Source organism: Eucyclogobius newberryi, unplaced genomic scaffold (genome assembly GCF_026437365.1).
Source record: "Eucyclogobius newberryi isolate DKJ021-1_F unplaced genomic scaffold, fEucNew1.0.hap1 SCAF_19, whole genome shotgun sequence".
In the NCBI taxonomy this organism is placed as follows: Eukaryota; Metazoa; Chordata; class Actinopteri; order Gobiiformes; family Gobiidae; genus Eucyclogobius; species Eucyclogobius newberryi.
Window position 1 is genome coordinate 23,568,394 of NW_027315823.1, and position 72,089 is coordinate 23,640,482.

At 39.0% G+C, this 72,089-nt stretch overlaps 3 protein-coding genes across 6 annotated transcripts in view; 2 read left to right on the forward strand and 1 right to left on the reverse strand.

Annotated features, from left to right (window-relative positions):
• Positions 1 to 2,443: 2,443 nt before the first annotated feature.
• Positions 2,444 to 59,722, reverse strand: srgap3 (SLIT-ROBO Rho GTPase activating protein 3). Of its 4 annotated transcripts, none has more exons than XM_072452229.1 (22): positions 59,354 to 59,722; positions 42,185 to 42,380; positions 32,142 to 32,304; positions 27,622 to 27,684; positions 22,262 to 22,444; positions 21,045 to 21,173; positions 17,823 to 18,044; positions 16,110 to 16,211; positions 14,986 to 15,183; positions 14,099 to 14,183; positions 10,808 to 10,835; positions 9,884 to 9,914; positions 9,259 to 9,319; positions 8,661 to 8,738; positions 8,067 to 8,201; positions 7,102 to 7,207; positions 6,575 to 6,802; positions 6,421 to 6,494; positions 4,630 to 4,810; positions 4,401 to 4,550; positions 3,618 to 3,933; positions 2,444 to 3,201 (listed from the first exon to the last, which is right to left on the reverse strand). In XM_072452229.1, exons 1-22 carry the CDS (start codon positions 59,415 to 59,417, stop codon positions 2,755 to 2,757), a joined length of 3,240 nt encoding a protein of 1,079 aa, XP_072308330.1. In that variant the 5' UTR covers positions 59,418 to 59,722; the 3' UTR covers positions 2,444 to 2,754. The 4 variants fall into 4 exon arrangements, with proteins under 4 accessions (XP_072308330.1, XP_072308328.1, XP_072308331.1 ...); XM_072452227.1 differs by lacking the exon at positions 9,884 to 9,914 and adding an exon at positions 10,258 to 10,360; XM_072452230.1 differs by lacking the exon at positions 10,808 to 10,835 and having other exon boundaries at positions 14,071 to 14,183.
• Positions 59,723 to 62,738: 3,016 nt separating this feature from the next.
• Positions 62,739 to 68,941, forward strand: thumpd3 (THUMP domain containing 3). Its single transcript, XM_072452231.1, has 10 exons — positions 62,739 to 62,819; positions 63,046 to 63,299; positions 64,322 to 64,399; positions 64,476 to 64,862; positions 65,072 to 65,202; positions 67,382 to 67,451; positions 67,521 to 67,636; positions 67,706 to 67,810; positions 67,890 to 68,013; positions 68,553 to 68,941. The coding sequence occupies exons 2-10, from the start codon at positions 63,093 to 63,095 to the stop codon at positions 68,736 to 68,738; spliced, it is 1,404 nt and encodes a 467-aa protein (XP_072308332.1). The 5' UTR covers positions 62,739 to 62,819; positions 63,046 to 63,092; the 3' UTR covers positions 68,739 to 68,941.
• A 499-nt stretch (positions 68,942 to 69,440) lies between these two features.
• The window catches only part of LOC140365675 (prostacyclin synthase-like), a 9,063-nt gene continuing 6,414 nt past the window's right edge, over positions 69,441 to 72,089 (forward strand). Inside the window, exons 1-4 of the mRNA XM_072452232.1 lie at positions 69,441 to 69,549; positions 70,080 to 70,203; positions 71,160 to 71,335; positions 71,679 to 71,822. Coding sequence (XP_072308333.1) covers positions 69,482 to 69,549; positions 70,080 to 70,203; positions 71,160 to 71,335; positions 71,679 to 71,822 — 512 coding nt within the window. The 5' untranslated portion in view covers positions 69,441 to 69,481. The remainder of the gene's footprint in view (positions 69,550 to 70,079; positions 70,204 to 71,159; positions 71,336 to 71,678; positions 71,823 to 72,089) is intronic.

Genomic DNA, 72,089 nt, shown 5'->3' on the forward strand with positions numbered 1-72,089 from the left:
CAAATACATAACATGTCAATGTACTACCACAATTTAGATTAAGAAACGACTTATTTGTTATTATTAATTCATTAATTAAATTAATTAATACATTGATTATTCCTAAATAAATAACGAGGCATCTGCCATTAGGCAATAAAATAAATGCTGTTACCAGAATCTGAGCACTCAAATAATGCAAAGTCGTTTTTTAGAAATGTTCAAGTTGAAGTCACAGGTTCATCTTAAATTGTCAAAGTTAACACACCAAAAAAAAACAACAACACGGCTTTCATAATTTCAACTGTATGAAAAGTTTTAAAGACACTATGGATAACACTAACAGCTTTCATCAAACAGGCTAAACAAAGACACTAGATCACTGAGCAATATTTTTTATTCAGACGCAGAACATCCATTCAAGGGTATGTTGTACATTACATCACACGGTTTCAACCAACCACTCACTAGACACTAGAGAGAGGGAGAGAGATACAGAGAGAGAGACAGAGAGAGAGACAGACAGAGAGAGACAGAGACAGAAACAAAGAGAGAGGGAGAGAGAGACAGACAGAGAGACAGAGAACAAAGAGAGAGAGAGAGCATTGTCAGAGTCTTTATGCACCTGCCATTACAACTTGAACACACCAAGCCAAACTGTCTCAAGTGACCAATTCTCAACACGGGAAAATATAAGCAGAGGTCTCCACCAAAGATACCACAATACTTTATAAGACCGTTTAACGCAATGACAATGAGGCTCAACAACAGCACAGGTAGATCACAGAAAAAAACAAACCGACAACATGAGAAAAGAGACGAGTCCACTGAGTTTAACCAGCAGTACAGTAGTCACTCTCATTCAACAGGAGCCATTATGTCTACACATTTGTACATCATCTGAGGCATAGATAAAAAGTCCTCAACAAATCAATATTGCAGTAAAGTAACCTTAAAAACTGTGCACTAAAGGCACTTAAATGCTATAAATAATAACAGAAAAGATACCTAGATACATTTACAGTTAATAAAGTGGATTAATTGTCCTATGAAATTGATATAACCTGCAGGAATATGCATATTTAATTAGCACAAATGTACAAAAACTCCAAAGATTTATTAAGTGGCGATACCAGCAGTGGCCAGTAGGCTGAGACAGAGCACCATGAGATCTGCAGTTCTGATTGCTGTTGTTCATTGACGTTTTTCCTGACTTTCTTTAGTGGTATAATAATTTGAATGGATGATTGACGTGAGGGTAGATCAAGTGCCTGGTTTTTACATGCTATTACAATCCCAGATTTCTTTGACAAGCAAATTCAGAATTTCCATAAATATTAAGGCCCAAACCACTAAAATTGTGTTGTTTGTATGACCAAGGCAAGGCACCACATACAAACATCATCCAACTGCTAATAATACAAGTTGAACAATTTACAGCGCAAAACATGCAGAAGATATCAAGCTCTTTGGGATGCTGAGTACGGACTGATAAGTTTGACCAATGAGGAAAATAAATAGTTGTGTAATAAGAAAAGGTAAAGTAATTTCATGGATTTAAAACCGTTACAAGACCATAAAATAAACTGTATCTTGAATGTAAACATTTCAAGTTTTTACCATTGATTGTAACCAAAGAAAAAACAAAAACATTGTGGCGTTTTCACGGCTTCTTCACTAAATTATTTACAGTGTATTTATCAAAACGCTTTCAGAGCTCACAGTATGGAGGTATGACATATGAGTCTAAAGGAATATTCAAAATTAAACATGATTTATGGCTGTACAAAAGTAGTACTACCTATTATATTATTTACACATTTACCACAAGAATCCTAGGGAAAGTTCATACAGAGGATAAAGAACATGAAAACTACTGTCCAACTCAAATTAATTATCGTTATTCTGGTTCAAATTAGTAGGCTTTTTTTTTTACTAGTACCAACAAATTCATAACTAATGTGTTTTTAAAACCTACACCAATTATCCAGTGCTTCCATTGTTCTGTCCCAATACATGCAGATTATTTTTTTACATTGCTACAGACGTGTTATTTGTTTTAACATCAGGAGCGATGGTAATGAATTTTAGAGTCGCCATATTTGCGTTAGTTCTTGGAAAAACAACATGGCCACTGATCGTATATTGAGGTAGAACTTTAAAGTGCATATGACATGTTAGTAAGACTATACATTTTTCAAAATTCTGTGAACATAATTGTATGTAAGATTTGACTAAAAACATATTGTCTTCTTATGTGACGTTCAAAATATTACTTCCTGTTTGGACACGAGCAGCAGATGTGACTTAAGCAGAGATAATTCTACAACTGTTACCTAGCAACCATAGTGTAAACAAGGACCAAAATCCATATACTTTACACTAAAAATATGATTTGCAAATGGTAATACCTCACCACACATTTATTTTCTTAAATGATTGCTTCATTTGCCCCACAAATTATAGTCATTCCTTTTTAGAACTCGGCACTACTTCCTGTAAATTTCAACTTTTATTTTTCCTTTTTTTTCTTCACAAACTGCACCTTAAATACTTACCACAGGGACTAAACCCAACAACAAAAGTAATAATTAGAAAGAAAAACGAGAACCTGTCATATGCACTTTAAATATTTTCTACACATAATAAAGTTTTCCTATCACATCTTGAGGTTATTTTTTTTCAACCACTCATCGTCATGGTAACACACTGCATCCTGAATCGAACAAGTTGGTCAGTAAACATATTACTACTACCACACGACTACCACTTGTGCTACATAGGGCCAGGTTTATCCACGGCGTCGTCGCTCATGTTGGAGCTTGCCGAGGGGCTGTTAACGGGGAACATTTTTTCAGTTGGAGTAATGGCGGGGCTCCCCATACCGGACGAACTGGAGCTACTGGAGCGATGTGACGGTGTGGGCGCGGGGCGGACCGGTCTCATGGACGGCGGGCGCAGCTGTGACCCGGCCAGGCGAGCGGACAGAGCGGGTTTAAATGTGGTCATCATCTCGGAGGTGGAGGAGCTGCTGCGTCTCATGGCTGCTTCCGGGTCCCGGATCATGATGGTGTGGAGGGGGCTGCCTGGCTCAGAGTTCACCGCAGGGTTCTTCAGAGGCTCCAGAGTGTCCAAAACCACATCCGGGGCCTGCTTTACCGTGTTCTGACGCTCCAGTTCACGTAACTCGTGCAGGGCGGTGGTCATGGTCTTCTCAATGTCCTGCAAGAAAGCGTGCACATTTCATCATGATCTATGAAACTGGAAATATATATAATACATATATATATATATATATATATATATATACACTTAATAAATATATATATATATATATACACTTGCAACAGCTACTTCTATTAAACCAAATTTCAACCTAGGTTGGAGAGTGTTAAAGGTGGAGGGTCTCGAATCTGCTTGTCTCCATAGAGATATTATCTATTTGCTTTGTTAGATAAATAAATACAATTAGATTGCCCAGGAAAAAAAATTCAAATTTTATCATTTAGGCAAGATTTATATCAAAGTATAAGATCAGTCAATTCACACAATTTTCTGCACACTTGCTTACAAACATCTAGACTTCTCACTCCAATTATTTTGGGCTGAAATCAAAAGGTACATTGAAGTTGTCTAACCTCAGCCAGTGCCTCTGTCTCCAGTGACTTGTGATCGCCGAGGCTACTGTGGCGAGTGGCCCCTGGGACCGGCCTGAGTGGGTGTCCGTCTGGGTAGCCCTTTCTCTCGGGGTAGTTGACGTTGCCTGAGCTGCCAAAAGTCCCCAGGCGCCTCTTCTCTGGGCTGTCCAAGCGGCTTTTACTGACGGAGATCTTGTGTGGACTGCTGGGACACGCCGCGGCTCGAGGGGGCGTGTCTGTACCTCTGGTGGGGCTCTGAGTGTCTGTCCCGCTGCGGCGACGGGGGATCGCTGCCCCATCAGACCGCAACCTGACCCTGGGAGCGAAGCCGATAAACAACAAATTAATAAATACAACAGAAATTAATGAATAAGAAAGTGATATGAGTGGCAGGAAATGGTCATATGTGTGTAGCAGACAACTTATTTATGGCTGAGGTATACTATAATTCAAATATATATCGATATGCCATTATGTGAAACAAAGTTCAAGAGTGCAAACTGAGAACAAGAACACCATTTTGTACTGCTAGTTCTGTCCTGTTGTTTTGTTCATACTGTTTATTTAATGTCAAATACCTTTTATGAGGTTTTATTTTATATTTTACACATTTTCATTGTTAGTACTCATTGTTTTCTATCATATCGCCAAAGCACATTCCTACTTTGCAAATATTGTTCACTGACTGACTGATTTCTGAGTTATATCTCACTTCAGCCATTAACAAGTAATTTATACACATAATTTGATTGCATTTCAAAGCATTCATTTTACTTAATGTACCTTCCCATGTATCCTCCATAGTTATAGTCATGGGCTTGGTCACTTGGAGACGGCTCATCGTTTTTACACGACCCTTTATCGTCTAATACCGGCCCACTGCTCGCTTCACTGTCCGCTTTCTGGCTCAGGTTATCGGAGAAGGCATCATCTCTAGAGGAAAACACAACTAAATCATACGCGTTTCTCACTTTTAACTCATGAATATCTCAAAGTCTGTGCGGTCGCTCACAGGTCCTGCACCACGATGTACTGGTGCGGGATGAGTCCGTCCACCCCGTTGTGGCGCCCCTCCCACCAGTCCTCAGAGGCGCGGTGGTAGAGCAGCAGAGACGCTCCCTTTTTGAAGGACAGCTCCCTTGGACTGCGGCCCACATAGTCAAACTTAGCAATGGCCTCGATCTGCTCCACTTCTGAAACGACACAGGGAAAATGTGAGACAAAGCAAAAAGTGGTTGTGTTCAGTCCAAAAAACACATTTGAAAGTTTTAATTCTGCTAAATGTTTTAATAACTTTTTGGTGTATAAAGTTTCAGAAACGGATTTTAGATATAATTAGAGGTCTTTTGGTCATTAGTTACCACAAACTTGAAAAGCCCCAAGCAAGCTTTCAAACATTTATTTATTCATGTTTTTTCCCCTCAAAGTCTGTTGAAAAAATGAATGGGGAATTTACTTCTCGACCTGATTATGTATGATTGTGCTTTTTCATGAATTGAGTGCAATATCATTTAAAACATTTATGTTAATAATATTGAATTTGCACTTGTAGGTATTGTTTGACAGGACGTTGTAAGAGTAAAATGGGGGTGTGGGAAATACTTTTATAATTTTAGTTTTAATTGCGAATTCCATTCATTTTCAACCAATCTAGCTCAAGCAGCATGTTTGTGTGAATGTTTCTGACAGCAGGGGGCACTATAGTCCAAAACTGGACTCCATAAAAGCAATATATAAATATACACATACACAAGAAAGCAGATTTCTACTGCGGGAGGATTTGTAATAATACCACTGAACTATAAAGAGAAGCTCAAGGCAGCGTTTAGAGACATCTTTCACCACTGCCAGAGGTCCGTCTATGACACCCTGCCCTCAGTCTCGCTTTGTTCCCACATTTATCAAAGAGCTGAATTAATACTGAAATAAAAGAGATGTAGTAATTTCTGATTGAATTCAAGCACTTTGACTAATAAACTGCACACAACTGATCTGTCAGTTCACACACTGCAGCCGATGATATCTGATTATGTGTTCCATCCATGTTTTGGCCTTAAGAGACTATATCTTGCTGGTGTGTTCAAAGCTCAGAGGAGAAATGTGGAAACAGAAGGAGAAAGTCCCAGGAGATTCACTGACTAATGCTGAACAAAGGGCGGTAGGGGAGGGCGGTAGGGGAGGGCGGGGGTATCGCGACTCGAGAGAAGACACACACACGCACATGCAAAGGAAGGCAGATCAAAGAACAAGCGCTGCATGCCAACACTGTTTACATTGATCGACTTCAGATAGAAACTGCACAAACATCTGCAACCAAATGGACTAAGAGCACAAACCTTGATTTTTTATGTGCAGATTTATTCTTAAAATATAAAGTGCCAAGACCTATGATTCGCATAAAGAAATCCAATCCCAACCGCTGATAAGTTAATCATACATGTATAACTAATATGTTTTTGTCTTCAAATGTATTGCATTTTGCAGTTTTGTTTTCACTTTTAAGCCAATACTTGTTGGAATTGTATAAATATGTCATAAACATTGCATAAGACTGTCCATAAATATGAAGCAAACAAATGTAATGTTGCTTTATTTACAATTCCAACATATTTTTACACATTTTAAGGGTTGTTTATGTTTAAAATATTTGTATTTAATTCAAAAGGAGATTTTATATTTATATTGTATCCATTACATGCCCTAAATATATAGCTGTTCGGAGCCCAATTTAGGTTGAGATTGTAGACTTTTTTTTAATCCAATGGAAAACATATCAACTTTAACACAAGCTACTGCATCTAACCTTCATCACTGGTGTGCGGCTCAGTGCCATTGTCAGCTTCATCAATGGTCCCAGGTTCACTATGAGGACTGTCACTGCAAGAAGCAACACAGAACACATCCTTATTGTTTGAAACGTGAATAAAACGTTGGCATTTACAGCGCCTCAAACGCACCAGTATTCCTCGCCCCCGGTCATGCACTTCTCATAGAGCGGCCCGTCCAGCTCACGGTGATTGGGAAAGATGAGTTCATGGTGGATGATGATGGTCTTGATGACTTCGTTGACGTGGACCTGACAAGTGACGGGGTCCTGGCCGTCCGGGATGGGCATCAGCGTGGGACCGAAGCAGATCGCCAAATTATAGGGATCCATCATGTTTTCATCACTGTACTGAGACAAACTGAAGACAAAAACCAAGTATGTGAATCATTAGAGACACATTAATGTTAATACATTACAGATGATCAACATTAAACATAAAGAGCCTGTATTAAAATATAAATCAAGTGGATTGTTCTAGTTATATAGAGTTCATAAAGGTTCATATTTAGAGTTCATAAAGGTTTAAAAATATTTTATACATAGTGTATGAAAATAGTTGGTTGATAATAGTCCAAAGCACTCGCCAGTCATCTGTATCTCCCAGTAAACACATGAGTTTGCCAGGTAGCACAGAAAATCTCTGCTTTGAGAACTTACTGGTTGAGGAAGGCAAACAGGTATCTCATGACAATAATAATGGTGTGAGGAAGAGTCACAATAATCTGCTGGATGTGGTGTGCTCTTTCCACTCCTGAATCCAGCTCTGATAAAATGAAAACATACAAAAGCTGTAGTTAGTTAAACAAGCAGCAATGCATTTGGGCAAAGAAGATCTAAGCATCATTATCAAAAAAGTGGAATTATGCATTCGAGGACCTGCAGTCCCATTACACTGTACCAACATTTGAAGAGTGGCTGACGCAATGAAATGAGCTGGGACTCTTTATGCAATGATCTTTATTATAGCAAATTATATTCTACCGTGTATCACTGTTTCAAAAGGAACCAACGCTTATTTACAACAGTATTTCTTTGTAAAATACACTCATGAAAACCGCATCAAATACGTTTACGTCTAAATAAGTACTGCCTGGATTTGTGAAATTTGCCAGAAAATAATCATGAAGTTCCATTAAAAACAATTTAAATATATATCAATCAAAAAGCCCACAATGTATAGTTTAGCATACCCTTAAATACTTATGAACGTATTGTCCTGAGTGTTGATTCATTCTCAAAGTAGCTGGGAGAGACTCCACTTGAGAAGAAGCTCTGGCTTCATTCCAACTTTTTTCCCCCCAACATTGCAAAAGTAATACAAATGTCCAGTAAAATAAAATAAGTGGAGACTGTAAAATTTGACATGTTAATTGAAGCCACGTTTGGCCCAGCTTTGCTCTACAGGGACAGTAGGGGCTCAAAGCATCACAAACTACAGGGAGGCCTTTCTGTGGTCGGCTCGCGCACTCCTCGTCACATGTGTCCTGCTAGATCTCAAGTCGAGTGCTCCAGAGAAGAGATTGCTTCCATGTGCTTCTCTGCGTGCCTTTCTCTTCTCTGGTGAGGAGACTCTAATGGACGTATTTGATGAACACTATGACTTTTTGTGGCTGGCTACTTACTGATAGTGGAGATGAAATCCAAAAAGCGCTCCTTGGGAAAAAGCGGATTCTCCAAACCTCGGAAGTACAGCTTCAACACGCCTGCCGCCGAGTTTATGTCATGGTCATTTTGGTCATCAATTAGTGGATCTTCACCTAAGAAAACACACAGAATTGAGATGTAATAAGGCTAAGAATATTGTTATAAAGTTATACATACTTCGCTTATCACTACAAAATACAACTTTAAGTGTTCCTACTACAGTTGCAACTATACTTACTGCTACTTACTATTACAACACATTTACAACTGCTTAGATGTTACTACAATGCATTTGAGGAAAGGTATTACTTTTAATTAACCTTTTATCAAAAAAGGAAATGGGTTATTTAAAAAAATGAAATAAAATTACATAAATTGTTCTAAAAATATTGATCAAATGAACAAATGTCAAAGTGCTAAGGTCAGTTAAAATCACACACACACTAGAACACAACAAAGCAACAAAACATATGGGGGGGAAAACGTAACAATTTCAAGAACTATTACTATGAACCCATGAATTAATGTTACATGGGGAAAACACCTCAAAACATTTGCACGTATATACACACCTCTCTCAAATGAGTTTTTAATGTCATTGACCTCGACCTGCGACCCTGGCACGCGGAATATGCCTTGTTGCTGCAAACCTAAAACAAATATAAGAAATGTGCATCAGATTTTAACAACAGCAGTAACAATAAAACGGAGTCAGGTCTGGAAACACATAAGACGGTGCAGGAAATGTAATTGAGTCATAAAGAGGGATGCGTATTTTTCCAGGAGAGGCCCCTCGTGAGGCTGCGACATATGGTTTCAGTTAGCCTGGACCTAATCAGTTTTCTGGAGTTTCATTTGCTCCAGATCAGGGGTAAAAAGAACCGGAGGCTACAGCAACAGATGTGGAGGTGGACGCGGACTGGGGAGGGGGCACTGACCGAAACAACAACCAGTGGGAGTTTGGAAAGTGAAACAGCAATGTGTGAGATCTGCTGTTATGAGCTTGTCAAAATCACTGGCAGCTGAGCACCGAGGGTCAGGCTCAGAAAAGCTCGTGGCTATTTGTGGAAATATATGGCCTTTTTCAATAGCACCTGTCACTTCTTATGGGACCTGAGCGCCTTGCAATAGAGTCACTTCCTGCCCTTTTCGTTCAGAAAGGGGGCCTACCGTAAAGATTGATGTAGCGGATACAGCTCTCGACAACAAGTGGGATGGGTTGACCTGAATCCTGGAGAGAAAGCATAAGGATTATATAAAAGAGTGTGGAAAGATATTGATACTAACAACAGTGCAGTAGTATATAGTGTAATAAAAACAGATGGCTTCAGTGATAAAGCAGAGATGTTGTTAGACCAGAGAGTGTGACGAGCTTCTTTGAGTGGAAACATTACGCTCACAATAAAATGCAAAGTACAAAAAGTTTCAAGAGAAGTCAGATCAAAAAGGACTTTTGGATGGAAGTCAAACATTTTGAAACAATGTCCAGATACTAACTACCTTTGAAACCTTTTCTAGTCACCTATAAAAAAAATTGTCGTTGTAATCTTTATCTGACCTACATAGATCATCAATAATACACTTTGTCTGTAATATATATATATATATATATATATATATATATATATATATATATATAGAAGCTCTATATGCAGTCCTAATGACAAGCCAATATTAGCCAAGCGAATATTAGCATGGCAGGCCTGTTTGAAAATAAAATCTCTAAATCATTAAAAGCTTTATTTGCGTTACAGAAATAATTTGTTACTTTCATGTCTACCAACACAAGTGGTACCTGGATGCGAGCACGGGCATTCCTTCTTCCTCTGGGACAAAGGGAGCAGCAAAGCACAGAGAAGCAGAGGAAGAGAGGCAGACAGCACACAGTTAGCACGGATCGGGTGACACAGTGACCCCTAGAGGTTAGAGGGCAACAAGCAAGGACTGGACAAAAGGGAAGCTAGAGAGAAAGTTAGGTGAATTTTAAATCTCCTGTCGTTTCAGTCACAAAGACTGATGGGGCTGGGGATTCTGGGAGGAATAAGGAGACAGCTGATCTGCAGGAGCAGTAGGATTAGAGGTTAAACAAAGGCGTATTGTCGAAACAGAGGAGCAGACAGGAGGCCCAGAGGAAAGAGACAGAGTGGGCACATCACCAGCACCGGATACCTGGATGAACGTCTCCATGTCACCATTAAACAGCTTATGGTTATATAAGGAGCGAGGTCTAGTCTTCCGCATTTTCTGTGGCTTAGGGGGTAGACTCGGGGGTCTGGGGAATGATGGACAAAGGAGACATAAAACAATACAGTCTGTAAAATGGATAAAGTAGTCCCAAAAATATACATGCATGTTTCAGGCAAGGTTCTAAGCGAATAGGAAACCGGGGCAGTCAAAAAACATGTCATTATATTGAATTATCACTACAATGCATTGTATACAAATCAATACCAAAACTAGTATCTAAAAAAACAAAAAAGATCACTTCAGATACCCAGGACAAAATGTTTTTGTTTTGAAAATCATATTATCTCGTTCTATGTTCATATCTCATGTTAAACACAAAGTTAAATACAATGTTTGAAAATATTGTCTTTCGATTGGACATAATTGGACATGTAAATGCATCGCAGCAGGAGCAATTCAAATAAAAACATGAATGATACAGAGATGAGATGTGGTTGTAAGGTTTCAGAATCACATGACAAAATGTCCTTACCTTGTAGTGCCACACTCTGCCCTTTCCCCTGCAGAGACAAGCACAGAGGGGGGTGTTAGCATTAGCATTAACATTATGCAGGTTCCAGTGCAACATTATGCAGGCTCCAGTGCAGCCTGACTGAGGCTTTGATGATGATCACAACATGAGTATTGAACAGAGGATGAATCGAGCTGACACCATTTCTAGCCCTGCTCTATGAAACCACTGGGGGCAGAGCTGTGAGCGCGAGGAAAACCTCTTTCAACTGAGAAATACCAGGGGGACAGACGCTGTGATTATAGATGCATTATTGGTCTGAGAAGTGGAGGAAAAGTAAATATTCTTCAGAAATGGCCATTTAGAGTGAGTAAAACTCACATAAAGCATAGTTACAGTTATAGATATAGTTGGATATGTATTAAAATGGCTTTTGGTATTAATTCTACAAGGCTTAAGTCTGATGGCAAATGAGCAAGTAGGATATTGTCTAATGAATTATTTTAGATGGAGAGACCTACCCGCTTGTCTCCATGGAGACAAAAAGCATTCATTGCTTAGAAAGTTCCACAGAATGGCATTAATTCATTTTTTTGTATTCTTCAATTTGGTCACCGTCTCCTCAATGTTTTTTAATTTGTACAAACTCCTTCACAAAGAGAAAAAAAATCTAATCTCAGTAGCAAATAGTCGACCACTACCACTAAGTACCACACTCACATTCCAGACCAGATCTGGGGAGAGTTGACAAGGTATTTTTGGGCAATATTACACCTATAATTGAATAAATGCCAGGTGGATACATGTAATGCCATACTGTGGAACATTACTGGCAAAGCAACTTGTCCATGGACACATGGACCTTCATCAGAAAGTTATATAGTGCATCAAAATATATCATTCACTTTTAACACTCCTATTGCTAATGCTACTACACTTATAATAATAGATATTGCAATACCTTACATATACATAAAACCATGTACATACAATATATTTAATAACAGTGTGTTTGAGAAAGAGTATAATGCACCTGTAAGGTCTGTTTTGTCTTTGTGTGACAATGGTCAGGGGTCAGAGTGACAGAGGCCACAATGGCTGCACATCATCTTGACAGGATTTTCTTTTGTTTGTCCGACAATGGACACGAGGAGCAAAGGCTAGACTATTCTCAACACATCATTGTGGCAGATGGGACAGGGTCTCTGGAGCATTCAGCTGAAGAAATAACACTACATTTCCCAGACATCATTGCAGTGAGGGATGGCCTGTCTATCTCTGACCATCCAGCCTTTAAATTAGTCAAACTGTAATGTCATGTCAGCACAATATAGTTTTCTTATTTATATTTGGAAAGATCTATCTGGAGTTCATTGTCAATTGGAAAAAACACATTTGAAATATCTTTTGTGTGTACAGAGGCCACTTTATGATACACTTGCTATCATTAAGTATTGTACCATTTTCTCAATCAACAAATATAGCAACAAAATACTTCCCATTGGTCAATAGATCTGTCTAATTACAAACAAGGGAATTCTCAGTGCCACATGTGCTGGCAAGAGTCTTCCCCTTCTGTCTGCTAAAGCATAATGTCTGTACTTGTTCTCAAAGATGCAGTTATACAGTATATATATATATAGTATACCAGCTCCATGTGACCCTCACCAGCGAGTGCTTCCTCTGTCACGCCCCCAAGCAGGATTTTACATTTTAAACACTAATATGGCTGTTAAAGTGCAGAGCTAATGAGCAACTCTGATTGATCACCTGAATAATTCAACACGGGTGGTACATGGTGTGCAATATGCTCTGGGCTGCTGCATATCTACAAATAAATGTGCACAGACTTAAGAATGGGGAATGTTTCTTCACAACTTTAACAGGAGTTGGAGTGAAAAAAAACTCTATTACTAAACAGACTACTAAAAACCTTATAAAGACCCCTTAATAATTGAGCTATTGACTGTTTCGTATATAATTGTGATGTTATTTGGCGTTTTTTTGCAATGGTGGCTTTGTCTTTATCGTTTTTTTTTAATAATTGTCACCTATAGTATAGTTAAATAAGGATTTTTATTTATATATATTACTAAAAGGCCACTTATTTCTCTTCGTTCTATTATTGCAAGTATGATTTACATTTGTAAGTAAAGGTATCTCTTCTGTACAAGTCAAATTAGTTTTTTAATTTTTATTTATGTGTAGGTATATTGAACAGAACATTATGTGCCACAAAGACAAAGATTATATTAATTATTAAATCCATTGTTAATATTGTGCCTCAGCTGTCTTTGTCTGGTGCCTTTTCCATTAAGGTGCAGTCCTGATGGAGCAGCAGCTGCAGACACGAGCCGGGCGGGTCTTTCTGATTGATTGGACATAAACTGTTCACGGCTGAGGTGACGGAGGGGCCCATGGGAAGGACAAAGGGGGAAAAAAACAGATTTTATTTTCTCCAACCAGGAAACGTAATCTTCCCCTGCGGCGTTAATATATATGGTCCCTAACTAGATAGAGTCCAACCAAAGGACATAAGTAGATTAGTATGTCAACAATGTGGTGAGCCCCGAATGATAACAGCTATAGTGACTTTCATCCTTTAAATTATATTATTGTATCTTAATCACACATTATTGTTATTATAAAGACTTATATCAATATGGAAAGTACCATGGTTTGAACATCAAATTCAAATTTCACCGTATCTCACAATTTTGAATCATGGTATTGTTAAAGTACAGTATAAATTAACCGTATTCCTCTATATTATGTGCATAGCTCACACTTGAATTTATGGCCTGTCTGGGGTGACATCACAGCAAGTCATCTTCATTTCAGCCACCGCCAGCACAACAAAAACCTCGCCAACCAGACACAGCCTTTTGTCGCGAAACTGGTCTGGAACATTGACCAAAATCATTTTAATACAAAATAAAACGCAATATTTGTTTCTCCGACTGTTAAATATGCTGCCAAACATGTTGTTGCACAGTGCTGCTTCTATTCCAAACATTCTATTCTATACTTTTCAGTGGTAATTGCTTGCAAGAGGGAAATAAATACAAAGTAAAAATGTCTGCTATCATTGCTTTGTTTTTTTATACAATGGTTTAAGGGAATATATATTGTTCATCTTGATGTCTCCTCGTTAGTAGAAGTCAGCAGCCTCATAACCCTAAAGGTAGCCATTTCCCTGTGGTAAAGGGCTACTCACATGGATCTTAATTACAGGACCAGGACTGCACCCACACACTCTTAAAATGCACCAAATCATGTCTGACAATGGGAGATAAAAAGGGTGTCTCTTACCTTCACCCAAGGCCTGTTTTAATAAGTCGTGTTTGGCCTGCAGCTTAATGATGAGGTTACTGCCATTTAGGAACTCTTTGAATTTCTACAGAAAAGAAAAAATGACCCAGATTAAACAGGACAAGGTAAAGTTGAGGTTTTCTTTACATGGATTTAAACGGAAACTAATTAACGAATACGTTCCTCTGAATAAGCAACCATGCTCAATTGGACAATACATGCTCTCCGCACACACAATACAACACAACAATATAGTGTGCATGTTTTTGTCATTGTCTAATTAAACTGGTGCAATCCCTTATCTTTGAAGAAGACATACTTAGCAAATTTGACATTCTTGAGCATTTAACCATGTTGTTTTCTCTCATCACTAGCTTACTTGGAGTTGTATGTTAATTGATTCATGCATGTTGCACTGTGCTACATTTGAGGCTTGAGTGCTGGAGTAAAAACTGCTTTTATTTGCCTTTGAAACAGCTTTTTTCAGACAGAAAAGCGTGGACTGCCAATCAGAGCTTTGCTTACTTCTGAGTTGATGAGAAATAAAACACTTTATTAATTACTTCAAACAGCTCCCAACAGTCTGATCTAAAGTTCCCCTAAAGAGTCTAAGCAGCACTCTTTAGGGGAAAACACATTATTTACTCAATTAGAAACAAAAGTTGGCTACCCCAGCTTTTATTGTGATTACTACAGTCTGAACAGGAAGTCAATGGTCCCCTGTCCATTATAAAGTGATTGATATTGCGGTTTACCATGAACAACATAAAAAAACTATGATAAACGATGAATAACTAAGGGCACTATCTGGTTGTCTTATTCATTATGCCATTTTAGTCGTGCTTATTAAAGTGCCCGCTAAGGTACTGTCAGCAGCTGCCACTCACAGAAAAGTAGAACATTTCGGTCTCCTGCTGGTTCGACCTCCTCTTGGCTACGCTGCTTTTGCTCATGTAGGACTCGGAGGTGACAGATTTGATGGACTCAGTGGAGCGGTTGTGCTGGAATGCATCCGACACGTCAAAGTCTTCTACGGTCAGCATATCCTGCATCGTCTGCATGGTGGCGTCCAAGGTCTTCCTCACCTGCACGCAAACAAGCAACCTGACAAATGAAGCCACGAGATTGAAGCCAAGCGGATGATTTTCCTGTGGTGGAACAGATGAGATTTTGAAGGACAAAAAGTGAGCAATTTACAAGAAAGGCTAATTTATTTCAAAGACGAATTGACCCCTTGAGCAACACACAACCTTGAGAAAAACATGGAATTGGAGTGTTGGAATTGGAGCGAAGGTGAAGCTTAAATCATTGTAGGAGATAAATTAACAGGAATGGGTTAGTGAAGGGAAATTATGTATGTTTTATATTATTTGTATGATTTACATATAAACCTACTCATTCGTTTAGATCATGTGCCAAGTCTCAGTGTCATGCCTGTGACTAACTGTGTGTTCGGCATTGGAAACAACTGATGGATACCTTTAGAATGTACTTTTGGCAGCATGAAAAAAGCAGTCACGGATGACGGATGATATAGAAAGGAACCAACTATCAAATGGAGCATAGTATATTTTAAAATGGACATATTTACCAATCAGTGGGCTAAGTGGGACATGGCATGCAAGGTGACATTTGTCAGACAATGATTCATGCCAGCCATTTGGTTTTGTTTGTATTGTTATTACTCAGTTTTGCTCCTGCCTGAAGCTTAAACTTTGACTTTTTATGCAGAATATCATAAGAAAGCCGATGCACAGGTCAGTGGAGAGTAATTGCCCAGAGGAGCAGCTGGTGATGTGGTCCTCCTACTTGGCCCAGGGGTTTGTGTGTGTGTGTGTGTGTGTGTGTATGTATATGTGTGTGTGTGTGTGTGTGTGTATGTGTGTGTATGTGTGTGTATGTGTGTGTGTGCGTGCGTGCGTGTGTGTGTGTGTGTGAGAGGGGGTGCACTGGAGGGATGGGGGTGCTGGAGGTTAGTTAAAATGGGGCACAGGGATACAAAGTGACTCACCTCCTCATTTTCGATCTTCAAAGTGGCCAGACGAGACTGCAGCTGGTGGTATCGCATCAGGAGCTCGGTCTGCACTGGCTGCTGGGCACTCACCTGGCACACCTGTACGGGGACGATGCAAGAAAAGATGCCAAAAGGGCTTTTAAATGGTCCGAAGTCGGGCTTAGAAGTGGAGGTGGGCGATATTGACAAAAACAAATGTATCCGATTTTTATTTTTTGAGTATCCTGATAATAATGTGTTAAAACATGTCTTTAAACATATTAGTTGTTTTTTGAAATGTCTGCAAAAAGTGCAAAATTATCACATGATACCCTCATTTTTTTATATTTCTTTTCTTCAGCCGTTTTTGTAGCATTTTTCATTATAAATAATCTCAAATGTCAAATTGTGCATATCTTCAAAACAACATTTATAAAATTATCTACATTTTGATATTTTGCCTACCTCTACTTAGAAGTCTTGTGCATATTTGTGTTAGACGCTGCTGCTAGCAAGCCTTGACTAGTGCAAAATAGAGCAATGCGATAATGACTAATAATAATAATAATAATAATAAAATATAGCCGCAAGCGGCAATGATCGGCCCTCGCCACGCCGCCGCCACGCCGCCGCCACGCCGCCGCCACGCCGCCGCCACGCCGCCGCCACGCCGCAAGAGGAGGGGGCGCTAACGCGCCCCAATTGTCCTTTTATTACGCCTACTGCTGAATCTGTGACGCTGTCACATCTTCTCCCCTTTGTTTTACCATCAAAAAGCTATTTGATTTTGAATTCTTGGCAAATTGTGCGGCTTTGCCGCACAGACACCGTGACTCTTTGAATAAAAATGTGGATATCTTTTGATGGTCCACCCCTGAAGATGAGTCTCACCAAATTTCAGGTTAATAGGGCTGACGCCCTAAGAGGAGTTCATGAAAGTCTAAAGTGTAAACATGTTCTGGCGATTTCCCCATTGGAATAACATAGGAGGTTTTGGTCATCGCTACGGCAAAGCCATAACAATTATGACATGGGTCTCATTGACTTTTTTGATCGGGTAATTGAGTTGTGTGTCAAATTTCATATAATTTCGTAAAACTAAACATTTAACCTCCATATAAAATCTGTAGGGGGCGTTATATGATATTTTTCAAATATCATAAACTATACATTTTCGGAAAGCGCTCGCGCTTTCCTACCTCATGGTGTGGGTCCCTGGTCACTGACGGGTACTTTCGTTAATTTTGAGTGGGCTCCGCCCACTTTGTGTTTTTGGCCCTCTATACAGTAATAATGTTCAATTTTTGCATTACATGTTTATATGCACGGAACATGCAAGAGATGGGGAACGTATTCGTGAGCTACTTAGCGCAAATGAGTGCTTTATATGGGGATATGTAAAGTGCTCGTTTAGTGCGCACTTTTGCACGGGCTTCGCCCGTTTACAACGGTAATGTTCCATTTTCCTACTACTAATTAGTATGCACGGGGCGTGCATGAGTGCGTTAGTGAGTGTTTGGAAGTGGGCGAGCGCTTCGCGCTCGATTTCGTGCGCACTACGTCCGCACTTTCGCAGCCGTGATTCGCACGGCCTTACGAGACTAATAGACCTCTCACCAGCTTGTGGCGCTTGGCCTAATAATCACTGACTGTAACTTTTCTGTTCACTCCGAATGATAACAGTAAAATGATTTAGAATGCAATATTGAGAATGCTGCTCTGTCTCTTCACCTCGTCCCCCATGTGTGGCAGGTACTCGAAGCGCATGGGGGGGCAGAACATCTGGTTGTGCATGTCCATAATCTTGTGCTTGTCGCTGCGGGAGTCCAGGTTGTCCACTGCGTTCTCGATGACGTCCAGCCCCTCGTGGCGCGACGTCTCCAGGTTGTACTCTGCAGAAAGGTACGTCCTGAAGGCCCGGGCCAGACTGGCGTGATAACCAAGGTCACAACACTGCAACAGAAGTGGATTAAACAGTCAGAAATAATGTGATAAATGAATCAACTCTTAAATGAAGAGCAGATGTCCCACCTAAAGAGAAGTGGACACCTTCTGTCAACTCTTTAATAGACTGAGTCCCAAATTAGGGTTACCAAAATAGCAGCTTAGTTTGGAGAATTACAGCCTGGCCTAAAACACTGGGGATAATTACAGTGCGTTATCACACAGGCCTGTATAAAGTAACCTCATTAAGAAGAGGATGGAAGAGAGGAGAGAGAGAGCTCAGGGCCCTGATAGCTGAGTGAATCACTGAGTAAATGCTCTTTAGGAGATAGACTGAAAGCATGCCTCTGAGTGGGGGAAACTAACTTAGATGTTATTCAATATTCTGAGTACTTTAAAGTGTTGTGTTATTTGTGAGCCTAATTAAGTTTAACGGTTTTACCTTTATTCAAATCACTGTTCAAAAGAAAATGTCGATAGTAGTAATAGGAAGCATTAGCACTAGTTACATAGCTCTAGTAGTGATTTGGGATGATGGGTGGTAATAGTAACTGGGTGAGCGATGGATATCTATATAATTTTGAGTATCCCAATTAGGGCTGTGCTATTACAGGTATCTACTTTAAATTGAGATTCTGTTATGTCTAATCCTCAATATCAGTTTGAGGCATTTTTTCAATATTTCTACAGCCAATCCTCAGTAAAGGCATGTGGTTTGGAGTTCAAACTTTGGATAAAGGAATACATTTTTTTTAAAGTTACATGGTCTTTGTGTTTGTGTTCAAGAAACAAATAAAGAATGTTTTAGACTAAATCAAATCAAATTTTAATTATTATTTGTCATATCGCCGGGCCCTAATCACAATAACAATAATCTGAAGGTAATAAATGAGCTAAAACCTGTTTTTAAATGTCTTGTTGATGTTTAAAAGTCAGACAAATGTGAAAGGACTGCAAAAGATATCCTTATATGTGCTGAAATATTACTTTATACTTGTTTGAAAGCATAACATAAGTTGGTCCATTTTATTCTTTTTCAGCTGTTTGTAATGTATTTTGTGACAGTTTGAATTTTTAGTGATTTACCCAGTGCTGTTTTGATTATGTTCAAAGCAGTATTCACAATAATATCAATAATGTTATATTTAACCACCTCTAGTAACACGTTACCATTATGAACCATTTCATACCATTTCTAACAGGTAGAAGGATGAGTAATAATTTTTCTAAAGGTGTCCTGCCAGTACAAGCCTGAACTCAAAGCCCACAAATCCTCTTCCTCAGGCTCAGGCGGATTCAGGATGACAAACATCCCTCAGCTCTCAGACACTCAGTCCATCAAAGCACCGTGAAGGTGCTGCTACAGCGACTTTACGCTCAGCAATGACTTGCCCCGGTCACAATTTCTCCTCATAAATAATCCTCTGTTGGCATTTCAAATCTACGGTTGCACCACAATTACACACAAGGGTCATTCTGCACAATTCTCAATGTGGAGCCGTGGCCAAAATAATCAATAAGAATAAAGCGAGCATCACTGTTTGTAACACCACTTTGGACTTGATTGGAACAAAGGCAGCTTATTTCAGTAAACAAAGAAAATTATATTTTCGTAGACAGAATATATCCGTTTGAAAACTCTTAGTTGTTGGTTAATTGATGTGTGGAGTTTGCATCTTCTCCCCAGGCCTGCACAGGTTTCTTAAACATGTACAATAAGCTCTGCTCTGGAAATGAAAGGAAAAATCTCAATGTTTAAACACATGAAAATTTATGTTGATAAAAGTAGTAGTAGTTTTGCATCAGTAGTATCATTAGTAATGTATACTCATAAAAGCTTAGTAGCACTCAAAATGAGAAGTGGATTGATGTCAAAAAGACCAACAGAACAAAGACATTTTTTATGCTACTTTTCAAAGTTCAAATGTTCTGTTCCACATTGATTAAGAGGAAGTAAAATTAGAAGAACTAACATTCAGGGCTAACCTTACAAACACTGGGAATAACACGAACATTCTGAGCTCAAAGTTAATGGGTTTGAAAAAGACCACCATGTGATGTATGTCTGATGATGGAGCATCTTTAAAACTGTGAAATAGTGTCACTGATAGAGCGATGTAATGAGTCAGTTTGTTCCATTATGGCAGCGCGTAAATAAATACCTGGTGTCCTTCATTTCAAACTTGGTCTGTGAATTAAAAACATGCACTGAAGTTGTAGATGGTGATGATGTCATACTCCCAGATGGGGCAAGAGCCAGGTAAATCCAAGATAAAACAAATACAATGTCCAATTAAAGACATACATTATTCATTGTATGCACTGTTATTGGCTTTTAAACATGCGTTTCTTTGGTATTTCATGTTTTAAAACTTAAAAACGTAATGACGTTTATATAAAAACACACACTATTTTACATTGGTAAACTTACTTGGATTTTGTATTAGTATGTCATTGACTGGCAGCAATGGAACAAACCAAAAACTAGCCATTTAAACAACATTTCTGTCATGCTAATGTAAACATGCAGTTGTAATAAATGCTGGCGATGTTGAAATGTATTTGATGAGGGAACAATGTTATAACATGTTTGAAATCTCCCAAAAAGTCAATTTGGCGTAACAAATGCCCTTCAACACATTTTTGTTTTTGTTCCTTCCCCCGTCTTCTGAATCATTCCTCAAGTCTGTTTCCTCACTTCTGACTCATGAGGCGTCAGACTGCTTTCACCTCACCAAAAACTGTCCCCGAATAACAAACCAAGGACAGCAAGCAGAAACAACTGTCCCACCGAAGATCCGATCGTTTGCCTGTCACGCTCTGGCGCCTTGATGTGTTCATTAACACACAAAAATGAACCGCAAAAAACGCTCAGTGCAGCCAGTGGAACTGCTTGATAACATAACGAGCTGTGATCCAACCAGATGGTGCGAGGGTGACAGAGCTGCAGAGTTTAAATCAACATGGCGTCCCGGCGGAGAGACGAAGACAAACAAACCTTGTACTTACATCGATCATGTCTGAGACGTCGTGAATGTAGTATTTTGCCACCACCGCGTTGGTCGCTGCCAGGTTGAGCAGGTAGTCGTTGCGGGCTTTGGTGCACTTGAGCTTGTTCTCCGAGTACTTGGCTTGTCTCTGGGGAGGAGAGAGGAGCAGGTGATGGTTACACACGTGGAAGAGGAATCATCGCAGAGGATCAGAAAATTAAGCCATGTAAAAAAAATGAAGTGATTTATTTTTACTCATTTCTCTGTTTGTCACTGTTAGTCATCAATAACTCCCCACTGGAAAAGCATAAAGAGTGTTAAGATAAGTTTTCATAACTCTAATATAATCTATCTTCAACATGAATTAAATGATAAATACAAAATATTATTGTACAGCATTTATTTGTTTGTCTCAACTGATTAATATTCAATTTTAACTCATTAAGCTGTTTATGGCTGGCTTATATGACAAAACTGATCAATCCCAATTTTTATTTTGTATTATTTTGTCTTTATGTAAAAAAAAGGTTTTCAATCTTAATATTCTGAAGATAAACGGCAATTTAACACAAATCTCTGCTACAAAAAAACCCAAAGCATATCATTGAAAACAAGAAATTTCTGAATCTTTATCTCAAGTGAAATTCAATACATTAGCGATTGTTTAGGCAATTTTTGATAACAAACAAAATCAAACCTTATCGGATTATGCCTCGTGTACTTTTCCCCAATGCCTAAGGCACCGTGGCAGACCTATTGATTAGTTTCACTTCTCTGTTCTCGGTTTTTGGTTTACAGTTGCACCAGAATAATGACACATGCAATACTACGGTCACATACAGTCACACAAGTATATGCATAAATATTTTGAATCTTGCCACATTTTAAGGTAAGGTAAGGTAACGTAACTTTATTTGTACCCGAGGGTAGATTTGGTTGCAGGTAAAAAGAGTGGGCTGCTCACACACACACAGACAACATTAATGACATTGACAGAAAACGGGCAGTGACACAACAGAGACGACTAGTGCTCCAGACATAGAGATTTATATAGACATAGACATTTTATCCTGAATACCAATTCTGATTCCAATTCCTTTCACCCGGGAGCTCCAGGTAATTTCATTTAGGTTAAGAAATTCCCCAAGTAATATAAAACTACAAGAGAAAATGCATGAGTGCCCCTGTGTAGCTCTGATATTTAAAACACAGTGCCAAGTTTAGCTCCTCCTGTACCTTCTCCTTCATCTTCTCGATCTTGCGGACGGTGCGTCGAGGCTGCCTGTCCTCGTGTCGGAGCAGGTTCACATTCAGGTCTCCAGATTTGCTGAATTGTTTCTCCTCCTGTTTCTCTGCATCCTTCAGTTTGCTCTCAGCGCTGATGCTCTCCGTGTGGTACATGTGGTAGGTCTTCATCACCTGTGCGAGGAGAGGGCAGAGAAGAAGTCACATACAGTACAAATGCATTTAAGGTGCATTTATTTGCCAACTTTTTAAATTAGAAATACGGAAATATCAAACTATCACAATGACACACATTTTCAAAAGGGAAGACATTTTGTTGAAAGCTTTTATTTCATGAAAACTTAAATAAAACATTCTGGAGCTGTTCATTAGTCAATCAACATCTGACTTGTCCTTATAATATCAACAAAACTTTAGCAATTTTCTGCAGTACCACGCGTCGTATTATGTCACGGTTGTCTTTCAAAGCTTTATTTTTTCAGCCAAAGCAAGTATATTTGTAAAGCATAATTTGCACATAAAGCAATTCAAAGTGAAAAGAAGGAAAAGATGCATTAAAATCACCAAACCGATGAAAACATACATACAAGGATTGTATCGCCTATTTAAAAAATGTATTGAAAATCAATCAATCAACTAATCTAGCACATAAAAATGTCCTTCTACATTATTTTTGAACGTGTGCCTTGAATTATAATCTCTCTTTCCAAGTGTTTAGTGAGTAAGGTAAAACAGACCCACTTCCACTACATACAGCCTTTTTCCATCATTTTGACTATTTTGACTAAAATCCTTTAACCGTCACTCTGTATATCTGCTCTATATCCAGTCTGTGACCCAGTGTATTCAGCATGTGGTCTGTTATCTGTCAAATCGCTCTCCTAGCCCGTCTCCCTTTACTGTGGTTCTCCTGCCCTGTACATCCCTCTCCATCTGTTTATTTTTGTCCTTTAGAGTCACTTACACTTGAGGGACTTGAACGTTTCACCAGTGCTTTTCCCTGGTGCGATGACAAGTCGGCACTGACACAACTTCTACGCCCTAACTCTTTCCAGACCCCACCAAATCCCCCCCTTCACTTGTAAAAAAAGAAAGAAAACCAGAAGGTATATAGTATGTGCTTAACGTCTCACATTTTTGGAGCGCATTTATAGGCCGGCTTCAGGATGTGCCAGAGTCAACATAAACACGCATTTATTTGTTTCTTCCTTTCGGTTTCCTGTGATCAAATAGAACGCACTGCTCTTAAGCCATAGGGTTCCTCTTAACTCCACAAGACGTGCTCTAAACCGCACTTGTGGATGCCATTAGACCGCTCACAGCTGCAATCTTCCACTGACCTTCCACCTCGCCATAATAAAATAGGCCCTTATGGAGCCACTGGAAACTACCTGATTCAGGAAAACATTGTGCTACAGTACATCAAAGCGCAAATTAGAACGCTCGTTTGAAATATAGCTTGAGATGTCAAGATTGTTCAGTTAATCAGTAATCATGATCATTGAGGTCACAATGTTATTATTATTAACTAAAAGTGATAATTGTGATAATTGTAGGAAGCAACAATTATTAAATAGTCAAATAAGTCAAAACACATATTTAACACGTTTTACTTTTTTCATTCAGAAAGTTTGATTTCATTAGTTAGACTAGTGAAATAATGCAAATTAAAGATGTTGCTGTTGTTTGGTCATAACAGTGCTGACAATAATTGTAAAATTGTGATGTTCCTGCTCACAATAACCCTTACACTAAAATTGGACATTCTTTGCTTGAAGTTCAGGGGAATTATTTTGTGACATAAAACCTCTTCTCAATTTCAAATGTAACCAAAATCACAGGGCTGTTGTTGAAGGAATTCAGTCATTTAGTTGATTAATTTCTATGAGTTGATACATTTTATTGGGATTATAAAAGATTTATAGCAGAAAGAAGAAGAAGTCGACTAATTAAGTACAGGTCAAGTCTTTAGTCCAAGAAAGTTTTTTAGTCGACAACAACCCTATTGAACACTACTCTGGTATGGTCTACGCACACACTACTCCAACTACTTCAAACAAGTGTGGATGATAATTCAATACAGCAACCGTCATTATTGCCCAGGGAAGCGCTAAACCAAAGTTAAATTGTACTCTTTCAAGAACAAAACCTACATCAGTGTATTGATTCAGGTGAACACACGATATCTCCTCAGGCTTACAAGCATTTATATAATCCCTATTAAATGTGAGCGGTTTTAATCCAACACAAGACATGTGACTGCAGAACCTGCAGCTAAAAACAGGTAATTTTCAGCAAGAGTAACTCTCATAAGGTGTGTGTACAGCTCACTGACTACAGCCCTGGGATATTGCAGCATACCTCAGATATAAGACATGTAATTGTGTTTTTGCTCTTCCTTGAGCATTGCCCACTTGGTGTGGCTGAACATCACAAGCAATGTTTTCACCTTGTTACTACATTTTCACAGCAATGTATTTGAGACAGAGGAGGAGGATCAAAAAAGATATTGATCCCAATAGGATATTAGGTCAGCCCAGCAGAAAATTAACAGAAACCTTGCTTTGCCTCCATTTGGGGCCCAATTTAAAACTTCCCTGTTAGTTTATTTTATATCTTGTGTTTGAACTGTGGCTTCAGATGAGTTATCCAGCCCATATCTCACTGAGCAGACACAGAGAGCCAAACTTCACAGTTTTTCTCTCTTCTTTCTCTTTTTTTTATCTCGACTGAAAGAGAAGACTGCAAATAGCAGAGGTAATCCTCACTGTGAGACTGTGATATTGATTGAGGTATTTCCAGAGGTCAGACACTAAGCAGGCTGCAGTCAGAATGTAGTGAACCCTGCCAACACGGACTGCTGGGTCAGCACGAGGTTAGCGTCTACAGCAAAGACGCAGTGGGTTATAGCATTACTGGGCTTGTAGTAGTTACTTAATCCTGCTACTGCATTATGATGGAAGTGGCCCTATGTGAACACAGATCAGTATTTCCTCACATGGGACAAACAGAAATCTTTTTACATCTAATACAACCCATCATTTTGGAAGGTTAAAGGGTTAGATGTGTTACCAACAATTACAAATGTGTAATACACTGATAATACAATGTTGATATGTTTACCAGTTTACTAACTAAACGCACATCATAAAAGCAGCGTGTTCTTTTGTTTTTGTCAAAAGACTGGATCAAAAATGCAAAAGAGAAAGATAGTTATAATGCAAATCACTGAACACTATGAGTCAGATGAGTTGTGGCAGTAAGAAGGGGAAAGATCACAGGCATATTGTTTAATTTGTATGAACAGCAACTACACAACTAAAAGTATTAAAATAGATAAAGATACAGATTGTTCTACAGAAGATGCTGACCATAAGCAAATTAATTTACAAGGCTGGCACAAAGATGAAGCTTAAACAAACTCATTATCCTTTATGCCTCTGCCACACTCCCAAAGGGTTTAGAGGATACCCGATCTAAACGTACAGATGGCACAAACGCAGCCCAGTGCCAACTCTGCCCTTTGCTCATCCCCCCGCACTGATGAATAAATCACAGACATCTCCTCCATCGCGCTGCTCTTCGGGGGGCGCAGGACTGCTGAAGTTGCCTGGAGTCGGTCCAGACAAGCCTCTTTGTCCTGATTTAACACCGACTGGGGACAGAACCAGAAAACAGCAGCAGCCTATAACAAACACTTCGACCAGTGTTCAGATACCTGCACTGCATCAAGCACATCTGCGACACTGAATTATCAACAATAAAAAACACTGCCAAAATCATTCTAGAGGTAAATAAATGTACAGTGTATTATAAACTAGTAGAGTACATCAACGCCATTAGACGAGAGCGGAAATCTAATGCTAGAGTTAGAGCAGCAACTAACAATTATTTGCTGATTGAATAATCTAGCAATTCATATTCAATTTCTTCTATTAATTGATTCGTTGTTTCGATTGTGAAAGGCCATTGAATAAGCCATTTCAACAAAATTTGCCCCAGAGGAGGAGAAAGTGATAACATTTGAGAACATCCTGACATTTACAGCCAAAATGCGTTTTTTTCATCAAAAGCACTAAATGTACATGTTTCCTTTGCGTGAGTCACAACCCGTCTTCTTTCAGCACATGGCATGTTTTGGAGACTGTGTATCGTCCAGAAAATCATTATTTGGTTACTAAGTCCATTGACGATAGTCTCAATAATCAATTAGTTGCAATAAAACGATTTAGTAGTCCATGGGTAAATTCCTTCTCAATCTAAACCTGAACAAGATACAACATGGTGTTTCAGACTGCCCTTAACAAACCAAAATACCTCAAATTTGCATCATGAATCATAAAAAAATATGGCTCATTGACATTACTTGCCAATGTTAGGGAGTAAGAAGACACTAATTTCTGTTTCGTCTTATGCATAGATCAGATTCTGGCTGAATCAAACATACAATATTCATGCCAATTATTCACAAATCAGCGCACGATAGGAAGCAGACTCCATCTGTGTTAAGACATGTTGCTGTCAGAAAACAAAGCAAACAAACAATGTTGTACTTGAAATCCACTGAAGCAACAAAAATCTATTTGTGTTTGTCAAAATTTGCTGAGAGTATGCATCTGGAAGCCCACTCCCACACTCTCTTTTCATATTATAATATATGGAAAGCAGCTGCAGGAAGCTCTTTACAGCTGGAGGATAAAGACCAAAAACCACAAGTCTTTTAGAGCTTTCTCTACAGCTCGTTGTTGGCTAACGAATCCAAACGCACGAGGAGACATTTTTACAATAGCACTGGAGCTCAAGAACATTTTGTACCTTTAGTGTACATGGGGCTCACAGTGGTGCGGAAGACAAACCGAATACACAAACGAGAAAAGAGCTCACGTTACAGAGTATGTACATTGATCCATGGTGATAAACATCTACAAAACAGACAAACAAACAAACAAACAAACAATAACATTAGAAAATGAAATTCCAAAATAAAAACACAAACAATCCAGACTTTAGATTTATGGTGAACAGGTATTTGTGGTAGAGGTTCCTGAATCATGACCTACTTCACTAAAGCTACCCCACTATGTAACTTTTCTGGTAGGTACGCTCTGCCACCCGCTTGTTTCCATGGAGATGTTATTGCTTTGCCTAGAATGTTCCACAGAATTAAACTTTGTACACCGCAGAGACAAGCAAATGGAGACAAGGTCATTTTTAGTAACCTATAATTGAATAAAAGCAAATATGTTTTCAGCCATATTGTCAAAAATTCCAGTCAAAACACCAGAAAGACTACACAGTGCATCTTTGAAATATTGAAACCGTCAAGGGGAAAGTTGCATGATAGTACTTACAGTGTAGAGTTCATTGGTCACTTTCACCAGCTCCTCGTGCATCTGTATTCCGATTTCTTTGCTCTGAAAAGGATAAACAAAGACGTCACAAAATAAGAAGGCACCTTGTAGTTAGGGGTTGGCCATATTGGACTAAATTAATACGTCAATATTTTTTGGCATTATCACGACAGCGATGTTTGGACAATATTTCCACAAAGCATCAATAATGTGCTAAAAAAAAGTGCATAAAAAAGGAGCAAAACATGAATCAACCCCATAATTAACCACAAAAGGACACAAATATTACTTTATACCCTTATTTTGAAGAATACACTAGACGTATGTGTGCAATTTCTTTTTAATCAGCTCTTTTAGCTTAATTTGGATAGTTTTAAGTACAGACAATCTACTCAATATTTCAATTTGGCATATCTCCAAAACAACAACAGTGATATTATTAATGTTTCTATATATCTCCCAGCTCTATTTGCAGTATATACATATCTTTTTTGAATGTTAATGCATTGTGTTGTACTTGTTAAGTGTTTTTGTTAAGAACATTGTGAAATGTGAAGCTCAGACACCTGACTACATTCATGTACCTGCTGCCGGTTTAATCATTTTGATCAGCTTGTGAATCCTGATTACCTAATTTACTAATAACATTATTATAATCAACGGTGAATCAAGGGGGACGGCGTGTATCTCATCAGAATAATTGTCTGATCTACATTCACTCGTCGATAGAGTGTACAGTGTGAGTAGACAGCCTAATAACTACATGTGATCGAGTCATGAGGAAGAAACAGATGGTGCGATGGATAATGAAGACACTTTGTTGGACTGACAGGAGCTGCTAAGCTTGACAGAGGTTACACGATAACAATGTGGGTTTGTGTTTGAGGCAGCGGTGAGAGAGCTGCTTCTCCCATGTGAGTGCAGTGAAGGCCTGCGGATAATGAATGAACACTGGTTTCAATGAAGATATAATAGACATCAGATGCAGCTGTACTTGTGTTTTATATAGGCTGTGTAATCCCTCATCTGTGGTCCATGGTAGAAAAGTGTCAAAGGTGGGCATCAGGACAACGTTTTTTAAACTCAAAACTCCTTTTTTTCCTACTTTGAACAGAATCTTACTTTTAAAAACAGTGACGACTGAGAAAAAAACTAGACATTTCTCTCAAAACTTTTAAATCCAGGCCATAGGGCGGAGCAATATGTAATATTCTAATGTCTACGTACTGTTTTCTATCTTTTTTGTGTATTTTTTCTCTGTGTGGCAGCCTGTGTGTCCAAGACAAATTTCCTTCGGGACAAAGTACAAAAGGATTAAGACAAAGTAATCTTCTTGATCTTGAACACTTTATAATAACTATACTTATTTCTGCCTTAGTAAATTAACAATTACTTAATTAATGGTGAACAAATAGTTTGCTAAGAATGATTCATGCTTAGTAATTATTTAACTAATACGCTGAGTAGAAGCAGTAAAAAAAAAAAATCCAAAATAGTGACGTCCTACTACTACACATCATTACATAAACATATAAAGTAGAATAGCTCAAATTCAAGATTAAGAAAGTATTCTGGGGAAACTACTTCATTAAAAGTAATAGTAACATCTGATTTAAAGTTCATGTCACTGGAAGGGAAAAATATTGAGTAGTGCACACAATCGGAACATTTTGGATATTTGAACTGTGTTATTATCAAACCTCATTTTAAAAAGTGCATATCACACGTTTGCATGTTTTTTCTAATTATTACACAGTTTGGTTAAACAGCCCTTGTGGTAAATACCTATAATCTATATTATAACTATAATCTTGTTCCCTATGTTTTAGAGAAATGTGTAATCTAACCATATGGAGTTTTTCAGAGTCTCAAATGTTGGCTGACCCAAAAGCTCATCAGAAGACAAATAGATAAAGATGTGTTTATTTTTAGTTCTTCCCAGCAATGCCTCGACTTGATGCATGGTTGCAATGATGACTAATACATTTGTGTCATGATATGATTTTCTTTTGCATCAACACTGGGCGTGACTAAGGGCTAAAAACATTTGAAGACGAAGGTTAAATGAACAGTTCAAACACACAGCCACCCAGCGCTCAAAGGGATTTATTGGCAGATGAAAGTCTAACAAGCCCACACCCTGTCGTCCGTGCTGCTGGTGACTCACACTTTAGAAATCACATTTTGAAGGGGGATAGGTTGGACTATGGATACTGTGGTGTCTGCTTTGTTGACTAGAAATGTTTTTTTTTCAAGCGTTGAATGAGGGAGACCCAGGGAATGTGTATTTTATGTGTGTGGAAAGAGACTGACTGCAGAGCGTGGTGCAGAGGCGCAGGGAAACACTGTGATGCAACACCTTGTAACCATCACCACTGCCATATTCAAAAACATTTATTACATTTAGGGATTTTATTGTTTCGGTGGAACTTAAATGAAGCAGTATATCCAAAAGGATTTGTGGGATTATTGTTCATGGCATATGTGTCAACAAATCAAATATAGTTTTTTAGACACAAAAAAATGACATTGGTATTTTAGCAAAAAAAAGCCTGTTACAAAACAATACACAATAGCAATGACACAGACTGATTCGCTTTAGAGCGGTTTGGTCTGCAACGAGAGCAACTGAGGTCACCAAAACATAACAAATGTTTTGTTAATAAATGCAATCTAAAATGTACCTGAATAATACCTTTTAATCATGAGGCTGATCCCAGCAATTCACAAAAAAAGTTAAGTAATATAATATAATTACATGTTTGTGTTACTGTGAGATGTGGCTAAAGCTAGAGTAAACAAGAAACTACTTCCAGCTTATCGTCAGCTTTTTCTGCATTTATTTCACTTCACTTTATGTAATGTTTTGGGTTTGGATAATGTTAGATGCATTATGCACTGGAAATATAATATTTTCAGTTGTGACACAAGTGACGTGCATCAAAACAGGAAACAGCTGATGCTAACATGTGCACTTTTATTTATTTTTTGCTATGTCTCTCCTTTCAACAGAAATGGTATCACCATCACCACATTAGATTGGTTAATACACCGGTACAGTTCACTCAACACAGTGGAGACACTTTCGGACCATATCAAATCAATTAGTTCCAAAGTGAACGAGTTGAAACGTGGCTATTGTGAAATCTCGGCCAGCTCCAAAAAATATAGATAGAGTGATTTGTATATACATATATAAAAAGCTATAAATTAAGGTTAAAGTAATCAATAACAAGTCATAAAAGTGTATAAAAGTACAATCAATAACAGCTAATTAACTGCAACATGATGAATTATTCCCATAATCAGTCCACGCCGCAGCAGGAGTTCTGGAGACTGTAGCATTGATATCGTTTTTGGCTCCTGTTCTCAATCGCTACTGGGCAAATAGAGGTACAATATTTATGTTTAGGGCTTCTTACACAATGGATAAATATGAATGAAGGCCATGCAGAGAGAGTACATGTACAGTACAGTGTTAAAAGGTTAAAATAGTGACGTGATGTTTGGGTAGCCCTCAATCACCTCTGCTATGTCCTGACATTGAGCCAAATAAACATCCTACGACACAAGAGCAGCTCGTGTTTGAGTAAGAGGAGTCTATTTCACACCATTTCTGTGATTCAGGCCAGACTAAAGCAAATTCAACTCCAACAATATCAATGTGTGCCAAGACAAAGCTCCAACTGTTGGGCTGGCACTGTGACATGGAGCGCTAATATGCGGTCAAATATTATTTCAATTAGATTTTTTTAACAAGAGGAACTTTGGTAAGAAAGCTGCTGTTGGTGCCTTATTAGTAGTAGTAGTAGTATATTCTTAATTTATGTATGCCATATTTAAATCAATAGACGTTGCTATTATTATTATTTAATTATTCATTGTTTTATGTTGCACCTTAACGCCGAAACAAGTTCCTAGGTTTGCAAACTGTGTTCAATGTCAATGGCAATAAACCTTTTTTCTGACAGCTGATATACATTTCTGTAACTTGTTAATGCTCTCACGACAGGATGGGCTCCTGAAGGACATATCAGCTCTCATCTCAGCTCTCAAGTGTCATGTAGTGATTAATGTGGCTCTTTCTTGTTTGCAAACTATAACATGTTGTATAAGAGGTGAAGACCGTGTTAGTGGTCTGATAGCAAAGATATACTTTATGGGGGAAAACAAAAGCTACTGATTCATGAGGTTCAACTCCTGGAGAGGACCGGGCCTCTCTGTGTGGAGTTTACATGTTATATAAACTGAATTCAAGCATGACTACCTGCATAAGACTTTTTGGCCCATAATGTTCTTGACAGGATAGTATGAAATGTGAGTTAAAAACAAGGAGAACTCTCAGCAAATTATCATAGCCATGACTCAATCTCCAGAGCCTGAATGTGCTGCAGAGTAGACAACTGAGCTACCAGCAGCACAACTTTGATCAAAAAACTAAAAACTAAATTGTAATGCGCTCAATAAAGGTCACTAGTGATGTAGTAGTGCAGTACTGATGAGAGCCCAGAGTGACTCACCTTTTTAAAGAGCCTGAGGATGTCTTCACAGATCTGTGCCAGTCGAACAATGACGTTGTTGGTGTAGATGTCACTGAGGGTGGCATGGTCCCGGCTCTCCCTCCTGGTCTGGTTCAGAACCAGGTACCAGCAGTTCACCGAGGACAGGAGGTGCTGGTCCTTCCTACAAACACACAGTAATGACGTATAACATGATGACAACTCACAGCTTCAATCACACCTTTCTAAGAAGACAAGTGGCAAGAATAAGACAATAATGTAATAACACTACTTGAAGAGTACGTTTTGAATACCGGTACTTAAAGACCCTTTATTATGCATAATTCTTTGATTTCTCATACTTTGGAAGTTAAAAAGTGCAATAACTGCCACAGCTTTCCTGGGGCAGACTGACAAACATGGCTGCCAATCTGCCAAACTCACATTCATTCCTAGACAAGACACAACTACTGGACAAGGACACAACTACTGTATAAACCTGCTATAGAGACTTTCAAAGCACCCAACATGCAAAAGAGAACACACAGTTTATGGATTATTGCACATGTGGCTGCAACACATTTCAACCACAAATTAGATGTGGGCGATATTAACAAAAAATAATATCTGTTATCAATATTATAACCTTTTGGAGTATCCCTGTAATGATATTCAGATATTATTTTGTTCTGGTATTAGTCCTGGTTTGTCCCTGGTTTAGTCCTGTTTTAGTCCCGTTTTTGTCACATTCACAATATTATCATTGTTTCTATACATTGCCTACCTCTACCACCAATAAAAGCAGATCTACGCATAAAGCCATTTCAGAAAAAGAAAATACAACTGCATAATGGCTAAGGATATTAGATTAAAACCTTCTTTCATCTTCCCCTTTGCTCACAATAAAATTGGTCCCAGTCCAGACAGGCCTGATCAGGTTAGGCCCTCAGTCGCTCGTGACCATAATGATCCTGAGAATCCTGGACCCTGATTGTAGCTCTGATTTGGTTAAAGTGGTCCCAGCCTGGGGAGCTTTTCAAACAGGAAGCAGATACACAATCACCTCCAACTGCCCGAGACATTAATCAATCAACAAACTAGAAAAGAAAAGACAAAGAACACACAGGGAAATGGGAGTGGAAGGTTTCACTGTGGTCTGAGGAAAAGGAGGATGAGCAAAGCGGACTTCAAACCACTGCCTCTTTAGAGAACAGAACTTACAAAATAATACTCCAACAAAGGTGGAAGGTTTGGCTGACCACCATATTTTATTTATATATTTTCTACAAATTGCAGAAAAAGCTTCAGTTGTAGTCATCTGGACCCAGTAAGAAAAAATAGATGCTTCGACTCCCAAGAGTCATTGTCAATGAGAAAATTTAGGCCGGGAACTCCGATATTTGTACTATTCTGTGGTAAGTCCAGCCCATTGGGCGGAGCCTTCCTAAAGAGGACAGAGTTGTTTGTTTCAACAGAAACTTACCCTCTTTGTATCTACCGAGCTAGCCTATTCAGTCCTTTAATGGGCTATTAGTCTCCCCTTTGTCTTTGTGAGACTCTGGCTCACACACCCTGAGTACCTGATTAACATCTAAAATGTCTACAAATGTAAAAATCACCACTGACCTCGTCTTTGTAAAAGACTTAAAACCCTTTAAAATTGTGACAGCATTTTCTGCATTTATCCCATTTTCTCCACAAGCTGGTAAAAATAATAAAGCTCTCGCGAAGGCAAAATCTAAAAATAAATAATCCTAGTATTTTCAGTCAAATTCAGTCAAGTCCATTTCAGGAAGAATAAGGGTAAGTTTGTAATCCAAACCCACAAATAAAACTTAACTCAAGTCCCTTAATTACATGTTTTGTTAAATTAGCTTCAGATTTGAAAAAGGAATTGTCAGAACCAAACAAACGCCCAACAATGTCAATCAGATCCATCCAGACAGCAGCTTTACTCCTTTATATACTTACCTAAGTAAATCTAGGTTGGATTTAAAATCTGACTTTTCTTGGAGCTGAGCTTGTTTCTACTTATAATTACAGTAATACTGTACAGATATCAGAAGCCAAAAACTACAGAATCCCAGCTTCACAAAGAGTCCTCCAAATGGTTCAGGAACAGCTTCAGTTGGAATTGAGACAAATCAGCCGGAATGATAAATTAATTGATATGAAATGACCTTTAAATGTCCGACAATGAGAAAATTGAGTATTGAGCGGTAATCAAACCACCTCCTAATGGTGGATAGCTGATCCCACTAGGCCACTGCTGCTCCATATGTAATTACTGGTAACTTATTTTGTATAAGTTGTCAATTCTGGCGGACGGTTTGATACACAGAGGTCTGAGGACGAGCAGAGGAGAGGATCAGGTTAAGAGCCGCAGGTCTTTATATAGAGCATCTCGCCCCAGTCTCCTCGGGACGGCCTCATCCCTCACTCTGCACCACTTCTGCTGCAGCGACCTGTGGAACAAGCAAGACCACTGCAGTCCTGTTTACCTGCACTCTCAGAAACTCTGGAAGCTCCGTTAAATAGTAACAAAACTTAAGACAATCTGAACCTGAACATTCAAACAGATTAATTAGTGTAGTCTCAAATATGAAGGATGTCAAGATTTTTCGGTTAATCCATAATCGTGATTATTCTTGTCGGAATATAATCACAAGAACTAAATAAAAAATAATAATACTGACGATTCTAAAAGTACATTTTTTTTTTTTTTTTTAATACAATCTATAGTCTGTTTTTGTCACATTCACTTTCATTTTGTCAAAAAGTTTGATTTTGTAAAGCTCCGGACAAACTTGAGGAATAGTAATGTGTTAAAAATAATAGTAATTATGAATAATCATTCGGTTGTGAACAAACAAACTAAATTGTAATATCAAGTATAATGTCTGAAAAAAACCTTGTCAAAAAGGCAGTAAAACAGCTGATTAAAGACAGAAAGTAACTTAACCAAACAAAGATAAAAAGTGATACGTGATCTTCAACAAAGACATTTATACATTTTTGACGGTGTTTGTGACTGTTTTTTCTGTATGGTGTTTGCATGTTCTCCCCATGTCAGCGTAGGTTACCCTTTCTACTAAAACCATGTAGAAAGACCCCCCAGGGGCCCGGACTCGCCTGAAAAAGAGATTCTAATTATCACTGGGACTTTCCTGATCAGTAAATAAATCAATTAAAACCTTCCTGATGCATTGCTAATTATTATCATTGGGAGTATTTTTGTCAATATCACCCCACTCCGATAAGGTCAACATTTCCAAAAGTATGAACATTTAAATATACTAAATAAAATGCATTATTTACTTTATTTTATAACAAAAATGGGTAAAAAGAGGTTTTTATGTACATTTTACAGTTGTGAAAAACAGTAACAGTAGAGAAGGAAAGGGGGAAAATCCATATGAAACTGGGACATGGGGTAAGGGCTGTTTACATTGACCCAGAAAACATGTAAATGAGTGCTTCTATTTCACAAGGGGCAAATCAAAGATGAGACCTAAAATAGTGTGTGGCATATGTTATATGGTGTTAACACTATGGACTACGTTAATCACCTCCATACATATGAAATACAGAAACGGCAAGAAAAAAATTAAAAAGGAAAGAGGAATCTTGTAAACTTGTAAACTCTGAGCACCCCCTAAAAACTCAGACTTATGTACTGTACAGGCGATCAGGCAAATAAATCTCCTATTGTCAATTATTTCCATCAATGACATGTTCAAAATCCTCCTAAACCGTTCTAAAGGACAACATTTTACATTCAAATTATTCCTTTTCAACACATTTTAAAATCTGAAATAATTCCAAATAGCTGATGGGTTGGGAAACACTGTGTTAAAGAAAATGTAGCGGCTATAAAAGAACCATATTTGCCATTTCAAAAAAAGGTACTGCAATCACAACTGAACGCGTGCTGCCAGAGCCTTGACCAGCAGATAGAGGACACACATATTATTTCTCAGTAGAATATATGAACAGGGCTTGCCTGTTTTACATATGAATTATAGTTTTACCTCAATCGAGTAGGTATTTGAGGAGAAAAGTTGAAAATCCTGCAAAAAAAATGACAGGAAGTGACATACACTAGGGACACTCGTTCCAGTCAAAGTTTATGCATCATTTACACACAAAAAACAACATTAGATGTTTTTTTCTCAGTGTTTGCAGGGTAATATCCTAGTATGATGTCATCAGGAAGTGAAATTATAAACCTAAAAAATGAGCTACCGTATTTTTCACCCTATAAGGCGCACTTAAAAGCCTTTATTTTTTTCTAAAAACTACAGCGCGCTTTATAATCCAGTGCGCCATATATGGATTGATTCTGGTTGTGCTTACTGACCTCGAATTGATTTTGTGTGGTACACCTTCTGTTTCGCTTAATGTGCCTTATAGTGCGTAAAATACGGTATTCTGGGATAACAATTTTATAATTTTTAGCAAAATTCTAAATGCATTTATCTTAACTGCATTGAGTTCATTGAGTCGTCCGACCTCTCAGAGTCATCTGTGTCATATCAGGGGACACAGAGAAGTCATGTTCATGAAATTCTTACATACAATTCATTTAAACAAAGAGACATGTCTTTGAAACTGCAAATATGTGGCGATGCAGTACATTTCACTGTTCACATGTCATACATTCGCCCACTCGATATAGTTCATGACTTCTTAATGTGTATCTTCAAAGCTTCCGTTTACATGGCACTGTTTCTGTATCTACTCACAACACAGGATATGATTAGCATGCAGTGTAGGACAGAGGAGGAAGTGCATCAATGTTAGATCTTATTACATGTAGCTCATCCTGTTATAGACGGAGAGGCCTTTTACCAGTCAATGCAGCATTTAGGGACACTCATGTGTTTTGTGTGTGACTTCAGGTATGTTATTTATGGGCGAGTTGTACATTCTATATTTATCATTAGTTCTCAGTTTTAATGTTCAGTTTATCTCCGTTTTCTTTATACACAATACAATCAAAGCCGCCCCTTTTGCTGCTGAAAGACTTAACAACAGTTTGCCAATTCCTGTATATTATGTGTGATTTCATGCTTCTATATAAAACCTACAAAACTTTCAAAAGTGGTCTCGTCCGTGCAGCCTGAAAGTTCAGGGGTTACATCTGGTGCAGATTGTGAAGTACAAAGCTACATTTGACAACATTTTGATACTTTTTTGCATCGGCATTTTGTAGTCTTCGTCTACTCAGTCTTGTTATTACATTGCCTTTAAATGTCAAGACGTGACACTTGTTATATGAATCTGGCTGTCCATATTTGGTCGTAATACTTCAGCATGTTGTTTAATATATTTGTTTTAAAAGCTACACCAAATAAAGCAAACAAGCTCTAAAGTACTCTGATTAAAGTCCTTTACCAACTAGTAGTATCTTGGGCTATAGTTCTTTAGTTGTTAAGTCAATGAATCGGCCGATTAACAACATTACTTATTTTATGCACAACAACAGAAATTAGAATGCATGGAGTGGAGTTTTAGGAGTTACTGGCCATACATATTTTCGCACAAGATCCTAAAAGTTTTAAGAGCTTTTGTCATTGCAAAAGACCCTTTATAGTTTGTTTAACTGATACACAAGGCAAGTATTTAGTCGACCAAGAAGGCCTACAGAGCTCTAGTATTATTGCTGGGAAAAAACATACAAAATGTGCACATGCAGCTCCAATCATCTTTTTCAAATTCATTGCTTCCACATCATTTCTTACTCACATGAAAACATTCGACTTGCATTGATCTTCCCCAGAACAAAAGCAGTGAATGGGAAATCAGTGTTTTTAGCTAATCTACTGTCTCACTCACACACTCACACACACACACACTCACACACACACACACACACAAACACACACACACACACACACACTCTAACACACACACACACTCTCACTCACACACTCACACACTCACACACACACACACACTCACACACTCACACACACTCACACACACACACACACACACACACACACACTCACACACTCACACACACTCACACACACACACACGATTGCAAAACTGTTGTGGACATTTAGAGCTATGAGATATGTGACGGCGTCTGACCCTTGACCCTTGTACCACTGCAGAGGGGAAAGGCTTAAACAACAACCCAGTAGCACTAAAAAGGCTGCAGCTGGAGTTTGGTGCCGTTCACAAAGGCCAGGACTCACAAAAGAAGCATCTGCTAAAGGTTCTTCATGCACGTCACACTGAAGACCACATAACAGAGTCATTTTAATGGTATTCGTATGACTCAAATACTCTTTTTCTACATGTGATGCATGATCAGATTGGTTAGTTTTAATATAGTATTTAACAAATATAATATTTAAATTAGAAATGTACATTGTTGTAGCTGTACCAAATTTACTTGACTAGTACATCTGCGCCTGACTAGGAGTGCAAGCATTTATTTTAAAAGCCCTGTTTTCTAATGAATGAAACAAAAGTTTGAAAACATCCCCAGCAAAAATACCATTTCCAGTGTAGCATTTCCAGAGCATGGGAGAGTTGTATTGTTTGTGTTTGGTTATGTATCAGCATTTTGAATTGCCATTGTTACTAGGATTGATCCCCTTCATCCTAGGGCTGGACAATAGAAATGATTATACACGTTGTATTGTAGAAAAAGCTTCAGTCGTAGTCATGTGGACACCGTTTCTGCAACTGAAGCTTTTTCTACAATGGATCTCTCCTGGACAAATGAGATGTTACACAGAATTTCGGGCAAATTTTGTATTGTTAAAAAAAAGGTTTCAATCTTATTTTTTTCCTATTTTTCCTATTTTAAACAGTGGCATTCTACACAAAAATAGTAAACAAAGTCTGAACTCTGATCTGATCTAAACAACAAGAGGATCCAGTTCAAAAAGCCTTAGTCTGATTAGTGACTTGAAATCAGAAAAATAATCTGAATCATAAAAGGTTGAATGCCATTGTCAATGAACAGAGATTCTGTGCAACATACAACAATGAACAATAATAACACAGCCTATATCAAATACAAAAGTCTCTGTTTGATTAAAATTAAATTAATTGCATGAACTTTCTCTATTCTCATCCAGTTCAAAGGGATTTATCGTAAGCAGTGTCTCTGTAAAGTAAAGTAACAGCTTAGTCCCCGTTCTTTTCAATATTACATGAGCTGCCTGCTAATGCTGCTGCTCCACCTGCATATGTCTGTGCAGAACACTCTGATTCAATAAGCCACATTATGAATCCCAATGACACACTCTTTAAAACGTCTGCCTCACTACTCAAAATTAAGTTAGCCACCGTCTCTCCGGACCAGGTAAGGAAAGTAAGCGGCGCCTGATTTTAATGTGTCCAGTAAGTGCAGTTAGGAGCTCTCCTGTGATTTGTTATAATGTGTCCAATCGGAGTGAGCGAAAAGAGAGGCGTGTGTGTGTTCGTGTGTGTGTCCGTGTGTGTGTCCGTGTGTGTGTTCGTGTGTGTGTCCGTGTGTGTGTCCGTGTGTGTTCGTGTGTGTGTCCGTGTGTGTAGAGGGGGGGTACAGTGGAGTAGTCGTAGTTGCAGTAGTTGTAAATCAGAGAGGCAGGGAGCTCACTAATGAATCTGCACGGCTCGAGTCGGGCCAAGAGAGTGTAGGCGGACATCCAGTCCATTTGGAAGCGTGTTCTGGTCAGAGCCAGTTTGGCGCTTTTATCTTTCTCGTAATGCATGAATATTGGCTAAGAAAGAAGCACAATACCATAGAGAGGGTAGGAAATTGTATAAGAAAAAATGTTTTATGGAATAAGCCAAGTCACTGGGGAAAACTTCCGATAGTTTTCGTCATTTTTGCTCTTGCTGTAATGTTCTAGTGGAAAAAGACAAATGTGCATTGCCAGAGTGTCTACTTAAGATGCATACAGTATATTCGATCTAAAATACAGAGAAAGGCTGTATCAGAATGCAAAGCTATACTAAGAATTTGGTTGTGTGCTCCATCTTGCGAACATAATTATACAGACTGTACCGTACTGTACTGTAAAAGAAATTGTAACACATTTGTACTAAAGTATAGATATTTTAGAGATTTTAAACATTCTATCAGCCAAAAAACTCTGAAACGTTACAACGATTCATTGACTAAATGTGGCTGGTCGACTATAAACAAATATTGGTAATCAAATTTTGACACATGACATATGAAATACATTTTATAAGACATTTTATAAGACTGCAGCATTATTAAATAAAATGTTGAAAAATAATAGACAACTTCTGATTTTCATTAATCATACACAATATTCTCTATCTACAAGCCTTCAGTTACCATATTCTATGTGTAAATAGTTGATTCTGTCTTTAAAACAATAACAACAGTAATGAAAAACAAAATATTACATTAGAAAAAAGGTCTCTCAGGAAAAACAATAAATTCTCAATCATTACACTTTTAAAACTTAAACAAAACAACAACAAAATAATTGCTGACTTGTTGACAACAAAAATAATTGTTAGTGATAGTCCCTGTAGCCCTTGTTATAAAAATAATTGCTTGAAAAGACAAAGTTTTTTGGCCCATAACCACTTTGTTCATTTTTTATTTTAATTAACAATCATTCAAAATATTAGGATTTTTCTAAATGAAAACAAAACAAACTCAGGAAATAAGAAGAACATCATTGTACTGTCTGCCATGCACTAAGACCACTTTTGAACACTTCCGCCCGCTTTCGCTTCCTCTAAGGCCATTCTGCTTGGCTCAAGTCTCTGAAACATTACTTTTATTACATTATAGACACATACTGTAGACCATAAGTACGAGTAACGAGTGTCTGGCTGCGTATTGGTGCTTTGCATAGATACAGTCGGCATCTGAGGGAACGCCTAATATGACGCGCTGCTGACTGTATCTTTACTCCCTTGACATATTGGTCAAGTCAAATGGTGAGAAAGCCTGTCTGTTATATGTTACTGCAGTCATATGTTACTGTGTGAATAAGATCAACTTCACTGACCAAAGGTTAAGCTATAACAGCAAAAGACTGAACCAGCAGCCAAGTTTCAAGTCATACAGTTGGACCCAATTAGCAAGTCCATGACAAATACACAGTCCAACCCAAGTTTATAACAACTTTAGTTCCTACTCAAGGCAGTCTGAAGAGAACTAGGTCCTCATAACATAAGGAATACACAGCCACACACACGACATGCAAACAGTGGGTGATTGCTTCCGTTTCTAGGCTGAACGAAGCTTTTCCTATTCGCCTGGAGCACAGGCGTTTGGGCGCATGCAGAGCTGGATTTCATGCACTGCATGAGACGAGTCCTAAAGTGAAATCTTAGCAGTGATTTCTGCAGAACATTTCAGAAGAGGAGGAGGAGAAGTGGGTCAGTGCTGGTTCAAATCGGACCATTTTCACTCGCTTTATGAGATGCTGTAAGAAACCATTACCAGCTTTATGTTGTGGTCACTGCAGCCGAAATTAAACTTTTTTGTCATTTTATAGCATATAACCAATACAGGAAAGTGAATTATATGATGTTATGAGCCACATGTATTAGTGTTTTCACAATATTAGTTTAAGGAAAAGGCACTACCCAATTTCAATATCATAATAACAGTCAAAAATTTAAATTTTAAATTTTAAATAATAGTGATTTAATGCATATTACCATGTGGTCGTATATCAGTGGTGATTAAGATCAAGATTAGTTCCAGTACCATTCAGGATAGGCTAAGCTGTGTTCTCTAAATGTGTTTACTGTGAATACTTGCTCATATTAGTATCTGTCTTCAAAACTACGGTAGTTTTCATATTGATATGTATCAGGGTAATACATTATTTGACAATCCTAGCCAGCAATATCAGTCATGCAAAGCAAGAGGAAATGTCTTATCAGTTCTTAATTGTTGAACAATTGTCTCAAATTGTCTATCCTAGTCAAGCCCAATTACAAATCAATATCATTTTAAAAATGTCATGACCACATCTATAGCAAAAAGTCAATATCTAAAAACAAGAAAGTGTTTTGGAGACTAATACTATATCTAATACAGCCAGGAAAAGGACACTCACTTGAACTGCTGGTGTTCTCTGGAGCTGCGGATCTTGGAGGAAAACCTCTCGGCCAGTTTCTCCAGACTGCGGGAATACTCCAGCTCGATCTCAGCTTTACGTCGGAAGAACTCCTGCAGGTCCTGGAGGAGCTGGATCCGAGACTCCGACTGCTGCTCCAGGCATTTGAACTGTTCCACCAACTGGTTACGGATTTCTGTGACACAAGAACGACACAGTGAATTAAAAGTGGCTTAAGTAGGTCATTATTTTACATTTTACATTTTGTTCATCATAAAGTGCAATGTTGTTCTAAGACTTTTAAAAAATAATAGAAAGGTATCCACTAGCAACATTTGGATACTGTTTGAATATTTGAATTGATGTAGCCAATGCTTTTCTCTATTATTAGTATTATTATTATTATTATTAGTAGTAGTAGTAGTAGTAGTAGTAGTAGTAGTAGTAGTAGTATTAGTATTATTTCTATTACTATTACTATTACAGAAGTACCGGTATACAAATCTATGAGCCAACTTTTTGCTATTTGTTATTTTCACAGTGCCAGTAAAAGACATTACAACTTGGTTTCTTTCCGTGCATTCTTCTAATTTGACAGTGTTTTTTTTCTACAGTATATTATGGTGTCTACAATAACAACAGCAGACATGATTAATAATTAAAACAGCTTCCACAGTGGGAGAGAGAGAGAGAGAGAGAGAACACAGATAATAAAGAATAAATCAATAATAAATACCAAAAGATAAATCAATAATAAATACCATATATTAGAAAAAAATATGCACACATGCCAATGCTTTTGTTGATGAATTCCAAATAGTGTTTCTGGCACATCTAATAAACTGATATCTAACTTTAGGTTAGTCCTAGCATATGTTTTTGTTTATCCCCTACGGCTCAGGGGGAAAAAACACACACAAGTTCAATACGATTTGCCATCCCTGGTACTTGACCCTATACTATCAACATTGGGCCATAAACTGGTACATTCATTCACTACGGGCCATTTTACCTCCTTATACAATCGCTGAGTTTATTGTAATAACTTTGACAGCCAGTCCAAACCCCAGCTCTTCTGTGAGAACCAGTAAATAAACTTGACTCCTTCATCGCTGAAGGAGACTAGGCCTTCTGTAGTCCACCAAATCATAGAGAAACAAAACCAGGAAGATACTGACAAGGCTCTTTCACCAGGCAGAAGCCAAAAAGACTCAGAACATTTATAGCCAACAAATGTATCACCAGCAAAATGTCTGTTTTTTCTGTTACAATTATATATGATATTTGTAGATCTAAACTAAAAGGATTTGCAGGTTTTTGTTTTTTAGTTTAAAAGACCCCTACCCTAAATAAATGCATTGTTTACAATTTGTTAACAGGACCACAATTTTGATTTAATTTGCAATTAGTCTTGCAGCCTCCGCCAGAAGCTAGCTTTTTGTCATCCACTGTCCAACTAATAGGAAAAGCCTAAAAACAAAAGCCAACATTTCAGATAAACTGTTTTTGCACTCAATATGTGGTTAACCACTGGCCCAGCCCCTGTTTTATTACAGTTCCCTCTCTATCCCACACTCCATTCCCCTCTCTCTCTCTCGCTCAACTGTATTGTGACAAGATTAGCACTGCATACCCATTTCCCTTATCAAAATTCAGATTCTAAACAGTGCAAGACAAAGCAAAACATGATCAAAAGGAAACTACCTCGAGAAAATGTGACAAGGAGTGACAGTAAACACTTTAAAACCATTTGTTTACAAAACTAACCACAAGCTGAAGTTCTGGGTTTGACAGATGCTGTTGGAAAAATAGGTCACACGCAGCAGAAGTGTGTGCCCAATTCCCAGTGCGGGACTGTGAGGAATTGGAGAATGATTTCTTAAGTATTCCCCGGTCTACACTATATTGACGGCGTCTTATTTTCAGAGAGGGACTGAATTAAGTGAAAAAAGTAAATCTTTACATAACACGATTACTAACATGTCCAGCTTCTTTTCTCTCCAGGAAATATTATGTTGGTTCTCAAGTGGGTTTCCACTATTTCAGAGCCAATAATGATGTTAGAACAAGAGTTTACAGCCTTGACAAAAGACAGTAAACCATTTCTAATCACAAAGACATTAGGCTCATTAGACAGTAGTAACATGCAATCGCCAAGGGACATCACAGCGAATAATAACATTCTGCGCTTTTTCAGTCATCTCTTCATTCTTTGTTAGAAACTACAGTTACTCCTTTGAAACTCAAGTTAGGGCTTCCATTTTTCAGGCTTGAAAGCAATATTTTCCACAAGTCAAATACAGTATAAGCCAAAAAGCCCATGTAACAATAACCAAAATACGGTGATATTGTGTCATCAAAGGTCTCACAAAATTATCAAAGGATATAGCTTCTTTGTATAAATGCTTGTTTTGTAGCAGAAACAGCTAAAGAACAATAAGGAAACTACATGTACCATGGTCACTAGCTCCATTTTAGTGCTGACAAGAAGAAGAAATAACTATTATTAAGCATCTTGATATTTGGCATAAGACAGAAATGATTCAAAGGGAAATCATATCAACAATTCTGTTACTCTATACAATGTCACAATAATTATCATACCATGAAATTAATACCGTGATAATATACCGTGAGATTTGCAAACCGTTACATCCATGGGACAACTATGAGGCAGCATCGTAAAAAGCTAATATGTCAGAGGTTCTGTGCTTACAGCGGACAGTAAATAGTTCATAAAAACCTGAATACACATCTCATACCGGTATCATTTTCGGTGCATATCTTGTTCCTTCACTGGCGGGTTAAAGATACTATTAATAGATCTTTTAAAGATAAATAGTTGCCTAATTTCAGGTGATGTTACTAACTAAACTAACTAAATACATTTCTTACAATACTCTTCGACAATACTAGTGTAATTTCCCAACACAAAATAAATATATTTGTCATATTACCATGTGGTCTGTCATTGTTGACCCTTCGAAAACAAAAGGTTTGAATTCATCCAATCCTATATTAATAATTCCTATAAATGATTTGCTTCAGTACACAAAATGAACTTTGACAAGTCCCCACCCAAAATGATTGCTTTTTGATAGCTCTGTTAGTTGCTTTAAATGGCAGGTTAATGATGCTTTGAGCAGTAGTTGTCCTTTACTACTGTGTGGAGACAATCTCATTACAGCAGCACTATGCATCACCACAGCTCTGTTATGACAAACTGTGAGAGGGACGGTCACAAAGCATGACATCGACATCAACCCTCTGTCCATTTATCTCCATTATTACCAGGGCCGTGTGGAACTACAGGCCTCAGCACCTTTCAGGGACACTCATGGACACTTGTTTCCTCATAGAACAGGAAACAGTCTGGAACAATAGAGAAGGATGTAGGAGACCCCTTCTCCCTGACCCCCAGCTGTGGGCTTATAAGGCTGTGAATTTAGAGAGATTTACTACTAATGTGAGTATATTTGAGGTTGAATGAACGGTATTATTTTTGAGCATCAAAAGAAGGCATATTCCTCATCAGTTGTGGAAAGTAACAATGTACAAAAGTAAAAGTACTGTACTTGAGTTAATTTTTTACATATATGTACTTTGTTTTAAACATTTTCATTTTACTTAACTACATCTGAGAACAGGTATCTGAACTGTCTATTCCACTGAAAGTACTAATGGTTAAGTGTATGGTTTAAACTCTTATTTTAAGCACATTTATTGTGACATTCTGCCAAAAGCTTTTGAGTTCCATACAAATATAATATAAATGAAATAAACTATAAAAATAAAATTATTCAAATAACTACAATTAACCAAAGAACCAATTATTTATCAAAATCAATGCATTTAATACTTTAACAGTATTATTTCTTCTGTATCTGAACTTTTACTAAAGTAACAAAATAAAATGGATTTCTTCCTCCTATTGCTCTCCATTTTTTATTATCTGACTAGAATTCACAATGTCTCTGTAGGCTGACCATTGATAATGGATATAACAAACTATGTACACATTAGCTACTGCAATAACGTAACAAACATACGATAACCTTCAGTTGTAGTCATCTGGACTCAGTTTGAAAAAGTAGACGTTTCGACTCTCATCCAAGAGTCATTGTCAATAACAGAATTTAGGTCGAGAACTCCGATATTAATACTGTTCTGTGGTAAGACCCGCCCATTGGGAGGAGCCTTCCTGAAGTAGAAAGAGTTGTTGGTTTCAACAGAAACTCCCCCCTTGTATCTACCGAGCTAGCCTATTCAGAATCTTAATGGGCTGTTAAAACCTCTTTGTCTTAGTGAGACCCTGGCTCAACCACCTTGAGTACCTGATTAGCATTTGAAAACCCTGGTCCTTTACCTTTCCAGGGGTTCAGTAACCCATTATAGATAACAGGAAGATTAAACCTAAGCCCTCCATTTCTGTTTAAAGAAGGTCTTTCTTTTTTAACAAAAATAGCTTCCTTGACTCCTCTTTCAAACCATCTTTTCTCCCTGCTTAAAACCTTCACCTCACCGTCTTCAAACGAGTGAGTAGAGGCTTCAAGATGGAGATGCACGGCACTCTGTGGACCTGAACTAGTATTTCTTCTGTGCTGATAAAGCCTCTTGTGTAGAGGCTGTTTCGTCTCACCTATGTAACGTTCTTTACAGCTTTCTTCACTGCATTGGATCGAATAAACTACATTGCTCTGTTTTTGAGTCGGCAATTTGTCCTTTGGGTGAACCAGTTTTTGTCTTAAAGTGTTGCCTGGTTTAAAATAAACAGGGACTTCGTGTTGTCTAAAAATTCTCTGCAGTTTTTCCGACAGGCCAGACACATAAGGGATAGAGACACACTTCCTTCTCTGTTCAGTTTCCCTTTTGTCCTGCTTCTTGGTTCTCTTCACTCTGTTGAGAGCCCAAGCGGGGTAACCACAGGCTGAGAGGGCATTTCGGACATGTTTTTCCTCTTTCTTCTTGCCCTCTGAGCTGGTGGGCACACCTTGAGCTCTGTGTTGTAAGGTTCTGATCACCCCCAGCTTGTGCTGTAGTGGGTGGTTGGAACCAAAGAGCAGATACTGGTCCGTGTGTGTAGGTTTCCTATATACTTCTATTTGGAGTTTCCCGTCCTCTCCTCTGATCGTGGCACAATCAAGAAAGGCCAAGCGATTCTCCTTAGCGTCTTCTCTTGTAAACCTGATATGTGGGTCCACAGCATTGATGTGATCAGAGAAGGTTTCCAGCTCTTGTTTCTTGATTGTTACAAAAGTATCACCAATGGGCGGGTCTTACCACAGAACAGTATTAATATCGGAGTTCTCGACCTAAATTCTGTTATTGACAATGACTCTTGGATGAGAGTCGAAACGTCTACTTTTTCAAACTGAGTCCAGATGACTACAACTGAAGCTTTTTCTACTATGGAACACGCCTGGACGAATGAGGGATTACACCGACATACGATAACCTTGTTTTTGCCTCACTGCACACCCAGCCAAGGCTTTACAGCTCAGGTCATTTATTTTCACTAAATGCCAAATCAAAATGTGAAAATGCTTCAGACAATATTAAGAGCTGTATTTTGTCATGCATGTTCCCTAGGATGCTGTTACTTCCTTTTACACTCAGTCAAACACTTGCATCATGATTGTTCAAGTATGAAACTAGCAGCTCTGATCCAACATCCTCAGTTTCCCACAGAATATTCTATGTCAAATGTTGTGCTCGTCCAGGAAGAAAATGGCACTTCATGCTCCATCTTAATTTTATTTAGTGTCAACGCGTGATTATGGACAGCAAAATGTTGAATTCTCCAGCTCCTACGAGAAGCTGGTTGCACGCTACTTGACTCTGTGAAAAAGAGATTAAACATGAAATCGCAACTGTATTAAACACACAAGTAGCGAGACACACACACAGACAAAAGCCACTGGGAGCCAAATTTACTAAACCTAATCCTTACCCTGAGCTGTGCCGACTCCGCCATCCCTCTGCAGTGCCAAAAACCCACATGAAAACTCCTGGCAGACCAATCCGCCTTATCCAGACCTCTGCCCGTCCTTTCAACAGTCTCAAAACCAGGTTCCAATCATTGAGCTAATCCCTACACTTTCCCCGCACTGTGCTAATCCTCTAATGATGAATTTTGGAGCTATGAGGATGCTCGGTGATGCCTGGATAGTGTCGTCTGTTTGCTTTATTAGCTCACACTGGCGAAGCACGTGTTCTCAAGAGATAACACAACAGAAAGTCCGAGACGGATCGATGGACACACAGAGGTCACTGACAGTGCAAGATGTCGTCTGTCAATCAAGCCAGAGTCCTTCATTTTAAGTCTACATTATCTGCTCCCTGGTCGGATCTTAAGGCTGGATCTGTCCAGGTTAGGGATGTCAAGATTATTTGGTTAATCGATAATAGTGATTATTTAGGTGTTAATATAAATTGGTAAGTATTAAAGTACTGACTTGTAAAGTGATTTTTATTTGTCTGTCATTACTTTATCACTCACAAAGCTTATTTTAACAAAGCCTGTCACACACATTTCAGGGGTTCCCAAGCTTTTAAGGTCTGGACCCCCAAAATGAAGATGCAACCGAGTCGCGACCCCCACTGTACTATAAAATTGGTAATAATTTAAAGTATCAAAACATGTTCAATCAGAATTAATGTTTTTTGTTTGAATGTCGGTGTAATCCATTATTCGTCCAGGAGCGTTTCATTGTAGAAAAAGATTCAGGTGTAGTCATCTGGACTCTGTTTTGAGGAATGGTTTATTGTTGTATTGACCATATTTCACAAAAAATACACGGTTGAAAATGAATGCACTGTTATAATATTAAAATCATATCTTTACATGATCTCGATCCTGTGCCCCAGGACCTCCCTTTGGGTCCCAACCCCCACTTTGGGAACCACTGATCTATTAGACAATGAACGGATAAAATGCGAATGAAGGATTTCACAAAAAATGCATACAATAACATCCATACTTAAAATATTAAACATGACTAGAATTGTATATAATAGGATATTTAGCCTTGAATCCATAAATGCCATAAATCATTTCTAAATGTATATTTTTTTAGGGATTATCAAACTAAATCAAAATTATATATTGTTTTATATTTTAACATTACATTACTTTGTACATTTATATATGGAGGTATTTATCATGAACAATTAGCAAATTATATATAAAACAGCATGACCAAGTTATAGCCTACTTTTCTTGGAAACATGAAATCAACAAAAGAGCTTTTTTTTCTGAACGATCTTGTTATAAATAATCTGAATTTAGTGCTGCTAAAATCCTCATTTAAGATGAATGGTGAATCATGTAGGATTGATTATAGCGGAAATATGTGTATTGAGTGGCGCCAATTAATGACTGTGATAAATGGTTGTGTGTCTGGCACCTCTGTGACACGCTGGCCAATTTCAAATATGTTCCCTAAGGCCCAAGTTATTGTAATACAGATGACTGAATGCTCTGGTACCAATCAATTACATCCTGCAACTGTTTAATTATACCCAAATAATGCTTCAAACGTGAGTAATAGTAAAGCCATGCACGCCCTGCGACCCTTCATATCAATAACTGTATCCACGTGTGGCTTTCTATTAATACGAGGGTGACAACAGCGTTTTGGGGGGAAGCCCGAGCACCAATCGCACGCAAACCGGCGTTGGGGTGAGGGAAGGTGTCGCCATGGTAACAGGGGCGTGCACCGGTCCCACAGGAGCAGCTGATTGGACGAGGAGGAGACTGCGTTGTGACGGTTGTGGCAGCGGTGAGTGAAGAACATCCACAGACCAGAGGCGCGGGCGAAAATCAGGAAACCAGGCTAATGAGGTAACCCTGGCAACAGCCGCGGCTTCAGATCAAAACGGCAGTAAATTGGCTTTATTAACTTCTGCCTTAACAACAGTGTCAGCTGGGAACAAACAGGGATCAACACACACGGCCGACAGGATGTTAAATGATCCACTTGATTATTGAGCAGTCTCATAAAAGTCCATCTTTATGTGCAAAATATGTCTTTGTTTATTTTTATTTTCATGTAGTTACTTTCTATGGCCCCACCAGTTACAGTTATATGTGCATAATTCATAAAGTGGAGGTGGAGAATATATATTAGTATTATTTATAATAATGCAATTGTTGTTTTGGAGTTACGCAAAATTAGAATATTGATCTGTATGATTGATCTGTATTCAAACTGTTCAAATAAAACAACAAAAGTGTAGTAGAAACTTGATTTGGTGTGTCTTTTAGTATTGATGCAGTTGAATAATCTGGATTTACACTTAAAATACTTTATTCACAAAACCTCTCATATAATTACAATGATCTTAGCTGTGGGGTCAAAGTGTCGAAACAATAAATGATTAACCTTTGCACTGCAGCCATCCTGGTTCTGACGATAACAACCTGAATGTTCCTTGCTCTTGTGACAGCTCACTCATGAACCTCATTAGTTACCAACCTTAATTTAGCTTGTGCTTGTAATTCGTTTTCACAAGGAAATGGGTTGTTTGGACATTTTCATCAGACATGCTGCATTTTACCATAGTAACATGTTTACTAAGTAAAGTTCATGGCCTGCTTTGCTTGCATAGAAGCTGTAGTAGCAATTGTCACAGCAAGGTATAAACAGTATATTTGATATATATTTGTTTAAGGCTCAATTTTGGGCATCAAACAAAGTATTTGTTAAAATTCAATTGTTAGTCCATGACAATTTGTTCTCATATTTTATATTGTGTTTTTTAAGGTTCTACATTTTATATAGCATCATCATCAACCAGGACCATCAGCTCCCTCATCAAGAAGGCCCAGCAGAGGATGTACTTCCTGCAGCAGCTGAGGAAAGCCAAGCTGCCAGCGGAGATGATGGTGCAGTTCTACACGGTCATCATTGAGTCCATCCTCACCTCCTTCTTCACCGTCTGGTACACTGGAGCCACAGCCAGGGACAAACAGAGACTACAGCGTATCTCTCCTGAGAAGGTGATCGGCTGCAGACTTCCATCTTTGCAGGACCTGTACGTCTCCAGGACTCTAGGACAAGCAGGTCGGATCACAGCCGACCCTTCTCACCCTGGACATAGACTATTTGAGCCACTCAAAGGGCCAGGCAGGAGGCCACTCCCCTCAGGCAGGAGGCCACTCCCCTCAGGCAGGAGGCCACTCCCCTCAAGCAGGAGGCTACGGTCCATCTGGACCAGAACCTCACGCCGCAAGAACAGTTTCTTTCCCTCTGCTATTGGACTCATGAACACTTCTTAACACCTGTCACTTTAAGATAAGATAAGATAAGATAATCCTTTATTGTCCCACATGGGGAAATTTCATTGGTGCAACGCAGGAAGATACAGAGGCAGATACAGATACAGATACTTTTTCCCCATTTAAATGAATTCGGGCATTATGAGTGTCTGCGGAATTCTTTAGACTTTATTCTTTAGACTTTATTCTTTAGACTTTATTCTTTAGAATTTTGTGACGGAGCCAGTCGAGCGAGAGAGAGAGAGAGAGAGAGAGAGAGAGAGAGAGAGAGAGAGAGAGAGAGAGAGAGAGAGAGAGAGAGAGAGGGGGGGGGGGGGGGGGGGGGGGAGGGAGTGAGGGAGAGACGCAGACACTCTTGTGAACTTTGTTCACTGACAATGGTAATAAACCTTTTCTAATTTAAAAGTGTATTTTTTTTTTAAACAAATTGTCCTTATAAAGTCAACCAACACTTCAAAAGCCTGTAACTCTTTATTGAATCCTCAACAGTGCACTAATGGGCTGCTGTATGAAGCACTGGAGGCACTATTCTTCATACATCAGCCAAGTGACAAGTGAATTCATGCACAGACTGGCACTAAACAACCAAGAAAATGAAGCCATTTTGCCATTTGAATGAGCGCCTATCTCTTCCATCACTGGCAGCAGACAAACTACTGTATGACTCTAATTGTGTCTCTGTTAAATGTCCCATTAACAAGACACATCAGCCACACTGTAACAACCTGATTATCTGCACATGTTTGAAGAGACACAATGAACAAACTTTGCATTCATATCGAGGGACAAAAGCTATTACAGCTCTGACTTAGAGATAACAACATAACAGCTTTAGTTTAAGGTTATTACGAGGGCTGGGAAAAATAAATATCTCTTTTTTTGGACGATTTCGATAACAATTCAACAGAAATGTTAAAGCATGTCATTGAATGTATTAATTGAAGTTTATTTATCAGACAAATGTGAAATGTAAAATGAATCACAAAGGTGCATCAATATCGTCTTTCACCCTTATTTTAAAGTTTATAAGGATTGTTGATGTTTCTTTAAATTGTTATTATTAAGAGCATATTTCACCGTAAGCAATATACTTTATATAATAACCTCTACTGTATAAATTTGTCTTATCAAACTCCGAATCTAGTCTTTATCTTAGAATCGAAATTAAGTGTTCAATTTGGAGATTGATTCAACATCATTGGTTATGTTAAAAAAATAAATACACTTGAAAAAAATTAAAAGTTAAAAGGTCCAGGAGAGGCAATGTTACCCTTTTTCCAGCTTTACTTTATCTTTACCACTGTGAAACAGAGCCTGCATGTGGTTGTTGGCATTTATAACTCAAGGGTCTCACAGATCTCTACTAAACACAAGTTTCAGTGCCCCACAAGTATTTTTAGCCGAACAACAAAAAACTTTATTGACATGAAGCGTCTATAACACCACGATCCAATGACAGAGTGCTAAGGGTAGAGCATCACTTTGGGTGCCTGTAATTACATGGGGTTCTGCAACTTCACTTTTTAGGCCCAACCTTTGTGTAAGATTGTAGAAAACAAGTGTCAGACCACTCCTTCAACAGATGAGTGATAAAAGCCCTGTGTGGTTTTGGTGGGTGGGTTATGGGGCGGCAGTGGCTGAGTAGTTAGAGCATTTGCCCACAAAACCAAAAGCTGGCGGTGACATCTCAGCCCTGACAACTGCATGCTGCTGTTGTGTCCATGGGAAGGACACTTCACTCACCTGGCCTAAGTATGAATGTGTTGTGTGTGGAGTGTGGGCCATAGGAACAGAATTGGCGGTCAATCATGTGCCATATTTTGCCCCCGTTCTTAGTGGTAACAGAAGTGTTGAAGAGTTCATTTGCTGTCATCTTGCGTCGCTGCAACTGCTAAGAGCACAGGGCGTTGAACTCTGAACAAGAGGTGTGAGAATGCCAAAATATGAGGTGGAGTGAAGCAAATTGAGGGCGTGGTGCATTCTGAGAATAGCCAGAATCCTAACTAATAAACTTCAAAACTAGTGCACTGAAAAACATAATGTGGTGATGCTTTGATTTACAAAACAAATATTTTTTTTATTTTTTTTAAACAAATGTTGAAATACAACTTCCAGGCATGGTTTATTTTCTTTTAAATTCACCTTACTTTGTTTTGTGCAACGCAGAAGTTGGTTCTGCGCTCAACCGTGGGGCCTGAGCTTGACTAAAAGGACCGGACCCCCGCATTGAGTAACAAACATCGCCAAGGCCTCAAAGGTCTGGTACCGGGAGTGCATGGTTCAGCTCAGTGAGGAGCATGGCGCATTCTGTGCCCAGCGCCTCCAGGTTCTGGCCCTGGTTCAGTCACAGTCCGAGCCGACAGGGAAAAAGCCCACGGACACACGCTCCGGGGGTTAAACCGAGCTCTTGTGCTGACCACAGTGCGCGGCTCTGTCCTGGCGCCTTCCGGACCACGCAGCATTCCACCGAGGATTTAGGTGTCCAGCTGTGCATAACGGTGCGGTGCTGCATCGTCCTGGACCTGGTCTTGGTTTAGTCTATTTAAATTTGGACAAGCCCATCATGAGGACATGCGCCATTCCCCGGGGGAAATGGGACTGCGTTTGCGGCTGAGACAGCACTACCACTTTATCTAATCAAGAAAGTCCCACTGAGATTATGGAGGAGCAACGGGGAGCTCGCTTTCACCCCCGGGGAATGGAGCGTAAGTCCATGTTTTTTTTTCCTATTCTGCCCGGACTAAACTGGGACTAAACGAGGGGGGATGGTGACGCGTGCTTGCCCTTATGACGCGGTCTTGCCCCCACCGCCCGTCAGTTTGGAGATTCGAGGAAAGGAGATAGTCTGTAATATAGCTAAACACTGCGGGAATCAATCAAAAAAACACTCTGGGTACATAATGAAGCACAGATAGCAATGTAAGAAGGTTAAAAGCTCTGAAAAGTCGATTTTGCATTTTATGGGACCTTTAAAAGTCACCTATTGCAGCCCCAACATCAGATTGTAAAAGCTGCACAGAACTGTAAAGACGTGCTATCCTTTTTCAAATCTGTGTACGGATTTTGATCTCAATAGTGGAGGTATAGCTAATATAGTAAAGCGCATTCAGCTCATTGCTGACACAGATACTGACTTTCACAGTGTAAATAGTGTATAATGTACTACACATTACACACTGTTTATACATTGCACAAAAAATACAGTGGCAGGCAAATGACAACCTCCGGGGTCCAGAGCAGAACTGCTTAGTCCAGAGCAGAACTGCTTGAATATTTTAACCATGTGCTCATCTTTTAACAGAGTGTGTGGTTCTGTTAATCGGTTCGTCTCTCACAAGTCTACTGACCACTTTTTTATGGTACGAAACTTTAAAACTGTGTAACTTTGATCCTATAATTGAGAGCCAAATAATTCCAAGTTCATTTGAAACTAATCCAACTTTTAATAACACCTGTGCCAGTATTGACTTAAATTAATTTAAGCAAGGCATTACCATGACATTTACCTAGTACGCAGGTTTAAAGTCCTGAAATTCAAAGGCATGGAGTAAACAGCTGCTAATGGTTAAACCATCAAAACAGTAACCGAAGAGCAGCAGCCAGCAACCACATGGACACAATTAACTCCAAACCAGAGACTAGAGTCCTGAGTCTCTGTTCAGCATCTATTGACATGCTAATACAGGTCTGCCAGCTGAACAGCTTGAACCAAGTGAACACCATCTCCCAGGGTCCTTGGTTTTGGCAGGCTGCCTCCCGGGTCGGCAAGGATTTACTAATGCCAGAAGGTCAGGATTTAGTGAGGTGTTTTATGACAAAGAAGTACATGTAGAAAAGGGATCGAGATGAGGTACCGGCTGCAGCATAAATCTGTAGTGTAAGTGTAAGTAATATCAATGAGATGCAGAAGCAATGATATGAAGATATGCAGAGGAATTTGTGACCCAAAAATGATGGACAATGAGAATATTGTAGACCAGGGCTAAACTCTGGATGAACTTAAGTGTTTTGGTAATACTGAGCGTTTGATTTAGGGGCACGTGTTTTCAGAAACTTTGAACCTTCATACATAATGAAATCGCCCTATGATCTTGTTATGACCCGATCAATGCTGCGTTGATGATGCGGCCTTCCTCTGGCTTGTTCTACATTAACTGTAAAGCAATAACTCAGGATGAGACGTGCCGGGCCCAATATGAATTTCATTACACGTCCTTACTCGGTCTGGGTTGACTTGACTATTGTCATTACGGCAAGAGAGAGTCAGGGACAGTGTCTGAAGCCTTCACAAAAGCACCAGCTGGGAATGAGGAACATGCCAAATTCTCCATAAATTAACATCCATCAAATCCAGTGGAAGGAGCGGGGCCCGGATCTATCATACAAGAGCACAGCCTGATCCCAAAAATGAATAATTGATGACTTGGAAAAAGAGTGGCCCGGAAATGCCAAGGGGTAATCTTGGTATTGATATGGTAAACCAACGCTTCAAGCAAGTGCCAGTGATCAGGAAACAACACACAATAGCACTGTATAAGCAATTAGAGACCAAAGATAGACCCCCTTTTTGAAAGTGAAAAAAGTGCCAAAATAGTCAACATACGGTGTTAACATTATGCATTAAGCGATGGATTATAGAAATGACAGTTAGTGATCTTCAATGACAGAGGAAACCCAGGCAGGCATAACATCATAACCATCAATATGCATATGTCAGAATGTTATGATTGATTTTGTATAAAAAGTATTGGAGAAAATCATATCCAATTAAATAACAGGAATGCATTTAAGAATTAGCTTCTGTCTGCTCGAAACCCAAGCGGGGCCTGAAGGTCGACAAATCAGTCTCTGCTGGACGTCCCCAGAGCCAGACTTAAACAGTGGGGTGATCGAGCCTTCTCTGTCGCTGGTCCCAAACTCTGGAACAAACTGCCCCCGAAATGAGCGCCATCACAGACTTCAGCCTGTTTAAATCTAAGCTTAAAACAGACTGGCTTTTAACACTCTTTAATGTAGTGTACAGTTTGTTTTTACTTAGTTTAATATTTCGTATTGCCTTGTTTTTTATTGTGAAGCACTTTGGTCACTTTGAGTGTTATAAAGGGCTCTAAAAATAAAGGTTGATTGATTGATTGATTGATTGATTGATTGATTGAATTAGACAAGACCAGGCAACTACACCTTTATTCTGCTCCTAATGCTCTCAAGTAATAAGGCGGTACTGTAGCAAGGGAAAAACCTAACAATTACACATTTCTTACAATTATGTATTCTTGGCTGTAGCTCTCTGGATTAAAAAAAGATCCAAGCTGATTATTCACAGGGTTACAAAATAGACCCCTGTTTATATTGGACCACAGTACATTAAATAGCCCCTTATGCTGTTATTGTTGTACTTCTAAATTGACTCTTATTTCCATTCATCCATCCATTTTCTACCGCTTGGTCCCTTTCGGGACTCTTATTTCATTCATTTTAATAAGGTTACACATCTGTCGGGATGCAAACACACAGTGCTGCACTCCACTGGGTTTAATATAAACATCAGCCGGTGCTGTGACCATGACTGACCAGGTGACCTCATAAAACGCAGCCGGGAACCTTGGGAATTCAGTCATATTGGTGAAATAAATCACCCGGCAACCTGGAAAACCACAGTCGAGATGCTAGAATAATTGTTTGAGGTTGCGGGGAAGTATAATGGTGTTGTAAATGACGAGAAGGCTTTGAAATCTGCAGTGTTAAAATACATAGTGCCAAAAACTAGACAAAAGCACAATCGTTTTCTTGTTCAGTGTTGGATTTCTGTCAAGTAAAGAGACACTGGTAGTTCACTATAATACTGTCAAAGTACCATTAGAAGCAAGCTGTGGCAGAGTGGTTGGGCCAATCCAAAAAAGAGGTAGTGGATGGGCAATATTGACGACGACAACAACAATAATTAAAGCCGCGGTAGCGGCGATGATGTTGTTGTTGTTGTTGTTGTTGTTTTATGGCGGTTGGCATCCAAGTGTTGCATTACCGCCAGACTTTATTCCTCAGACGTTTCGTAGTCCTCAGACGCTCTCGCCACCCGCCTTTTGATCCCGATTGCCCCGACACTGCATTCTCTTAGACTTTAATCTTCGGACTTTATTCTTCGGGCTTTATTCTTTGGACTATATTCTTTAAACCCCCTCCTCTCTGTACCTCCGTCACCTAGCAACAGAGACCCGCCGCTAATGCTGATGCTACCGCTAATGCTAAGACCACGGCACAAGAGGAAATGTTCCATCAAAATAAAAGAGGAAGTGAAGGCATTCATTGCGCCTCTGCTGACTAATTGTGAAAATACACAATATCTGTAATGCACTTTTTTTCATGGCGTCTCGAGAAAAATATAAACCATGAGTTTCAAACAAATCAGACAATGTTGAGTTTTTCACACAATGGGTAGGGAGCGCTATAGAGTAAATTTGTTACATGGGTATTCATTATTTAATTAATTATTATGACCATAAAACGCATTAGTGAGTGAAATATGAGCTCCGTAGATCAATTCCATTAGACGTGACTTGTCCTTGAAAAAACTGAAAATTAAGCCTTTTTTGAGGGCGTGTTACGCGGAGACCGTAAAGAATATCAACATTTTTTTGAATATTTATTAAATTTCAATGTCTTTAGATGCAAAAGGTGTTGTTTTGATCTCGATCTCGTACGACTTTGAAAAAAAAAAGTCAAACATGGCGGCGCCACTTTGATTCAACGTGGCTGACTTCCTGTTTATCATAGAGCGATGTTGCCAGGTGTGCTTTACTCGTCACAGGTCAGAGGTCAAAGGTAGCTCTATCGCTGTCCCAAGTGCCTAGGCCCTAGGCCAAAGATTGAACTGGTCGGCACTGTTGCGACGGGCGTTCTCGCAACCTCCATTTTATTGGAGTTTGGGCCGAGCCGATCACGTCTATGCCCCCATGTGTGACTTTTCATCGATGTTCAGGGGGTCAAAAATACAGAAGAGAAGAAGAAGAAGAAACCAGGCAAGAACAAAGACTTGTCGCATTCCATGGAATGGCTCGAGCCAATAATACTTTTGTTTAGTATCTTAACAATAGTCAGACAAGAGTGTTCAAAATGTCTTGAAACATATTAGTTGAGATTAATTATCAAACAAATGTGAAATGTTTGTCAAATTAATCACAAAAGTTCAGAAATATCACTTTATACCCTTATTTGAGGGTATATGCATATACCATGCAACATTACATTTTGTTGCACTTTTTGCTATAAATCTTTCAATGTCCTTGATATTGAAATGTTGCATATCTTCAAAACAACTTTCACAACGTCATCTAAATTTAAATCTATTGCCCACCCTGACTTCCACCAACCAGCAAACTCATCCGTGTGACTGCCATTGTCCAGGGTGGTCCTCACCAGAGACACACCATTGCAAGTACATGCCTCAGTTTGGTGAAAGTGGGACAAACGTCAGAGCAAAAGTCTACAGTCAATATGAAAACTAATCCCAGACCAAAACATCAGAATAGTTCAATGCACCAATTTCAGCCAAAAATGACAATCCAGCTCTGCTTCCATCTACACAGGCGTCATTTTACCCAGCAACATCCAGTGCACATCAGATGAATCAACATCCATAAATCACATCGGTAGTAATTGCACTGCGGAGGGAGAGCTTGAAATCAAAGCTCCCTATAATATGTCTCTATAATGTCTGTCATTGGGTGGACTGTCACGGTTTACCTGTCATATGACTACAGCCCGTGATTCACTGCCATGGGCGTTCATCCAGACCGGAGTGCGTTAAAACGGGGAAATTGATGCAAAGGTCTGGATCGTTATCAGGTATAAATATATATATTTTTTAAACGCTCCACACAGATGTTCCGTACCTTTCACATGGGTCTCGTAGTCCGCGATGATCTCCTTGTCCTTCTTAAATCGTGTGGATGACATTGTTCCTCTCTTGCGGGTGAAGCGAGACCCTTTGACTTCAGCGTTGTCTTTGATCCGCAATTGGTCCTGAACTCGTCCCCACGTCCCCCGGTCCCTCTCGCTTCTTCTTCCTCTTCTTCCTCTTCTTCTTCCTCCGTCAGTCTGCGTGCATTTGAAAAAAAGAACAAAGCTGGTGCGCGCCGTGTACTCCGACAACGTGACGCTTTTGGTCACCTCTTGCGCGAAAACGGTGCCACAATCACATCCGAGCTGCAGCGGCGCTTCCCTCGCATTCCTCGCTTTCCCTTTCCTCGCTGCAAGAAGAAGGAGAAGGAGAAGGAGAAGGAGAAGGAGAAGGAGAAGGAGAAGAAGAAGAAGAAGAAGAAGAAGAAGAAGAAGAAGAAGAAGAAGAAGAAGAAGAAGAAGAAGAAGAAGAAGAAGAAGAAGAAGAAGAAGAAGAAGAAGAAGAAGAAGAAGAAGAAGAAGAAGAAGAAGAAGAAGAAGAAGAAGAAGAAGAACAAGAAGAAGAACAAGAAGAAGAACAAGAACAAGAACAAGAACAAGAACAAGAACAAGAACAAGAAGAAGAACAAGAACAAGAACAAGAACAAGAACAAGAACAAGAACAAGAAGAGAGGAACCCCCTGGTACCAGCGGTCACAAGTCACAGGGGAAAAACAAAGGGCGGGCTCCGGAGCTACAGTAACGACAGCATTGTGATCGCAGAGGGACGTGGCTGTGGCTGGACAGGCGTGCGCGCGGTGAAAGGGCCACGCGATCATACACTCTCTCTCGTTCTGACAAATTGCGCTGCGGGGAAAGAGGAATTTTAAAAGGGAGTCACGTGATTGTGCTCATGTCGTCCACTCCCTCCATCCTTCACTGAGACATACTGAGCCTTGAGTTGGGCTACTTTTTGTGACATGACATTTTCCAGTATTGATTTGTTCCGGAAGTCAACACAGATGATTATAGTCTATAAAACCCCGCATGATAATTACCATGTTATGCATCATTGAAAAATAATTGAGCCAGTCCCATAAAAATGTTGGTGTATTTTCCAACCTCTGCAGGTATGATAGAAGCCATTGGCTGTTAAAATCTTCAAAATACTGAAATAATAGAACATGAGGCATATATAGTACTGCTGCTTAATAAATGTCTAACCACAATTCTTGTTGGCCTTGTTGGCTACATAGAAGCAACATATCCTCCATTCATTATTATGGAAACCTCAGTTTTACCTTGTGATAATCTGACATATTTACACTGTAACTGTTGCAGATGTTCATTAATATGCACTTTTCCTATCAAATAAATGAAAACCTAAATAAATCTTGCCAAGTAAGAAAGTTATTCACATGACGTTCACCTGCAGAGACAGAATGGGACGGAAAAATCTGGTTGTAGATAACCATTTGGGCCTCATTCACAGTACAGTGCTTCTTATAATAGGCCTACTCATCAGTGAAGTATTCACTACACACCTTCTTTTGTCTTGGTTCTAAAATAGCCTTGTACACCTGATCTTATGAAAAAGCTGTAAAGCCATTGTTTGCAAGCACCCAATACTTATAGTTTGATTATTATAAGGGATAATTACATACATGCTGTGTAGCTTTCTAAATATAATACACATGACTTAAAGAGCAAGTATTTAAAGTATTAATCAAATCAATAAATAGGTGGACGCTATGCAAATGTAGTCTTATTTAAAAGACTGCTGCTGTTATCTTTAAAAGACCTTTTGCTGCATGGTTTATGGTTGTTGCTTCCCACCAAACTTGCATTACAAACAGTAATATTGAAATCTATTCTATTATTATTCACCCACGTGATTAAGATGTTACACTCTCTGCACCGCTTATCTAATCAGTGAGTTACAGGGCACAAATGAGGCGGAACAATTAACAAGTCACAATGGAGAGTCTAACTGAACAATTATAGATAAAGAAAAGCCCCTTATTATCTTTAACCCAGTGTTTTCAGCCTACAGACTATGATGAAATGGGTGTTAAATATATGGAAGCTGAAAAACACTAAGGAGCCCATTGAAAAAGAGAGGATGCATTATATCGTGCTTTCCCTGTTTTAGTCTTTGTTGTTGTGTGTTCTTTCTCTTTTTACTTGTTTGAAGGATTTGACTCCCAGTTGTGACACATCTGTTGGAGCTGCAGTGAGAGCTGAGCCAGAGGCCAAAGTGACAGCGGGCTGCTTTTGTTTATAGGTCTGTCCCATGAGACCAGGCTTTTAGAGGAGTCTCCCTGTCAACATGTCGCTCTTGTTTGGCAGCTCATGGGAACCCTGAGAAAAAAGGAAGAATAGTTCATTTTTTGTCACTATGAAAAAAAAATAGTTGTTTTTTTATGATTTGAAAGCCTAATTTCTTTGAAAAATATATCAGCTGCTGAACTTGCAAAATGAGCAATAAATAAACAATTTGATATCTAATTGGGTGGGTATCTGCTTCTCCCTAATAGTTGGCAACAGTGTGTGGTTATCTGTCTAAATGGTTGCCTTGGATCCAGAAAACATACTTCTCCAATACTTTACCAAGAGTGATATTTATCGGTATAAAAATATGGAGAGATATTATTTTAGACTTTTCAGGCAAGCTGATGCAAGCCATGTTAAAATCTGCCACGCAGGCTTTGTTTACATACACACACAAAAACCTGATAATTTTCTAATTTGATGTGACTATTTTGATTTCTTTCACACCTGTGCAGGTTTTGACAAGGAAATGACGCAGACTACTTTTTAAAAAGGGCAAACAAAAAGACAAAATGTTAAAAGTTGTATAAATAAGACTATTTCAAAATGCTTTGTTTGTCTTCTTTTTACTCTTAAACTCTTTTGATCAACTGACACATCATCAGATCTAATTATTGGGTTAACTGAATATCAGATTTTTACTGGTCATGTAAAACCCACTGTATTAGGCCCCACTTAACTGCATTGGCCTTATCTGTATACTGGTTATTACAATGTTAGTGCCATCTGCTGGACAAATAATATAATTACATGCTTATGACTGGACTTTTTTAGAAGCAAATAGCAGTCGTCGCTGCAACATATCTATTGATAACGTGTAGTTTTAACTTCTCCATTGTAAACTATTATCCTATCATCCAGTTATATTTTGCTAGTTGAAATGTGCCGCATAATGTTTATGAATATCGTTACAGCGTAAACACCATGGCAAAAACATGGTGGTAAATGGATCTATTAAAACATGATAGTGTATTTCTTAAACATTTGGTAAACACAAAAACATCCGGTACTTTAACCTGGATCGATTAAAATTACTTGAATTTACATTAAATATGAAGCACTTCCGGTACTGGGCGGAAGTTTTGACGCACGTCAGATCCTCGTGTTTTGGATGTGTTAAACACTTTCATACAAAAAAAGCATAGCAAGGTACTGTTGTCGTATTTTGATTTAAAGCTTAACATGTTTGTTTCGTGCATAAATACCAGGATATGACGTTTTGTACATTTTGTCTTTCTTGGTACAACTTTGACCAAATTAAAGCTAACGCTAGCTAGCAAATGTCACAAGTTTGAATGAGTTCTTTACACATGTGATTTATCAAACTTCTTTAAATCGATGTAAAGCTCACAGTAGTCGTGGATCTCGTTTACAGGTGCGTGGCGAGCTGTGTTTTAGGGGTTAACCACTCACTCTACAGACATGTCAGATCAGAACAGTGAGTGTGAGCCCCCCGGTGCTGCTGCTGCTGCTGGTCCCGGCATCACCGTCACTGTCGGGGCCACTGTGCCCACGGGTTTCGAGCACACGGCCGCAGAGGAGGTCAAGGAGAAGATCGGCGTGGAGGCCAAAATAAGCAAAGACCGAGGAAGGATATATTTCTCTATTACAACTGACAGCCTTTTTCAGGTAATTTAGTAATGCTGTGATGTTGGTCTTAACCTGTTATATTTTGATGAATAGGGCTATCCAACTATGGATGCTTAGGTCAAGTGTTTCCCATAGTAATAATAATAATCTTTATTTATATAGCGCTTTTAGTTTACAAAGTGCTTTAAAACGGAATAAAATACAACACACACAATACACTACATAAGTAAGACTAAGAGCGATAGTGCAAGCACTAAATGCCATAAACAGGCCAGTCAATTAAAGCGAAATTAATGAGAAAGATGTCACTGATGGTGCAAGCCTCATCTCCTCTGGAAGGCCCAAAGCCGAGGAGGAGCCGGGGCGAAAGGCTCAATAACCCTCAATCCGGACACTCGATTTTTGAACAGCGACTGAGAAAGGCAGGAAGGAGCTAAGGCTGCAAGAAGGGCTTGTAGGGGGTTAAATGTTCAGCTATGTACCTAGGAGTGAGACAGAAAAAAGCCTTAAAAGTAATCTGTAAAATCTTAGAATGTACGAGGAGTCAGTGAAGGGAAGCTTAAACGGCGTTGTCGTCTGTTAAAACTAGTGAGAAGAAATCTATGATGATGGCATGATTACAATTAATTTGAATAAATAGTGTATTGTATTTGAATAACATAATTTGTGGAGTGTAAATGTCACATGTTGCCTAGATTTAATCCTCAAGTAGTCCTTATTGAGAGGGATAGTTACTGTTAAAAAGATTATGATAATACAACTAAGTGTGATTTTCTGATGCCAATGGTTTTTAGACTATAGGGGCCACCATAGCCTCCTCTATTAATGGGAAACACTGTAGGTATTGGACAGTTAGTGGTAAAGCTAATTCAAAAACATCTCACTCTAGTAATTTAGAATAATCAATTTGTAAAGCTTAAACTTAACATGTGATAATTCAGTAAATATATGATTAGAGACAGACAGCAATGTTGATCCCTGTGCATTCACTTAAAATAGAACCCATTAAAATGGTCTATGCTAACCTGCATTGCTGTATCAATGACACTCCTTGTGCATAGGTTCATTGTTTGAAGTCTGTTGACAACCTGTTTGTTGTGGTTCAAGAATACGACCATTACCAGTTCAAAGAATCAAAGGTACATATAAAGCACTTTTCATGCACTTTAAGTGGATGATGCATTATTGTATGTTGACATTGACTGTGTTCATCAGGAGGAGACCTTGGCAGAACTGCAACAGCTCGCCTCCAACCTTCCCTGGAACGATGCCTTAGAGGTCTGGAAGTTAAATCGATCTTTTAAGAAGAGAAGAAGTCACCGCAGAGGAGGCAATAAACCCAAAGTTAAACCTGAGGGTGAGGGTCAAGATTCGGCAAAGGTTGAGAATGAGCAGGAGGAGCTGCCTGAGCCGGTTTCTGAAGACCAGTCAAATGCTGACCAAGAGGAACCACCTGAGGCTAAGGTCATAAAGTTTCGTGTGACATGCAACAGAGCAGGGGATAAGCACATTTTCTCTTCTAACGAGGCCGCCAGAGACTTCGGAGGAGCTGTGCAAGAGTTTTTTCAGTGGAAAGCAGACATGACAAAGTTTGACATTGAGGTAGGTGTGTCTGTGTCTGACGTAAATAGCAATTGTGAGTAAAAAAAAAAGGCTTGTCAGAACAAGAATTTTAGTTGAGAATTGTGTTGTGTGGTTTGCATATGTCTTGTGTGGTTTGTTTTGAAATGTAAATATAGATTTGTTTTATAATTCATCTAATGTTAATCATTTTCTAAACTTACAATAGATTTGTTTTGTGCGTCATACAGGTTTTACTTAACATACACAATGAAGAAGTTGTCATTGGTATTGCTCTCACTGAAGAAAGTTTACACAGGAGAAATATCAGTCACTTTGGACCTACCACTCTGCGCTCCACCCTGTGCTATGGGATGTTAAGGTACTTTTCCATCTGTGTGAAGAAAGAATAACACGGTCATAGCAATTATTTTGGACGAAACGGATGCATTTCAAGTCTTATAGCAAATATGTTAATTTTCAACACCATGGGAGGCTTTTAGAACAATTCAATACACAAAACATTATAAAGCTAATTAGACAATAATACCATGAATTTCACTCAAAATTATCATGTGTGAAACTGCCCTGATTTCAGCCTCATTTTCAGACATTTGTTAAAGATGTTGCAGGTTAGTCTGCAGTTAGTTAGTGAGGTTAGTCTGCAGTTAGTTAGTGAGGTTAGTCTGCAGTTAGTTAGTGAGGTTAGTCTGCAGTTAGTTAGTGAGGTTAGTCTGCAGTTAGTTAGTGAGGTTAGTCTGCAGTTAGTTAGTGAGGTTAGTCTGCAGTTAGTTAGGGAGGTTAGTCTGCAGTTAGTTAGTGAGGTTAGTCTGCAGTTAGTTAATGAGGTTAGTCTGCAGTTAGTGAGGTTAGTCTGCAGTTAGTTAGTGAGGTTAGTCTGCAGTTAGTTAGGGAGGTTAGTCTGCAGTTAGTTAGGGAGGTTAGTCTGCAGTTAGTTAGGGAGTTTAGTCTGCAGTTAGTTAGGGAGGTTACCCTGCAGTTAGTTAGTGTGGTTAGTCTGCAGTTAGTCAGGTTAGTCTGCAGTTAGTCAGGTTAGTCTGCAGTTAGTTAGGGAATTTAGTCTGCAGTTAGTTAGTGAGGTTAGTCTGCAGTTAGTTAGTGAGGTTAGTCTGCAGTTAGTTAGTGAGGTTAGTCTGCAGTTAGTTAGGGAGGTTGGTCTGCAGTTAGTTAGGGAGGTTAGTCTAAAGTTAGTTAGGGAGGTTAGTCTGCAGTTAGTTAGTGAGGTTAGTCTGCAGTTAGTTAGGGAGGTTAGTCTGCAGTTAGTTAGTGAGGTTAGTCTGCAGTTAGTTAGTGAGGTTAGTCTGCAGTTAGTTAGTGAGGTTAGTCTGCAGTTAGTTAGGGAGGTTAGTCTGCAGGTTGTTAGGGAGGTTTGTCTGCAGTTAGTTATTGAGGTTAGTCTGCAGGTTGTTAGGGAAGTTAGTCTGCAGTTAGTTTGTGAGGTTAGTCTGCAGTTAGTTTGTGAGGTTAGTCTGCAGTTAGTTAGGGAGGTTAGTCTGCAGTTAGTTAGTGAGGTTAGTCTGCAGGTTGTTAGGGAGGTTAGTCTGCAGTTAGTTTGTGAGGTTAGTCTGCAGTTAGTTTGTGAGGTTAGTCTGCAGTTAGTTAGGGAGGTTAGTCTGCAGTTAGTTATTGAGGTTAGTCTGCAGGTTGTTAGGGAGGTTAGTCTGCAGTTAGTTTGTGAGGTTAGTCTGCAGTTAGTTAGGGAGGTTAGTCTGCAGTTAGTTAGTGAGGTTAGTCTGCAGGTTGTTAGGGAGGTTAGTCTGCAGTTAGTTTGTGAGGTTAGTCTGCAGTTAGTTTGTGAGGTTAGTCTGCAGTTAGTTAGGGAGGTTAGTCTGCAGTTAGTTATTGAGGTTAGTCTGCAGGTTGTTAGGGAGGTTAGTCTGCAGTTTGTGAGGTTAGTCTGCAGTTAGTTAGGGAGGTTAGTCTGCAGTTAGTTATTGAGGTTAGTCTGCAGGTTGTTAGGGAGTTTAGTCTGCAGTTAGTTTGTGAGGTTAGTCTGCAGTCAGAGAAGAAAGTTCCACAGGCTGGGCCCAAAACTGGACTGTCCAAAAATGTTCTGAACTTTGGATCTTCACTGTCTCCACTGACAGATGCTCTGGAGTTAGAGCCCCGACGTTTGACAGCCAGACCAGAAAACAGTGGCGACACATGATTTAATATTTTCAATGTGCTAAAATGTACTACATTTTTCAATGTGAAATGACTAGGACCGAAACCCCATGAGGTGGTATCATTGTGATTTCATCCAAAAAACAATACCTGAATTGCCTGCTTTGCAATGATGCAACTGGTGTTGAGGGGCGAGGTCTGTGACCATGAGGTGTGACAGTAAGAGAGTTGTGAGAATTTCATGGTATGCATATTACAATACAATTGTGCAAATGGATAGTTCAAGGATAGTTAAACCCTAAAGCTAAGAACAAGACATGACATAACTGTGATATAGCCTGTAAATACTACAGTGTTGGTGGTATAAAGGCTATTTAGTGATGGTTCTCATGTAATTTAGGGGTTTGTAACAAATAAAGTCTCTTCTCTTTTAGGTTGTGTAAACCTCTGCCATCTGACATTATACTTGATCCAATGTGTGGAACGGGAGCTATACCTCTAGAGGTGACAGTTGCTACATAAATAAGTATTCTTTTGTTTTGACTTGCTAACGTTGAATACTTTCTCTTCCAGGGGGCCATTGAATTTAACAATGCATTCTACATAGCTGGTGACAACAACGACATGGCCGTTAACCGCACAGTCAATAATGTGTTTCACTTTCAGAAACAAAGAGCGGACAAGGGCAGGTACAAGGCGGTGATCTCAAACTTACAACGATCGATGTGAGTTTGATTGACTGTTTTTTTCTTCCACAGTGCATTTGGGTTACCCATTGACACTGTAAGATGGGATCTCTGCAACCTGCCCATGAAGACCAGCTCTGTGGACATTATTATTACAGATATGCCCTTTGGAAAGAGGTATTCATGACCCACTATTTTCACAGATATGTGGGTAATCTGCATATAAAAGCTTTGCATGTCTGTTTTTGGCATTAAGAATGGGCTCAAGGAAGAAGAACTGGGACCTTTACCCGTCCTGCCTCAGGGAAATGGCCCGTGTGGTCAGACCAGGCTCAGGAAAGGCTGTTCTGTTGACACAAGATAAGAAGTGCTTTTCCAAGGTAATATTATTACTATTCCAATTAATTTCCTAAGAAGAATGGCTGGAGATGATCCCTGAAACATATTCTAAAGAAAAGGAACTATTTTTCATAAATGGGACTAAGCAGGTTTATATATTATACATGTCTGGCACTAAACAAACCTCTTTATATCTTATCTTATCTTAAAACAAGTGAGTAGAGTAATACAATAGGTGAACATGAAGAGAATTTGATGACTGAGAATTTGATGACAGTCACTGTCTGGGTTTTTATAGAAAATAAAGCCAGGATTCAGATCACTTCCACAGCTTGCATCAAATAACAAGTTTCAGAGTCTGAATTGTACTAAAATAGTTTGAACTTGCCTTTTGCTTTGAGCTCACATAATCTTGAAATAATAAATTGTGTAACCTTTTTAAAACACTAGTCAATGTATCACGGAGGAGTCATCCGGGCCTCGGTTTAGACCAAACAATCTTATGGTTTGTTTATGAGCGTCATTCGTTCGCGCTGAGGGGTTAGTTGTGTTTAGTTTGACCTGCTGATGTTGCGTGCAGGCAATCTCTCGAATGGGTGGCCTTTGGAAGAAGATGCACACTGTGTGGGTGAATGTGGGGGGTTTACACGCCGGAGTCTACCTCCTAAAACGTACCGAAGCCGTGTTTGGACAAACTCCTGAGGACATCTATGCACCACAAAGGGACGGCTCTCGCAGGGACGAGGACAACTCTGAGACGTCCTAAATATATCCAAGGATGACAGCATTCAATACATGTTTCTGTTAGTTGTTTTTGGTTACAATGTTAAAGAAATAAAAACTTAAACCGAAAATGCACATTCATTGCTAAAGTAAACGGTTAAGCTCCTGCTGTCGATAGCTCAGTTCTACACATTGCCATCTGTGTTGCCATATGTTCTTATTAATAAAGTTAAATGGTTACCTTTATATTTGTTTTGTCACTTTGTTTTGGGTGTGACATGCTGGTCTGCTTGCATCAGCTCAAGTCACCATTCATGAAATCTGGGGGTGGTAATGGTCTTCTACAGAATAGTAAGTCATAGGTTTATGACTTCACTGTCGATGAGGTTGCAGTGGGTAATTAGGCAATGGCCAGGTGGGCAGAGTAGCCAAACTGGTAATAAAGAGTGACGTTACTGGTGTGTGGTGTCTGAAAACTGCTTTGAAAGACCAATTCTTCAAAAAGCCACTCCAAATGTATCTGTGTACTCACCTCTTGCCGCAGGTAATGATGTATTAATACTGCACTCATTCATATTCAACACATTTGTTTTTGTGCTGTAGCGTTTACCTTTATTGATTTGATTTGTATGTATAAATTCAGTCTCGTTTTATTTTAATTGAATGTGATTGTTTGTATTGATGAAGAGAAGTCGTCCGCTCACATAGGCGGCTCGCGCGGTGACGTCACACAGAGGATAAAGCCGCGCGTGGAGGGGACGGTCCCGCCAGAGCGCAACACACGACATGATTTGGACAATCATTTTACTTATCCAGGCGGGCCTCCTCTATTTTGTACTAACACACAGGAAAAGGTAAGTTCAAGGACCAAAATTACTATTCAAACTGATAATGGTCAAACCGGGTCTTACTTTGTCAATCAATTTGCCCAACTTTATATTCAACTTTGTTCTTGTTTTTAACGTTATTGTAATGATAATGATGATATAGTTGTGCGTTTGTAGGAAGCGTGTTGGAAAATGTTTTAATAATATTGCACCAAGGCTACTATTACTAATATCAGAAATAATAGTGTATATATATATATATATCGTTCCTGGGGCTGTTCCTGTAAAAGAATGTGGTTGAGCTGGGCCTGCCCTAAAATGAGATGGAATACCGTTTGATGGTGAGGTTTAGTTTCCCTTTGGCATAATTTCTGTGACGTGTGGTGGTAATATCTATTATCTACGATTAAACAAATGGACTATTGTATATATAACCCAGTAACGTCAACACAAGCACACGCTGTTACCTAAAATAACATCAATAGTGGAGTATAGCTCAGTTATTGTTTTGTGCCACATGTGATTTGTAGGTGTGCTGCTTGTGCCTTTGTTTACAGGTACAAGACTGATCCTCCTCTGGACAAAGGGGTGATCCCGTGGCTGGGACATGCCCTTGAGTTTGGAAAAGATGCTTTCAAGTTTCTCAGTCGGATGAAGATGAAACATGGGGACATCTTTACAGTACGTAACATTACAATTGGCATCATTTACAGAGGGCAAAATAAACCTCCAAATCCCAGTGTTTGAGTTGTGGCACACTTTTCTCAATTGAAAACATGCTGTGGCACACCATCCACTAAAACATTATGAAATGAGTCAATTAGAGAGAGGAAAAGTGTAAATAATGATGCCCAGTGTCACTGTTTCTGGCACAAGGTTTAGTTTGCTTTAGCGGCTGTTTTGGTGTCTTTTCTGTTTTAGTAGTTTGCTCAGGATGCTCCAAACTAGTCAATATTACATTAAATAACAGTGTGAATCAATCAGACTACAAATTGTTTTCCCCCCCAAGGCACACTTCCTCTAACAAACCAGCATAAAAACTTGGTCTGTCTCTGGGGAAAGGTCTGCCACCTGCTTGACTCTATGGAGATGTTATTGCTTAGCCAAGAATGTTCGGTAGTGAGGCATTAAACACAACTCTCCAGGATGTATTGACTCCTTAACATACATTTTTTACAATGAACGGGATCGCCTTTCCACAGAGCTGACCGGTAGCTGTGGTCTCCATAAAGATAGATTTGGGATTAATGCCTCACTACCGAACATTCTTGGCTAAGCAATAACATCTCCATAGAGTCATCAGGTGGCAGACCTTTTACCAAACAAGTTACATAATGCAGTTGAAGGGGATCGACTCCAGGCATCAGAAGAGTGAGTAGCACATTCAAAATCTGTATTGCCCCCTGAAGGATATTACTATTAATATATATGAATTAATATTATTTGACAAAGGTTGTGAATGAACTACAAATGACTCTGCTGTTGATTATTCCCACCACCGTTTCATACTCATAACCTTCTGATTAGACCAATACGATGCTGGAACATGGGATTGAATGTTTATTTGTAGAGCACAACTAACTAACTACAAACAATCACTGCAAAAACTGTCTCTTTTCTCTGACATCCCGTCGCAGGTGCGTGTGGCCGGCCGTTACGTGTCAGTTCTGCTGGACCCTTTCTCCTACGACTCAGTCCTTTATGACAAGGACTGCCTGGACTTCTCCCGATACGCCGCGGTGCTGATGGACAGGATCTTCCAGCTGCAGCTCCCACATCACCTGCAAAACAAAAGCAAAGCAATCATGAAACAGTAGGTCAAACTGTGAGAAATAGTGTGGCTGGAGTGAGAGAGGTTTTCTTCTGCTGTTTGGAAATCTAATTTTAGCATATAGTGACTAAGAAAAAGGTATGCTAGTGTCATAGAACAGAGGTGTAAAGTAACTAAACGGAAATGTGGAACAAAATATCCTTGGGACAACAAAGGATTAATCCATTAATTGTTGAGTAGTAAGTAGTGATGGTGGTAGTGGTGGTAGTAGTGTATTATTTTAAATGTAGACTGTTATAGTATTGCATGGTATATAGTATTATCTGGCTGCAAATGATATAATAATGATAGTGTGTGAACTGTCCTTATTTTCTGTCTTTTTCAGGCACATTCATGGCATGAATTTGAGCGTTTTAAACAAGTCCATGAGCCGACACCTGCACAATTTGCTGAAAGCCAAGCTCTCTGGGAACCAGAAAGACTGGAAAGATGAGGGACTGTTCAACTTCTCCTACGGCCTCCTTTTTAAGTATGAATTTCTTCCCCTCCCCCTAGTAAAAAGATTCTCTCTGAGCAGCAGCGCATGTCGTCTTGTACCTAAACAATTTACCCAGCAGGCTCTTGTCCCGTCCAGTGTTTGTATAGAGCTAATAATAATGTAGAGAGACTTATTTGAGGTCACATTTCTGGATGTAATAAACACCTACGTACAAAAAGGGCGGTTTGCTTATGTCACCTTCACCTACATGACATTTGAAACAAGGAACTTTCAATGGAAAATATGTGGGTTGGTTGC

Bases quoted from the DNA above. Each gene is read 5' to 3' on its own strand.
- thumpd3 (XM_072452231.1), top strand. From the start codon at position 63,093: ATGTCAGATCAGAACAGTGAGTGTGAGCCCCCCGGTGCTGCTGCTGCT. The intron at 64,863-65,071 runs GTAGGTGTGTCT...TGCGTCATACAG, and splicing joins TGACAAAGTTTGACATTGAG to GTTTTACTTAACATACACAA. The intron at 67,637-67,705 runs GTACAAGGCGGT...TTTCTTCCACAG, and splicing joins CAAAGAGCGGACAAGGGCAG to TGCATTTGGGTTACCCATTG.
- srgap3 (XM_072452227.1), bottom strand. From the start codon at position 59,417: ATGTCATCCACACGATTTAAGAAGGACAAGGAGATCATCGCGGACTAC. The intron at 27,685-32,141 runs GTGAGTCACTCT...TATCCTTTTCAG, and splicing joins TCCTCAGGCTCTTTAAAAAG to AGCAAAGAAATCGGAATACA. The intron at 6,803-7,101 runs GTAAGTTCTCAA...TTTTGTCTTCAG, and splicing joins CTGTTTGCCTTCCTCAACCA to TTTGTCTCAGTACAGTGATG.